The sequence below is a fragment of the Coptis chinensis genome, chromosome 8 (genome assembly GCF_015680905.1).
Source record: "Coptis chinensis isolate HL-2020 chromosome 8, ASM1568090v1, whole genome shotgun sequence".
In the NCBI taxonomy this organism is placed as follows: domain Eukaryota; kingdom Viridiplantae; phylum Streptophyta; class Magnoliopsida; order Ranunculales; family Ranunculaceae; genus Coptis; species Coptis chinensis.
This window is the reverse complement of record NC_141463.1, coordinates 37984798-38056886: the sequence shown is the minus strand read 5'-3', so window position 1 is coordinate 38056886 and position 72089 is coordinate 37984798. Positions and strand designations below refer to the sequence as shown.

General features: G+C 36.5%; 2 protein-coding genes and 1 pseudogene across 3 annotated transcripts; 2 read left to right on the top strand and 1 right to left on the bottom strand.

Moving 5' to 3' along the window:
- Positions 1 to 8404: 8404 nt before the first annotated feature.
- Positions 8405 to 11833, bottom strand: LOC147481395 (uncharacterized). The gene is made up of 5 exons (XM_086578923.1): positions 11006 to 11833; positions 10195 to 10954; positions 9919 to 10033; positions 9593 to 9839; positions 8405 to 9043 (listed from the first exon to the last, which is right to left on the bottom strand). The coding sequence occupies exons 1-5, from the start codon at positions 11831 to 11833 to the stop codon at positions 8405 to 8407; spliced, it is 2589 nt and encodes an 862-aa protein (XP_086435049.1).
- A 31384-nt stretch (positions 11834 to 43217) lies between these two features.
- Positions 43218 to 43908, top strand: LOC147481394 (mitochondrial succinate-fumarate transporter 1 pseudogene; annotated as a pseudogene).
- A 6457-nt stretch (positions 43909 to 50365) lies between these two features.
- LOC147481393 (protein RETICULATA, chloroplastic-like) lies at positions 50366 to 59466 on the top strand. Of its 2 annotated transcripts, XR_015205626.1 has the most exons (8): positions 50366 to 50946; positions 51020 to 51118; positions 51204 to 51424; positions 51731 to 51800; positions 51984 to 52063; positions 52971 to 53035; positions 57480 to 57685; positions 57761 to 57913. XR_015205626.1 is itself a non-coding variant. In XM_086579922.1 (7 exons), exons 1-7 carry the CDS (start codon positions 50470 to 50472, stop codon positions 59166 to 59168), a joined length of 1206 nt encoding a protein of 401 aa, XP_086436048.1. In that variant the 5' UTR covers positions 50366 to 50469; the 3' UTR covers positions 59169 to 59466. The 2 variants fall into 2 exon arrangements, 1 of the variants encoding a protein (XP_086436048.1); XM_086579922.1 differs by lacking the exons at positions 57480 to 57685; positions 57761 to 57913 and adding an exon at positions 58975 to 59466.
- The last annotated feature ends 12623 nt before the right edge of the window (positions 59467 to 72089 follow it).

The following is a 72089-nucleotide window of genomic DNA, read 5'->3' as shown; positions in this document are numbered from 1 at the left end:
AAACTCAATAGTCATTCAACTCATCTCAATATCAACTGTATAAATCATAGATATCAAAATTATAAATCACGAGTAACACATTAATTAAACTAAAAAGACATGCAATGCATTCTAAACAAACAAAACAAAATATACATTAGGTCTACAAGATCAAACAAAAAATAAATAACTCAACTACCAATATACCATCTATGCATACAATATTCATCAAACCATTATGCATACAACCCTTTAATCCAATACATTTAAGAGAACCTTTTAGACAAATAAAATAATAAAAAACTTCAATCAATACACATTTATTTGAAACATTATTACTTAACACAAATTGCATGATCAATATATTTTTCTTCTACAACTAAAACCTATGCTAATAAGTTACGATATTGTTCAATGCATGAGAAATTTGTTAGGACAACTTGACCTTTTGTCCATTCTAAATATTCTAGAGAATTCATATTATCAAAGTTTTGAATCAATAATACCATTATGAAAATTAGACAAAAAATCCTTTTCAATACAAAAATTCCTAAACACTAATTCGTTTAGTATAAACCCTAAACTATGTGATGAAACAAACCTAATGACTTAAATTCTACTATTCGATTTTCTGACGCACTTTCTTGTAAAACTCGTAGAAAATAGAGTATAAACTAGAATCCATAAAGGCCAACTGGAAATCGACGAAGATTCAGAGAACATTTAATTATGTCAAAAACCTAGTTACATCATATAATTAGTCGAATTCAAGTCATAAGTCAGTACTTGTGCAGAATTCTGCAAACATGCTATCATTCCAAACGACAATTAAAATTACAAAACAAATAGCAAACGATCATATTTAAATATGAAACTTTTATAGAATGATAATGAAGCATTTATGAAGCAAACAAAATAAAAATCACAGAATTTTTTTTTAATATATTATTAAATAAAAATATGTCTACTCACCTCGCGCATACGTCAAAAGTTATTGCAGTTTTGTAATCCCTTAAAGAACTGTCTCTACAGAGGTGGTGGGGAGTAACACTGGTTCACCTTTATTGTAATACTTTCATCATGAAATAAACATCTTCTTAAGCAGTAAAATTATTACTAAAGATTCCAAACTCAATAGTCATTCAACTCATCTCAATATCAACTGTATAAATCATAGATGTCAAAATTATAAATCACGAGTAACACATTAATTAGACTAAAAAGACATGCAATGCATTCTAAACAAACAAAACAAAATATACATTAGGTCTACAAGATCAAACAAAAAATAAATAACTCAGCTACCAATATACCATCTATGCATACAATATTCATCAAACCATTATGCATGCAACCCTTTAATCCAATACATTTAAGAGAACCTTTTAGACAAATAAAATAATAAAAAACTTCAATCAATACACATTTATTTGAAACATTATTACGACACAAATTGCATGATCAATATATTTTTCTTCTACAACTAAAACCTACGCTAATAAGTTACGTATATTGTTCAATGCATGAGAAATTTGTTCGGACGACTTGACCTTTGTCCATTCTAAATATTCTAGAGAATTCATATTATCAAAGTTTTGAATCAATAATACCATTATGAAAATTAGACAAAGAATCCTTTTCAATAAAAAAAATTCCTAAACACTAATTCGTTTAGTATAAACCCTAAACTATGTGATGAAACAAACCTAATGACTTAAATTCTACTATTTGATTTTCTGACGCACTTTCTTGTAAAACTCGTAGAAAATAGAGTATAAACTAGAATCCATAAAGGCCAACTAGAAATCGAAGAAGATTCAGAGAACATTTAATTATGTCAAAAACCTAGTTACATCATATAATTAGTCGAATTCAAGTCATAAGTCAGTACTTGTGCATAATTCTGCAAACATGCTATCATTCCAAACGACAATTAAAATTACAAAACAAATAGCAAACGATCATATTTAAATATGAAACTTGTATAGAATGATAATGAAGCATTTATGAAGCAAACAAAATAAAAATCACAATTTTTTTTAATATATTATTAGATAAAAATATGTCTACTCACCTCGCGCATACGTCAAAAGTTATTGCAGTTTTGTAAAAAGAACTGTCTCTACAGAGTGTGGGGCAAGAATAACACTAGTTCACCCTTTATTGTAATACTTTCATCTTGAAATAAACATCTTCTTAAGCAGTAAAATTATTACTAAAGATTCCAAACTCAATAGTCATTCAACTCATCTCAATATCAACTGTATAAATCATAGATATCAAAATTATAAATCACGAGTAACACATTAATTAAACTAAAAAGACATGCAATGCATTCTAAACAAACAAAACAAAATATACATTAGGTCTACAAGATCAAACAAAAAATAAATAACTCAGCTACCAATATACCATCTATGCATACAATATTCATCAAACCATTATGCATGCAACCCTTTAATCCAATACATTTAAGAGAACCTTTTAGACAAATAAAATAATAAAAACTTCAATCAATACACATTTATTTGAAACATTATTACGACACAAATTGCTTGATCAATACATTTTTCTTCTACAACTAAAACCTACGCTAATAAGTTACGTATGTTCAATGCATGAGAAATTTGTTAGGACGACTTGACCTTTGTCCATTCTAAATATTCTTGAGATTCATATTATCAAAGTTTTGAATCAATAATGCCATTATGAAAATTAGACAAAGAATCCTTTTCAATACAAAAATTCCTAAACACTAATTCATTTAGTATAAACCCTAAACTATGTGATGAAACAAACCTAATGACTTAAATTCTACTATTCGATTTTCTGATGCACTTTTTTGTAAAACTCGCAGAAAATAGAGTATAAACTAGAATCCATAAAGGCCAACTGGAAATCGAAGAAGATTCAGAGAACATTTAATTATGTCAAAAACCTAGTTACATCATATAATTAGTCGAATTCAAGTCATAAGTCTGTACTTGTGCAGAATTCTGCAAACATGCTATCATTCCAAACGACAATTAAAATTACAAAACAAATAGCAAACAATCATATTTAAATATGAAACTTTTATAGAATGATAATGAAGCATTTATGAAGCAAACAAAATAAAAATCACATAATTTTTTTTAATATATTATTAGATAAAAATATGTCTACTCACCTCGCGCATACGTCAAAAGTTATTGCAGTTTTGTAATCCCTTAAAGAACTATCTCTACAGAGCTGGTGTGAATGAATCTCAAGTCAAACCATATGTCAAAAAAAGCATTTCGAATCTTCTTTCTAAAACTTCAAACAAATACAAATTATGATCTTCGAGCAGAAAGTTATAACATTTTAATTGGGAGGTGGTGAATAAAAACCGGAAAAATAGTTTTTTCTTCTATTTTGTTTTTCTTGGGCTCTCTCTCATCTCTCACGTAACTCCTTCCTTAAATATCTGCACCTGATTTATCTTTTCCCTAATTATCTTTACTAGAACATAAAGTAGCTGCTAATTTCGATCAATTTATGACATAGTCACAATATTTGTCCAACACTATTTTAAAATTTGCCCAATGTAAAAAGTGGAAATGTGGTTAATATTACACTATGGTGATGCGACATTTAGCTTATAGTTGCAATTTGACTGTGCGAGTTGTTATTCCTCAAGAATTAAATCGGTCAAGTTAACAGGAAAAAAATAACTTGTGATTGATTTTGATAAAGAGTTACTCTTTGATAAAAATATGGTTTGTAATTTGCTCTTTCATACGAAGATGACAAATGACAGAATACATAGATGATTATTTTACAAAAGGAGAGTTCATGCATCATAACATACATTGGTCATCTTTACAAAAGAAAAAATATATATGGCCAGTCATATGGATTTACTTCTTTTATTGACAAATAGGGTTGCTTGATCAGTGGAAATATTTATTTATTATTATTTTATTTTATTGAACTTTTCAATTTTCACCAATAGTTATGGAAAAGTATCCAATAAAATATCTATCTATCTAGCTAAGACATCAAGTATTGCACAATCTTCATAATGCCGTGGAATGAACATACAAAAGGAAAACATTTTGATATTCTAGTGTCGAAATATTAAAAATATGGCTTTTCAGCATTGTATGTACTTTAAGTTCAGAATGTACATTCCATCCAACAACGTCAGCACTCAGTAGCAAAAACATTCAAAAACACGGAATACACTAGAAACAATTCTCCACAATGTTAGGATTTGTTAATATTTCATTATTTTTTTTCATCATTTTCATTTTCTAATTAATGATTCCCAATATAATTTTTGTTTTTTGGTGGTTGGGCCCCTTGTTAGCAATTCGGGATACGACAAAAATATGGTACGAGAATAATTCAAGAATTATTCGGTGACTCAAAAAAATGGTGCAATCAAATATTCAATCAAAAATTTGCAATACGACAATTATGCAGTGTTTAATTAATATGTGTTTTAAACGTTTGGCTGCAAAAATTCGGAAGTAAAAAATTCATGATATTATGTTAGTAAATATTAATAATAGTTGTCATTCTCTACAACATAACAAACATATCCAAGCAGTTTAGCAACGAAAACATTGAAACTAATTGAACAATCCACATAGGTATCTTAATTTATTTGTTCTTAGATTAAAATTACAGTTTAAACTTCAAAATACACACACCATGATATGACAATTTAAATGTTGCCCATAAAGTATAAAAACAAAGCTTTTGGATTAATTTATTACTAAGAATGTAAGAGTAGGAGACTTAAAGTAAGAGTGAGGACATAAAGTATATAAAAAATAACAAAAGCGCAACTGAATTTTCATTCAATTTTCATTTTGTTTTATTTATTTATTTTTTTTACAACCAACGAATTTTTAAACCAAATTTTTGAAAAATTCGTCAAAAACTGTATTATACTTTGCAAGGCAAAAAATCGCGAATTATTCTGAATCTTTCAAACATTCGGATCGTGGAAGTATTATTAAACATATGGCTCTTCAAATATTCAATTTGTGTGAATAGTTCGGCGAATTGCTAACAAGGGTTGGGCCCTACCCTGAAATGACGAGCGGAGGGCACGTGTCATAGACTGGTTCATTTATAAAAGACCATGTATCATGTGTGTGGTGTTTTCAGTGAGAATAAAAACAAATACCATTTTCTTTCTTGTTGCTTACTGCTTCTACAGTTCTACGCTTAACACCATTTCAATTCCCTATGGGGAAAATTGTTGTTTTTTCTTTTCCATTTTTTTGTTGATGTGTGTTGTTATTATGATGAAATGACATGTTTACATTTAAGTATATGGTGTTTTTTTTTATCAAGTAGTATCTGGTGTTCTTATTATCAAATGGTATGAATGGCATGTTAATATAACTTAGGGCTATCAACGAGTTCTAATGCTATTCTTCAAAGTGGGCTTAAGGATTTTGAAAGTCGGGTTATTAGTAATAGGGGAGACTGATTTTTGGTTTTGGTGTTGTAGTTATTGATGCACTTGTTATTGTCACACCTGTTTGGGTATGAATTCACCCAGACACACTATTGAATCTACAGGGGAAGATGTAGTATAAAGAATGAGACTGTGCCTTTAATGGTTCCCTACGTATCCAGAATATGTTTCTAGAATCAAGTCTCTAAAACGTAGTTCTTTGTTAAGTGAAGAGTCCTATTTATAGTAAATAAGAGTTCAAAACTAGATAGGACTGGTTAACTGAACCTGTGATCGACTCAGGTGACTGACTAAACCTGTGGGCCGTTCAGATGTCTAACTTAACATGTGAGCCGTCCAAGTACCTAATTATAATTGTGAGCTATCCAGGTAGCTGCTTATAATTGTGAGCTGTCTAGATGGCTGAGTGGACATGTGAGCCATCCAAATGGCTAACTATAATTGTGAGCCGTCCAAGTGGCTAACTATAATTGTGAGCCGTCCAGGTAGTTGCTTATAATTGTGAGCCGTCCAGATGGCTAAGTGGACATGTGAGCCATCCAAGTGGCTAACTATAATTGTGAACCGTCCAAGTGGCTAACTATAATTGTGAGCCGTCCAGGTGGCTAAGTGAACATGTGAGCCGTCCAAGTGGCTAACTATAATTGTGAACTGTCCAGGTAACCAAGGATCGGTCACTTTGACTTAATGTAAAACTAAGTCCCTAATGAAGTCGTTAGCCAGGGTACGAATGTGGAGGTACGTACAACACCGTTTGACGTAATTTTTGTAGATATTTTGGAAATTTGTTTTGTTTAATTTTGTAACGTAGATTTTGATTTTGTTTTTGTTAATACTTGGTTGAAGGATAGTTCATTTATCTATAACTTAAGAAATGTTATTGATGGTACATAATTTAAAATAATAGATTTGGCGTGTGGCTCACCTTATAGATTACACCAGAAAAAGAAAGTAGATGAACTATCAAAATGAGAGAGAAAAAGAAAGAGAATTAACCTATTTAGGGAGGTCAAAAAGTTTTATGAGAAAAATTTGACCACCAAATTTCTTTTAATTGATTGCGAAGGTTATATATTGATATAATATCAGTGTTAGTTATAGACTAATGGTGACACTAAAGTGTAATACAAAACTAATTAATATAGAGGAAAACATTTTGCATTGCTCTCATCTCTAAATCTTGGAGGTAACTATTATAGGCGAGAGAAAAAGTTCGGGTACCATTTAGGAAAAAAAATGAAAGTTCGTGGTACTAAATAGTTTTAAACTCGATGAAATAGGATATGGAGCAATTTAGTCGACGAGAGTTTTGAGTTGGAGAGATTGAAAAGGGCGGTTAGGGCATGTATTCAATTTTTATAGAGGTGGAGACCCAAGGGTGGATGACTTTGCTACAAAGTTCTTTTAAAAGGCATTGGAGGGAATTTGTGAAAGCTTTATAGCATGAGCCATAGCTCCCAAGACAAGCATTTCCTTTTAAATAGTTAAGTAGTTCCCTAATTGTCTATTTTCTCCCATCATTTATCTAAATCCTGAAATTGTATTGTGAGACAATTGATAAAGAGTTGTGCGCATCTGCCTTAACTTTAAGATGTACACTATTATGTCGAGAGATAAATGGTACCATGTTTCTCTCATCCTTTCAGTGTCAGGGAGTCTTTTGCACCCCAAATTTAGTCTTATGGTTGGTGACTTAATGACACTATAATGAGCTAGTATTTAAAGAGCATAGTGAAAATCATTGGATGACATTTTTGGGTGTCATTTTGGTTTGGTGGAAAGGGTGATTTGGAGCTGTCCTTTCTCTACTGGATCCTAAATTTAGTTAGGATCTTAGGCTAGATTCTTCAACAAATCTTAAGGAACTGGACAAGGTGATTTTATCGTTCCTTTTCATATGGTGGTGGCAGTGGTGTTGGTCATGAAAATAAACAAATTGTTTGGGAGAGACAAAAAAAGCTATTTATTTCCAGGTGGCACGATTGACATAAGAGAGAGTAGTGCTTACAATATTGGGGAAGGATGGAGTTTGTAGGCATAAGTCTTAGATCTGGTTCAGGTTTCAATAATAGTTTAAGGATACATGAGATCTATTATTTGTGTGAACTAGCTTTTAAGCCCGACCTATGGTCAGGCCTACTACCTTGATGGTCCAATCTCTGCTTGAATAAATAATATATTTACATTAGTAGTTAATGATTCAATAGCTCAAGTTGCATTGGATTTTGAAATAAAAATCCAAAGCCCATTAAATGGATTTTTTTTTTGAAACAGTTAGGGGTTAGGCAGACCCAACCTGCATTAGAAAACCAGCTTACCCTCGTTGGTACATCATACCCCTATCATCCTCCTCCACTATAACATTTAACTCATACGTAATAGGAGGAATGCTATAAAAGGTGCTTTGACTCTCACAAGGACTACACCTACCCATTCTGATCAAGGCATCGCCTTTTGCAAACCAACCAACCACTCTATTTCTCTCCCTAAACACATGGGAGACTACAACAGACTCAAACTCCCTCATGGTCCTTCTGATCGTAGCAACCAATTCTAAACAATACCAAGGACATATCTCCCTCCCATTGATCACTTGAACTATCCTCAAGGAATATGATTCTACCAAAATATTCTTACACTTCATATATTGAGCTGCTAAAAGCCCATCTTCAACTCCCTTTAGTTCTTAGATGATAATCGATCTAAAATTTGAGTGGCCCATATAAGTAATCACTGGTACCCCTTCCTGATCCCTTAGAACTCCACTAAATCCTGCACCTTCAGCATTAACGGCCCCATCGATATTTACCTTTATCGTACCAAGTGGTGGTTTCATCCAATTTCCTAGTATAGGAGTTCTCTGCTTCAGCGATAAGACAATACCAAAACTGGCACTGATCTTCCTAGCTTCAGGTATGTCTTCTGCGTCTTTTATCACTCTCTAGAGGTAGTTTCGCATCCTTTCAATTATATATCACTAGAGAGGGTGTCAGTTGCGTGAGATTTCTGCTTGAACTTCCTGCTATTCCGCTCATTCCAGATACCATAAATTGTGGCACAGACAACAACTTTGATTATCTCACTAGTCACCAATCTTTGCCGACTAATCCGTAAAATACGCTGCCATTCTATAGTAGATTCACAAACCAATGTTGGTAACCCCAGTCGCTGCTTTACTGCTGCCCACACTGTGCGTGAATATTCACAGTTGAAAAAGAGATGTTTCGAATTTTCGGGATGGGCCTCATAGAAACAACATCTTGAAGTGGTGATAATCCTCCTGTGTATCAACTTGTCTTGAGTGGCTAGGCACCCTGCGAACAGTTGCCAAGTTATGAAGGAGTGTTTTGGGACAGTGAACTTACCCCAAACCAGTTTGTGCCATTTCACTTTCTCTCTGACATTCTTTATAGCCATATATGAAGATTTAGTGGTAAACTTACCACTACTAGAAGGTGTCCACACAACTAGATTGTTTGCTATGTTTGGGTTGATGCTCGTCTCCAGGATGTTCCCTTTCAGTTCACCATCTGGTAGCTGTGCTACCACCTCATTCCATCTACCATTGGTAATCAGTTCACTCACTTTGGTGTCATCTGGAAAGTCCTGCAGCAAGTTTCGAGCTTGATTATCATGGATCAACAACTTTGAAGACATCCAGGGATCATGCCACAAGCTAGTCCCCTCACCATCTGCTATCAAACATCGTATGAATTTTCTAACAGTTTTTCGATGTTTGAGAATGCATCTCCAGACCCAAGAACAGTCTTGCGGTATCCTCATGGTCCAAAAGTGTTTATTCCTTATGTGATATTCCCAGGTCAACTTTGTCCATAAAGACTCCTCTTTACTCACCACTTTGAAGACTAGTCCACAATATGCCGCTTTGTTCCACACTCGCGGATCCATAATGCTTAACCCCCCTTCAGATTTGTGTAATCTTAGTTTTGCATGACTGGCTTTATGCATCTTAGTTTGCATGGACACTCCAGCCCAAAGAAACCGGTTGCACAGCTTGGCCACCTTATCAAGAACTCCCATAGGCAAGATAAAAGTCTTAGCCCAATAGATGTGGAAAGAAGAAAGAATGGATTGTATAAGCTGCAATCTTCTCGCATAAGATAAAGCTCTATTTTTCTAGTTTGAAATTCTGACCGAGATTCTTTCAATCAAAGGCAAACAGTCATTGGAGCTTAGTCTCGCAGAGGTAAGAGGTAATCCAAGGTACTTTACAGGAGGAGTAACCTTCTGAATCCCTAGCCAATTGGCAAGAGCCAGCCCATCATCCTCTGTCATGCTACCCGTGAGCATAGAAGTTTTCATGGCGTTAATCTTGAGCCCTGTAAGATTGGAGAAGCTATCAATGCACTCCTTTACTGCAGTTATAAACTCTGCTTCCCCTCTACAGAAAAGAAGGACATCATCTGCAAAGCTCAAATGAGTGATGGTAAGTCTTTAACACTTTGAATGTGGGATAATACTTTGTGATTCCAGACCCTGGTTTAAGAGATCCCCCAGTAGTTCCATGATCAACATAAACAGATATGGAGATAATGGGTCTCCTTGCCTGAGCCCTCTCTTGCCTTCGAAAAACCCCTGTGGGCATCCATTCACCAATATAGAATAAGAAGGAGAGGTGAAGCACATGACAAGCCATTTGATGAACTTTTTGGGAAACTAAAATCTTTTAAGGACTAGAATCAAAGTTTCCCAGCTTACTGTGTCATAGGCTTTCTATATGTCCACTTCGATTGTACATCTATGGGGACCATGCTTCCTTGTATATCCTCTGAGAAGCTCATGCGCTAATAGCAGATTGTCCTGAATACACCTTCCAGGGATAAAGGCCGACTGATTTAGCTCTATCAACTCTTCCAGATGATGTTTCATCTTGCTACTTAGAACCTTGGCAACACATTTATAAGTAACATTACAGCAAGCAATCAATCTATACTCATCAACCTTATATACAATAACTTTCTTTGGAATTAAACAAAGAAAAGTAGCATTGGTACCTTTGTGAATATTGTTATTTCTGAAGATTGAATGGATAGCTCTAATGAAATCACCACCCATAATATCCCATGTTTGCTTATAAAAGAAAGCATTATAACCATCCGGGCCTGGAGCTTTTGCATCTTCCATGGAGAACAGAGCTTTCGTGATCTCATCATCTGATATATCTTCAGAGAGCATATCTGTCGTCGCTTGATCCACCACTTTTCTGACAGGAATCTCTTGTAACAAAGTTTCAGAGCAACTAGCTTGGGATTGAACACCCAGGAGACCTTGATAGAACTGAATGAAAACTTTGGAGACATCGACCCCTTCATGTTTTACTCCCCCCATATTAGTCATTGCCCAAATGGAATTTTTATTCTTCCTTTCCTTGATAGCCAGGTGAAAGAATTTGTTGCCTTTATCCCCATAGTTGAGCCAATCATTATCTGCTTTAGATTTTAAATCCATATACTCCATCTCTATCAAGGTAACAAGTCTATCTCTAGCATCTTTCTCCTGATCAGCCAAAATAGCATCCTGAGGGAACTAATGTAGTTTTCTTTGTACCTTTTTCAACTCATCTCTTGCTGCCTCTGTTTTAAGATGAAGGTCCGACATGTGTGTTCTGGCCCATCTGCGCAATCTGTTTTTCAGTAGCTTCAACTTATTAACAAGAATATAAAGCGGACTACCAACCACTTCAACATTCCAAACCTGCTGTACAACCTCCTTGAACTCTTTATGTAGTGTCCAAACATTGCAAAAACGAAACGGAACTCTACTCCTTTCCATGTCAACCAGATGCACCAGCATGGGTGAATGGTCTGAGATACCTTGAGTTAAGAATTTAGCTGTGGCATAAGCAAACACTCTAGACCATTCAACATTTACCAGCACTCTATCTATTTTAGACCATTTCCTGTTACTTCCAGACCCATAATTTGTCCATGTGTAAAAGCACCCTGATGCTTTTAAATCATACAACCCTGTATCTGCTAGACATTCCCTAAAAGGTAAAGTTTCTCTCGATTGCACTACTTCCCCAATCCTTTCTTGAGAAAAAAGGACATTGTTAAAAGCACCCAAGACACACCATTGTTCAGAGATGCTTTGGTATAGCTGTCTTAGGTCCATCCATAGGCCCACCCTATCCTGACTATTATTATTGGCATAAATAATAGTTGCAAAGAAGCTGGAGAAGTTACAAAGCACTGACACCTTACAATGGATAAACTGCAAGGTTTCATGTAGCTTGTGTACTGATACTAGGTTAGGATCCCATAATACCCAAATCCGGCCAGTTGGGTTACTACTGTAATTATTAGCAAAACTCCAGTTTGGTGCACACATACCACTGATAATGCTACTCTTTGCCTCATTTACTTTCGTTTCCATCAGTCCCAGGAGACATAATTTATTCTTCAAAATGAATCTATTTATTTCATCCGCTTTCTTGAAATCATTAAGCCCTCTGATATTCCAAGCGCAAAAGTTAATCATCGAAACCATTTAGTGTTTTTTCTTCCCTAACCCCTTGGGTCTGCCCGACTTTTTCTTCTTCTCGCTGATTTGGGATTCCTTGCTATTCTCATTTTTGGAACTCACACTTTCTTTCTCAAGCTCAATAACTTATTTTTGCGCTCGAGTCTTTGCTTTTACCACCACATCCCTCGGGGTAAATGATCTCTAAAATATTCCACAGGGACCCCTTCAGATATGTCATCTTCTATCTCATCATCACTCTCCGCTAGAGCTTGAAAAGAATTTTGTTCATTTGCATACTCTTCCTGTATCCTCTTCCCTTTTCCCTGGGCTTGCATGGTAACCACATTATACTCTTCAGTTCTGTTATCAGAGAGGATTTGGAACTCCTCAACTGTTGGCTTATGCATAACTCGAGCAGTTCTGTTAGTGACAGGAGTGAAGCTCTATTCAGGCTCTTGCTGAACTAGTAACACTGGTGGTTCATATCGTACTAACTCTAACCCTGAGGTAGCCATCTCCATAACCTCACCATCCTCACACTCAGCATATGTAGAACCTCCATCAGTAGAGTTATCATCCCGGATTGTATTTTCCCTTGTATTTGGTGCTGCACTATCTCTCTGTAAAGTTTTAGCTCTCCAAATTTGTTTTGGTCGAGCTAGGCAATTTGAGAGTTTATGTCCAAATAAGCTACACCTTGTATAGGAAGCCAGCACCTAGGGATATTCTAGTGCCAAGTCCACAACCTCTTCACCCATTTTCATTGGTATAGAAGATCTGTAAGAAAATTCTATTGGGACCTCAACACATATCTTAGCGAAACTGAGCCTGGTGCTTGCCCTTGTAGCCTCATTCATACTTACAGGTTTCCCTATCAAGCTCGCTACATAACCTAGCCCATCATTTGTCCATAATTCTTATGGCATATCCATGATTTTTACCCATATGGGAATTTTTGTAATCTTGTGTCGCTAAGCTTCCACCTCTCGAGTCCACTTTTGAACAACAAAAAGATGACCAGTTATGAAAATGGGATCCGCTTCCAACACTTGTCTTCTATCCTCATCCAAATTGAACTTGAAATAGAATAGCTCTCTATCTGTCGATATGGTATAGCTGCCTTTAATCTTCCATAACCGAGCCAGAGTTGCTTTGACCAAAGGAAATGGCAGTCTTTTCTTAACAAAAAACCTAACATAATCACTCCAATAGGATACTATTTGTTCTAAAATACTAGCTGGAATTTTGGCAACTCCATCAACTTGATGAGTTTCAAAGCTCCTCAGAGTGTTGCTGGTATTACTGGACCCTTCTCTAAACAGAGAACTCCAAAAACCTTGGTTACGCAAACCAGACAAGCCCTTAGCAGCAACATAGGGGTTTGTGGAGGAAGAAGGAATGTTTGCCATCTAAAGAAATGGGGTGGCTAGAAACATGGAGGGAAGGAGCTGATCTCTCTATTTTGTATACCGAAACAAGGGTTTTGATGGTGGGAAGGGTTTGGTCAGGGAGGTCAAACAAAACTAAAAAGGAAATAAAAGATGTAATTTTCAGGTAGTCCTAAAGGAGAAGACTAAAATTAGACAAAAGAAACATAAAACGGTGCACCTGATCACAGAAATAGGATAAGCTACGTTACTCCTTTTCTCCCACTAGTGTCCCCCATACGCTTAGGATAAAATTAAATGGAGTTATTAAAGTTACTCCTTTTCTCCCACTAGTGTCCCCCACAAAATAGAAGACTAAAATTAAATGGAGTTATTTAGGCCTTTTATTTTAGGGATCCTTTGTCTAGTTTTTTTCTACGATGACCATACGCTTGAATCTTTAGTTTTGACCCAGTAATGGATGCAAATAATAGTAGGGTATCTCAATCATACCTGCAAAAAATCAATTAGGTGGAACATGTGTTGTTAATTTAATGAGTTGTTGAATTTTCTTAATTTTGACTGCCATGTGTGTGGTTAATAACCATAGAAAGTAATCCGTACACTATTTTATATATCTATATTATTAGGAGTCTCTATTTGCGCCACTTGTTATCCTTTACTAAAGAAAGTTTAGTCAGTCTCTCTCAGGTACTGTTCTCTCCCAAAATCACTTGAACTCGCTATAGTGATATTTTTGTAATTTGTTATATCCTTATTATTGTTAGGATGTAAGACTCCCTTTACTATCTTAATTTTTGTTTCATTAGTTTTTGAAAAAATGTCTCTCCTATTTTAATTCTTGAAGCAAAATTTTGAATATATTGATTGATCTGATGAGTTTTATTTATTTTGTATTATTGATTACCTTGGTTTGATGAGTTTGGTTGTGTATTAACTATTATCACGTTTGTTATTTTAATCATACTGGAAAGTGGAAATATCTTTTGAGTGGCTGCTTATAAAATGATCATCTGGTTTGTTTAAACCCATGATTTTGGTTTTGTATTTTTCGCTATTGGTAGATCCAATTCTTTGTGTGTGTGTGTGTGTGTGTTTTTCTTTTTTGAAAAGTTGCTAGGATTAGGCAGATCCCCACCTGTATTAATCTCTTAAATAAGTTAATACAATATCCTCAAATACAATTTGAGTCAAGATGCCACATAAAGGAGGAATAAAACTCAAATGTTAGTTTTCCAAGCAAAGTAATAGAAAGTTTAGCTAAGTACGTGGTCTGCCCCCTTGTTTACTTCCCTGTATGCATGTGTGAATGAGATTTCATTGAAGAGAAGGATGTGTCTCCTGATGATAGCAACTACATTAAGACAATTCCATGGTGGCACTTCTTTCTCCTTGATGATAAGCACAACCCTCATAGTCAGAGGAAACAACAACTCTTCTAAAACCTCTTGTAATACATTCCTCTAAGCCTTTCTCAATAGCTTTAAGTTCTTGAAATATCATTGACCGAATGATACCTCCTCCAATGTAAGCAAACAACACCTGACCATGCTCATTTATGCCCATTCCTCCATATCCTGCCCCTTCTTTGCACATAGAGCCGTCACAATTGAGTTTCAAGAAATTTGGAGGGGGTGAAAGCCATTTGCATTGAATCCTCACCTGGGTTTTATATTTGAAGTGAATGCTAATCCTGAGGCCAATAGTATCTTCCAGTTCATCTACTAATATTTCCACATAATGCTTCATATCTCTGATGATCATTTTACTAACATCAATAACTTCAGTGAAAACACTAGCAGATCTTCTTCCATTGTGTTCCTTCCAGATATAGCCAATGACAGCACAAATGAACACTTTTTACGTTTTAGTTTTACTGGCTTTACCTCTAACAAGATTTAAAAGGAAGCACCACTCCTTGTTCGAATCATGATCAACACTGCCGAGCCCTATAACTAGCTTTACTTCAGACCAGACTTTCTTAGAATAAGTACAATAAAAAAGCAAGTGCTTCGAGTTTTCCTTGTTATTATTACAGAGGCAACAAGATGAGCTATGTAGAACTTTATTGTAGACAAGTCTATCTTGAGTAGGTGATCAGCTCCCAAATGTCCGTTTTATTACCCGTGTATTGCTGCATTACAGTCTCTCTTACGCTTAACGAAAAAACAACTCATAGCTTTTACTACCTTTTCTAGGTTAAGGAGTATTTCAGACAACTTATCATAAAAGTTGCGTCTTAACACCAAAAGGAGTCTTAATCACGCTTATTATGAAGACCAGTAGCTGCTATGGAAAAGTGCTGAAAAAGTCAAGTCAAACGGTCAAAGTTAATAGTCAAAGTCCTCAATTCAGAAAACCAAAGATGGAGACCCTTATTTCAAATTATGAAGACTTATCCCTAAACCTATCTTGGTCAAGAAGGCACCAAAAATCAAAAGCAAAAGCAAAAGCAAAAGGGGCGAGGTGTCTAGTTTGTAATGGAGAAGGGCAAATCTGTAAATTGCAAAAGTAGGGGTATATAAACAAAAAGCAAGGGAGAGAGAACTCATCCATTGTTTTAGGATCCAAACCATTTGGTTTGTTTATTTTTCTTGTCTTGTTTTTCAATTCATGTTTTTCAATTTCTTGTTGTTTTATTTTATTTCCAATCAACTTGTTATTTCCTTTTCTTTATTTCAATCAAACTTGTTACTTGTTCTTTGTTTTAATCTTCAATCTTGTTTGTTGCTTTCATTTCAATGTTTTAATCAATCTTCCTTTCATGTTTTCAAGTCATTTTAATCAAACAATTAAAGGTTTCAAGTTCATTAGCTTAGAACCATTATAATCCTACAAGAATCTACATTTCTTCTTCATATCTCCCTTACTCAAACTCTAAATAATTTAGGATGAACCTCAACTATTAATCTAACTCTTTTGAAGTATACTCACTACAATATTAAAGCTTCAAATAGCGCCACCATCATGGATTAAAGGAGTGAGAGTGATTGGTTGAGAATCTAAGAAGGGATCATCATTCTCATCTCTCCATTTCTATTTTTTTTTTTCAATTTTTTGTTATTTTATTTTTATTGTTTCTCTGTATTGAGATACTTTTTTACATATCAGGTTGCGGGACAACAAAGGTGGAGAGGAGCTGATCAAACAGGCAAAAGACGACTGCCGTCCACCTGCCGGCGGGCGACAGCGCGGGCGTGGCGAGGGCGACTGCCCGGGCACCTCCACAGAAGTGTGTTCGATATTTTCACATCCCAGTTCATTTGTGACACACAGTTGTACTCCGAGCCCGGATTTTATAATAGAGTAGGAGAAAACAGTGAAACTTTTTTATAATCTAGAGGTTATGGATGACCTCAACCTGTATTAGATGAAAAACAGGGGATACATAGTGCCTATTCTATCTTCCTCTATTATATGATGTAACTTTTCATCTAGAGGAAGTGAAAATAAAACAACACCTTCTTCTGGCGATCTATACATTTTTGAAAGGTAGTCGGCTGCCCGATTTCCTTCTCGAAAGATATGACTAAAAGAGCATTTTACAAATGAGCGAGTAATACTTCTAATATAGGCGGCCATATTAGAATAATACCATGGGCAGCACTCACTACCATTTAAAATGTTTATGGCTCCCAAAAGAATCAGAATTGACTTCCAGATTTTCGATACCCAACTCTTAGGCCTGCTTAAGTCCAACTGCAATGGCTTGAATTTCCTGATATATGACAGAGTTCTTTGACGAGCAACCTGCATATTACAAAATAGTGGAACTTATTTGTAATAGTTAGTGATAAAAAGAAAACGAAAAAAAAAAAAAAAAACTTGGTTTTTGATTGATTTCTTACGATGAATATGAGTTAAAATTGGTTTAAGTTTTAGACTTACCAAGGGATTAGAGTTTTAATTGCCTTGGGAAGTTTAAGTGTGTGAGGCAAGTTATGGATCATAGCTCACACTATGGATCAACTTGGCAATCAACACTCTAAGTCTATTTGACTCTAGTTAATCTAGGCAATTAATCTAAAACTAGTTAATTAAATTAGTATAATCTTAGTTTAGTTTTAAGTTTGAGCCCTTGAACGCAAAGTTGTATAAATTGTCAAAAACCCAAGTTGTGGGCTTTTTAAGTATGCCTTTATTGTAACTTAAAACAGGGTAAAGCTCGAAAGGTTGGGCCTGATTCTGAGATCACGCGCCAACCGACGTCGTTTTCTCCTCAAGCAGTGTGTAAGCATGGCTTGGGAGGTAAATTCTAAACTTCCTCAAAGCCCAAGTAAGAGGTTACTTGTATGTTCAAGCATGCTTACGTGATTATTTGAAATTTACTTTCCACACTGCAATTTACATTCGCGCATAAGGCTGAACCCGAGCTATAACAATCATTAGGAAGTCATTACCCAATGTAGGTAAATTGGACGTTGCTTGATTCTTGAAGCCCTAGACCAAAAAAATTAATTAAAATCAATCAACTTGAGCCCAAGTAGTCACGCTCCTCCAGAAAAGGACAAAAATATAGCCACGAGGATTTAGAGTGATAAGTTACTAGATTCCAGCGGACCAACTACCTTCCTCGCCCCCCCCCCCCTTCCTCCAGATTCATCGTGAGTGAGATTTTTGGTAGTACACCACTTGGTGAAGTGACTGCCTACTCTTCTGAGACATGTAGTAGAGCCATCCTAGTCTCGTGCCCAACTGTTCTTTTGAACAGGGCATAGTAAACTATAGACTAAAGTAAATATTTTCAAAAATCCAAAAAAATAAATTTCTACTATTTGTGCATCATCATTGATTGAGCATTCATGTCATATCAATATGCATCGCAACCGTCATGGAATTACAATGCAAACCCAGAACCTTGTTCTTTTTGCGGTAGTCCTTATCACTGGTTATCCCATTGTCCATCCTATACCGAATTCGAGTCTACTATAGGAAATCCTTACGATTATGAACTTCAATTTTCAAACTTCCCGAATACGCAATACACTTAAGAGTTTTCTAGTCTTGCCGACAATTCATGGAGTTCCACCACAAATAGTCAACCACCATTCCAATATCCATATGGTCAGTCAGAGTACGATTTCACCCAAAACCCATCTCCATCCATATCAAATTCATATTCCACTCCACCATCTATCACAGACCAACTCTACTAGGAAATGGCCAAGCAAACAATACTAACTCAGCAAATAGCAACTACCTTAAGTTTTTTCCAATCCGATTCAAATAATTCCATATATGAGACTAATATTCTTCCCACCAGTCCATAACGCCCAACCGAAAATAGAAACAAGGTGTTACTATAACAAAGCCAACTGCTAAGTCCCGTCCTGATACTCATGACCAGTTAAAAATCCATCACCATCCACCTGACTATCGTGTGAATTCCAAATCTTATAATGATAACTATATGCCCGAAGTCACAGTTTCTCTCACATGCTTTAATGCATTATCACCTGTAAATGAGAAAACTCCAGAAAAAGAAACTCAAGAGCATGTATTGGACTCGACACAGTTGGAAAATGGCATTGAGAAAATTTATGAAGATCTAGATAGAGAGGACAAAGAAAATGAAGTGCTTAGAGAAGAGGGAATACAATCTATGGTGAAAAGTGGATTTCAATTTAGTTTGGCCGTTAAAGACTTATCGATGGAACAAATTTGTGACATCCTTACTATTCCAGATATGAACCACAATCTTGTGGAAATGCCAAAAATAAATAAAGAATTCCTTGAGTCCTCGAGATCATGTGAAGAACCACCACCCAACCATCACCATCCCAAGTTATCACCTCTTGAACTTCAACCTCCATTCATAAAAAATCCACCAATTCCTGAGGACTGCACCACAAAACCATTTCAACGAAACCTTAAATTCGCACTTAAGCCAATTGCCTTTGAGATCATTCATAAGTTTCTAAATATTCCCAGTAAAGAGACTTTGCCCAATATACAAACACAAGAGTCCATCATTTCAGTAGTTGAGAAACTTGATATGTCTTATTCCCCATCATTTGAGCCTCATGAAGGACATATACTACCAACTTCTCACTCTTCTCGACAAGTCAACTATAATGGGTTATTGCATAAGTTCCATGATGGGTTACATAAACTTTCTCTTATCATTCTGCGTCTTACACTCCAAATGCATCATTTCATTCTATTTGGGGGGGGTATGCTTTTACATGTTTTTCTATAAAAATCCCCAACTGTTTAGATTATTAGTGTATAGCTAATAACATATCATCCATCATATGCATATAGTCTTGGGGAATCTTACTTAAAACGACCCCACATATAGTCTTGACTATAAAAGACACATCGTGTTTTCTCGATGCATTCCATGGGGGTGAATCCTTAAGGTAACCGGACCACTCCATTTGGAGTATGTGGTTGTAAGTGTCGGAGCCTTAGTCCACGTATATATCACATTTTCTTTGTAAAACACTTTTTACTCGTCGTCGTTTGAGTAAGGGTGAACCTATGGAGCGAGTATACAAAATTTCTTTTTATTTATTTTACATTTCTTTGTCAAAATAGTTGTTTTTCTCTGTTCTCATTATAAAAGATTTTTGATACATCAATAGTTATGTGTTTTTTCCAAAAAACAAAACAGGCAATGGATTCCACATAGACCAACCCTTAGAAGTACGCAATCTCCATTCTTCTAAAGGCGGTTTGAGGACCAGTTATGTGTTACTAAGGGTCGCCCATATCACCATGCACTTTTTGTTTAAGCTTAAACCATATAAATACCAATTGTCCCTTGCTCACCAACATATCATCACGTCAAACCATCAAATACATTAAGACAAGGAAAATGTACCTACAACTATCAGAACAGAGTATTGTTCCATCCCATTTTAACCAGAACTACCAAAATCCACCAAAGAGACCTAGTTCCACCACCCGCTAGTGTCCAATCAGCTAAACCATTCCATTATGTCTTATGCAGTAAATCCCTCAACACACATAACTGAAGCCACAGTCCGATTGGATTGGGTTCAATAATGATCCAACACGAAAGTTGCCTAAGATCACCTATTATGGTTTGTTTTCAAAATTTAGATTTAGAAATCACGGCTTTTGAGTACAAGTTTCTTAAAACATCTCTCCATAGTTTTCAAAACTAGAGAATATAAAAATGATAATTATACGCCCCGGAGTAACCAAAATGATACCGGATCCACGTATAATTTTATCTTCTTGTCAAAACATCTATATGGTTAGAGATACCTTTAGATTGAGAAAAACAATTATTAAAAAAAAAAAAAAAAAAAAACCACACACACATTTCATATGTGTATGTATAGATAGTTGTTTACATACTTTACATTTCATACTTTTTATTTCTTCACTTGTTAGTGTAATAATATTCATGCATGCATGTTAGATTTTCTGCATTACATACGTTTTCAAAAAAAAAAAACCCCCAAAAAGATTTTATAGTAGAATAAATATCCCTAGTATAATAAACTATGTATTTCTCGTTCTATATCAAACAACCCACGCCCCAAACTTATTTGGGGGTGGCGTATTTTCATCATGAAGAACATAATACAGGTGTATCACCGTTTTTGCTCATGTCTCTATGGTAATCTCTTTCCTTATCTATTCATACTTTGAGGACAAGCATAATTCTATATGGTATAGTAACATTTTGCAAAAACTAGGCATTTTCTAAATATTATATATAACAGTATATTTCTTCATTTCTAAATTTTTTTTTCAAAAAAGACCAAAAATATTTTTCCATTTAGTATTAAAAAATCTTGTTTTCTTTTTCTATAATGAATAAAAAGTTTAGAAGTCTCATTCTAGCAATAGAGTAAGGACTTGTTCTTCGTACTTAAACTAATAAACATATAATAGTTTCTGCATATTTTCATGAATAGCATGCATCAACATTTGTTTGTATATAGCAGTGAGTTTCCGAAGCCAAGGCTAGAGCAATTAAGTTCTATATCCTGTGAGAATCTAGCCAAAAACCTCATCTGAATGATTATTGAGTGATGACACAAAGGATGTCCGGGTAGAAAGACCACACGTCCACTTGCTTGATCCCTACACTATATCCTATGAGGGAATTTAGGCCCTTTTTGGATCGATATAGCCAAATAAACGTTAAAAACCCAAAAAGATAGTTTTCCTCTAGTTACCCCTCTTGAGCCTTCACCTTTTCTAAAAGCCTTTTTATTCTTCACTAATAATTCCTAACCCGTCACAACACACAATAAAAAGCTTACCCAGCTAATGAGTTGAGAACTGGATGGTTATCAGAAAAAGAGAAGAGAAGACCTTGTACAAAAACAAAAAAATTATTTTCTTCAAAAAGAAAAAGAAAAGAAAGAGAATAAAAGAAAAGAAAGACCCATCAAATACCAAAACTCCAAAAATCCAAAGGAGTAAAAAAAATCAAATCTCCCAAAAGTTCAAAATCAAAAGGAGACGATATCATAAACAAAAAGAAACAAAAGCAAAGTTAGAACTCCCAAAAGTTAAAATCATATGGAATCACAAAGCCAAAGGGCTAAAAGAATGTATCACAATTTGGAAGCAAAAGAACAAAACGAGGTTCTTCTATGGTTACAAATATCTTGAAGATCCAGTTTCTCGAGTTATCAGATTTTGTTTTTCCCTTCCTTTTTCTTTCTAAACCATCACCCTAGCCCCGTAACTCCTAATAAAAGACCTCTAGCTCGATTAGGAATAGGATGGTGTGATAGTAAGTGGCAAGCGTGATCAATTGACCTCATTTTCTTTGGATGTCATTTGAGTATGCGAGGAATATAAGTGCTTACTGTACTTGAGAGAACGAACCTTGAGTGAATCTATCAGAGAGTTGTGATTGCAACACACCCCTGTTAGAACCTACCTTAAAGAAGCTCTCCAAAAGCCTCAGAAACGACTCTATTTTTGCATTTCATTGCTCATGTTTTGTACAATTATCTTTAGATGCTTAAATTACTGTACATATGTTATTTTGATTTCAAAGGAGCTTGTCCTTATTCACCGCTAATGAGATGTATGAACTTCTGAGAATAAATAAGGAAACAAGACCCTTTGTACTAAATAGAAGAAGTTTGTGAGTACCTTCATTGGAAAAATCTCACGAGACTTAAAACTCGTCCACTAGGAAATTCCTAGTGGTTTAAGGCCTTGTTGCATATGGTCAATGCAATCACACTCTGCGAAACGAGATTAGTATAACGTATAAATCATTCATTTGTGATCTTAGTTTTTTCTCTCATCCTTGCTTGAGGACAAGCAAGATACTATTTGGGGGTGGTGATCAGCTCCCAAATGTGTGTTTTATTACCGGTATATTGTTGCATTACAGTCCCTCTTACGCTTAACGAAAAGACAACTCATAGCTTTTACTATTTTTTTTCAGGTTAAGGAGTATTTCAGACCATTTATCATAAAAGTTGCGTCTTAACACCAAAAGGAGCTTTAATCACGCTTATTATAAAGACCAGTAGCTACTGTGGAAAAGTACTGAAAAAGTCAAGTCAAATGGTCAAAGTCCTCAATTCAGAAGACTAAAGATGGAGACTATAAAGACTTATCCCTAAGCCTATCTTGGTCAAGAAGGCACCAAAAAGCAAAAGCAAAAGTGAAAGGGGTGAGGTGTCTAGTTTGTAATGGAGAAGGGCAAATCTGTAAATGGCAAAAGTATTGGTATATAAATAAAAAACAAGGGAGAGAGAACTCATCCATTGTCTTAGGATCCAAACCATTTGGTTTGTTTATTTTTCTTGTATTATTTTTCAATTCATGTTTATAATTTCTTGTTGTTTTATTTTATTTTAATCAACTTGTTATTTCTTTTTCTTTATTTCAATCAAACTTGTTACTTGTTCTTTGTTTTAATCTTCAATCTTGTTTGTTGCTTTCATTTCAATGTTTTAATCAATCTTCCTTTCATGTTCAAGTCATTATAATCAAACAATCAAAGCTTTTAAGTTCATTAGCTTAGAACCATTCTAATCCTACAAGAGTCTATCTTTCTTCTTCATATCTCCCTCACTTAAACTCTAAACAATTTAGGATGAACCTCAACTCTAAATCTAACTCTTTTAAAGTATACTCACTACAATATTAAAGTTTCAGTAGGCAGATTGCCAGAAAATAATTGCCAAGAATTAAAAGAAAATTTGGGCATCACCAGCTTGCCCCAAACAAGGCCTAGCCATTTCACTTTAGTCCTAGTCTTTTTTAAGCATTGATCAGTACATTTAGAAGTACAGTTACCTGTTGGAGATTGAATTCAGATGATTTTATCTATTTCAAGTTCATTGAAAATCTCAGTGGCTAAAATGTTATTCTTGAGATGGCCATCAGGGATATTTGTCACAATCTCATTCCATCTTCCTTGAGTTATTAAAACACTAACCTTTGCATTTTTAGGGAAAGAGAGAAAGGCCCTAGCTTCAACATTACAGTGTAAAGGAGCTCCCATGCACCAGATGTCATGCCATAGATAGGTCTGATCTCCATGTGCAATAATTTACTTGATATATTGTTGAGCATATTTTCTGTTTTTCAGAATGGCTCTCCATGACCATGAGCAGTCCACTGGTATTTTCATAGTCCAAAAGAACTTACTTTTGATTTGCTCACACCACACCACTTGTTCCACATGTTATCATCCTTTCTTGCAATTTTGAAAACAAGTCCACATAAAGCACTCCTATTCCATATAATTAGATCCGCATGCAATGCCTAATCCTCCTTCAGATTTATTATAGAGAAGATTTTTCCTGCAAGTCTGGTGCAATATAGCTTCCATCTGGGGTCCACTCCACAAGAACTTAATACAAATTGTATAAATCTTTATGAGAACACTCTTAGGCAAAATAAAAGGTCTAGCCCAGTAAGAGTAGAAGGAAGACAGAATTTCTACTATGAGTTGGAGTTTACCCACATGACTTAGGTGTATACTCTTCTAATTTGTTATTCTCCCAGTAACTTTTTCTACCAATCGAAGGCAGTCTGTAATACTTAGCCTGGAGGAGACCAAATGTAGGCCTAAGTATTTAAGAGGAGGCTCAGAGATAATAACACCTAGAATATCAGCAAGCAAAACTCCTTCATCAGGAGTCATGCTTCTAATGAGCATAAAAGATTTGTTTAAATTGACATGAAGGCCTGTGGCTACTGAGAAAATGGTGAGTGAACCTTAATAGAAGTACTAGAGCTAGAGTTACATTTAGAGAAAATCAAAATATCATCTGCAAAACATAGATGTGTAATCTTTATTCTGGAATATTTCGGATGAAGAAGAAAAGACTTATCCAACAACCTTTGAGAGATAACAAAGATCAACATTTCCATGACAATAACAAACATATAAGGTGACAAAGGATCCCCTTGCCTCAGTCCTATCTTGCCTAGGAAATAACCTTTAGGAGCTCCATTAACAATGACTGAGTAAAAAGGGGAAGAGTAACAACTCTTGAGCCATCATTTGAACTTTGGAGGGAAACAGAGCACATCCAGCATGTGAGAGATGGTGGACCAAAATACAGTATCATAAGCTTCCTGAAGATCCACTTTAATAGTACATTGAGGAGAGCCATGTTTATAGTATAGCTACCGAGTAGCTCATGAGATAGAAGGATATTCTCTTGTATGGATCTTCAATGCAAGGAATGAATGCTGACTAGGAAAGAGCAATGAGCTTATCCATAAGAGGCCGCAATCTTAATGTTAGGAGCTTAGAAACACATTTGTATAAAATATTAGTGCATGCAATAGGTATGAAGCCACCTAGTTTCACATGCCTTTGTATTTTGGGAACTAGTAAAATAAAAGTATAGTTAATACTCTGAGGGATATAATTGTGCTGAAACATAAATAGTACAGAGTACACAAAGTCAGAACCTATAATAGCCCAACATTTATTGAAGAACAATGTATTATATCCATCAGAGCCCGGAGCTTTGCTATCCTCCATGCTAAGGAGAATAGTTTTGATTTCATCTTGTATGACTTCTTTCTCTAGAGCATCAACATCAGAAGGAGGAATAGTACCTGACACTTGCATATTGTTGGAGAAATCAGAGTTATAAGCAATGGTAGCGACAATACCCAGCATGCTTTGGTAAAAGTCTAGGAATGCATCACATTTGATACAAGATCAGGATCATTCAGCAAAACACCATCATTGTTTTCTACAATCCATATAAGATTTCTTCCCTTCTCCTCTTTTATAGTATTAAAGAAATAGGCATTACACTTATCATTGAACTGAAGCTAGTCACAGTCTGTTTTCTATCTCAAGTCAGCTTGTTCCATCTTTGCTAGTTGTACATAAGCTAACCTTGCTGCCTCCTTTTCCTTTAGAGAAAGAGAAATGTCAGATGGAAAGGTCTAAAGAAGATTTTGGAGCATGTGTAGTTCATCTTTTGTAGCTAAGACCTTAGTTGCAAAATTAGAAAACTTGCCTCTAGACCAGCCTCTAATGGCTTTCTTGAACAATCTGAGCTTTGCATTAAGAATATAAATAGGGGTTCCAACTATATTTACAGACCAAGTTTTTTGTAGGAGAGATTGGAAATCCGGATGCATGAACAATATATTACATAATCTGAAAGGCATGTGAACTTTTATAGAACAATGGCATACTATAGAGATGGGGGAGTGATCAGAAACTCCTGGTGGTGAAAAAATAGCTTCTGTAAGAAAGAAAGAGGTCCATGTAGCATTTACTAAGCATCTGTCGATCTTGGACATCGTTATATGAATACCATCTGCATTATTGGACCAAGTAAAGAAGCTCCCTGAAAATTTTAAGTCTGAGAGGCTAGTGAATGTTAAACAATCTAAGAACCCCACAATTTCCCTTGGATGCACTGCAACATAACCTATTCTTTCATTAGAGTACAAGACGTTGTTGAAATCACCAATAACACTCCATGGTTTAGAGAAGCAAGCATTTAGACTCTTCAAATAATTCCATAGAAGTGCCCTTTCATTGCTGTCATTGTTAGCATACACTAAGGTGAGAAAAAACTTTTTGTTGTCTGCATAGTTAGTGACATAAGCATGTATACATTGATTGGATTCAGAAATCATATCTACATGAACATAGCTCGAGTCCCAGCATAACCAAATCCTACCACTAGGGTCACTGTCATAGTTATGATATACAGACCAATTGTGGTAAACAATATTACTAATGTAATCTAAGTTAACTTTCCTAACTTTAGTTTCTAGCAATCCCATACTATAAAACTTATTATCAACCCTTACTTTACTAACCTCTATGGATTTAGTAGGGTCATTTATTCCTCTCACCTTCCATGCACTTATTGGATGCATCGTCATATATGATTGATGTTCTTGCTTTTTACTGCACCACGAGGGCCAGCCAGTCCAACAAAGTTTAAGGGTGCTCTCTTGCTGCTCTGGAGAGCCCTGCTTCTATTTTTGCTTCCTCTGATTTCTTGTAGTAACTTGACTGGTAACAAGAGAAAGCCTCACCTCTTTAGAACCTTTTCATGTCTATTTTCATAGGTATGATCAGAGAAGTAGTCCTTTTCACTAGCCGTTGAGTCACTGGCAGAGAAGTCATCTTGTCCATGCTTGGCATTGAGGGACTCTTTTGGATCATCAGGGTTATCTTATGGTGTTACCTGAGCAGAAAAGGCCTTCCAAAGTTTCATGAGTGTTAACATACATGGCCACATTAGTATTGCCTTCCTGAACCTCTAGGTTTCCTCCTTCATTTGTTATAGCAGGAGAGATAGTATGTCAGATGATTTCTTGGGGTAGTATCTCAGGTGAAGCATGTACAGATGTAACAGCTACAGGAAGTGTTACTTGTTCAATAGTAGTATTTTCAGTTTCTTCACCCATCAAGAGCATTTTGATATTCATGTAGACTATCACAATCCCCATCATCAACCAACACACTAAAGGGATTAACATCTTGCTCAATTCCACCAATTGTCTTTTAAATACTTCCTGCATTGAGAACAAGCTCACTGGATAGAATTGTTGTGAGAGGACCTTGCACTTCTTCAGAGATCATTTCCAGTCCTTTATCTGAAAGACTTTGTTCTTGCACTCCAAGAGTAACTTGAGCATTCCTTCCAGTCTGGTCATCGGTTATAATAACTGGAGAATTTTCATGTTGTCCCTCATTTATAGTTATACCATGGTCATCTCTCAAGCAACTTGTTTGCCCTTGTTGGCCATGTTTCTTACGGGTCCATCTCTGTTAAGGTTTTATTCGCTACACATGTTGTACTCTCACTGGATTTGCAACTTGAGTAGAAGATAATTTCACTTATTTAGGTTCTTTCTTGTTCTTTAAGCAATTGACATCTGAGTGCCCAAAGATGTTGCATTTTTTGCACTGGTCAGGAATCCAGTCAGAGTCCAAACATACATCCTCAAAGTTTCCTTCACCAAGTTTAATTGGAATAAAATAGGGAAATCCAAAGTTTACATCCACCACTACACAGACCGTGGCATAGTTGATTCTCGTTCTTTTTGTCGTTGCATCATCCATACAAATTGGCTCTCTTAGAATGCTTGAGACAAAGTCAATCCCATTTTTTGTCTAAAGTTGTTTAGGTAAGTCAATCTTGATCCATACCAGCATAGCTTTAATCTTGTTTATATATTGTTCCACAGCCGGTGTCCAAGACCTTATCACAGAGATTCTTCCTGCTAAGAAAAGAGGACCATGATCGATAACCGTCTGTCTATCATCATCATTGAAGAACTTCAAATAAAATAGATCTATGTCGGCAATCATGTTGAATCCACCCTTTAGCTTCCATTGTTTTGAAACTGCATCCCTTACAAAAGGATAAGATAACCGCTTTTCTACAAAAAAAAACCCCACAACATAATCCTTCCATAATTCCAAACCTTCCTCCAAAATATGGTTTGGTACTTCAGCTATGCCATTTGTAAAGTTTGGAAATACCTTTTGGAGGTTCGGTTGAAGTTTAGAATTTTCACTTGAAGTGAAAAGAGAGCTCCACGACTTCACCCCAGAAGAGTTTAGACTAGCAGGTTGTGTTTCCACTCGATTTGCTACCACCATATGAGAACTAGGATTAGCGACTGGATCTGTGATACCACCATCTTCCATGTTGTTTCTATTACCGAGTCAATGGCAGTCACCCACTGGAGACCATCCGTCAAATTTTGCCAGAAATGGCAACTTTCCCTCCTAAATGGTTTTCGAGCCTAAAATTGAATTAAAGAAAGGAAAGGACCAATATACCCTAGAGCCTCACAATCGCCTCACTCAGAATCATTTTAGTTTTTTAATCCAATTCTTTGTTGGTTTGTGCTTTAAGCATTAAGTATCCGAATAATGGGTTCATTTAAAGGAAGTGATTCATTGTTCATTTTTATAGGTTTTCTTGGAATATTTATCAAAATGGAAGATTAAGTTTAGTTATTTTAGTTATTATTATTAGTACCTGTTTATTTTTTATTTTTTGTGTTTTAAATTTTATTTATTATTAATATTTCTAATATATTTGTCTAATATATATATATATATATATATATATATATATATATATATATATATATATATATATATATATATATATATATATTGTAGGGATTGTGCATGTAAATTTCTTATCTTTTTTTTTGTTGTCCCAAAGATATTTGGTTGACAAATAAGTATGCTTATGATAATTATGAAAGAATTTTTGTTTTTAATTTTTTTTGAATATCTTATTAAAAAAAATCAAGTAGAAGAGGTGTTGTATGCATCGTGGTGGCTTTAATCGTTATGCTAATAGTGAAACTAGAAAGTTGGTTCTCAGAATGAGAAACCTATTGGATGAGTATATATGTTTTTTTTAAAAAATAAATTTTGGAATTTAATTATTTGTAATGTTACTAATTTATATATATATATATATATATATATTTGAAGTGATTGTGTTGGTTGTCATGCTATATTGATGTCCTGCCAAAAAAGTGAAGTGGAGAATGTATTTGATTATTATAAGTATAACTTTGATAGAATAAATTTATTGGAGTGTATGGAGTTTTTGGTTGAAGTCCTTAAAAATTGTATGAAATATGTGCATGCGGGGAAAAATGAATCTGTTGAAGAGGATCGGATGTTGATCATCAAGTTAAAACGAAGAGCATTAAAGAACTTTATGATGAAGCAAGTTCTAGTGGTCGGATTGTGAAGACTAATAAAAGACAAAGATCGAAGAGTTCAACATTAAAAGTTGTTTATAGGTATATTTTGTTTATTGCAAGTCATTTTGCAGATCATTGATTTTAATAGAGCAACCTCCTATCTCACCATAGGCTAAATTGAATATGTGATGTTGGATTTGATAGGTTTTGTAGTAAATCTGCAGGAGGAGTAATATGTCCATATGGCTGATGGAATTATATTAGGAGTAGGTTTTAGGAAATATTAAGCAACAGTAATCCAAAATTTTATGTGTTGAAGTAGCTGTTTTGTTAGCTTTGAAAGTTGGTCTCAGTTTTTTTTGTTTTTTGGAACCTATAATTGATGGTTAGCAACTGTTTTTTTTTTTGGAAATGTAATATGTCTTTTGAAACTTTGGTTGAAAGTCTTCAGGATTCCAAGTTTGTGTTAATGTTTCCTGTCAGTTTTCCTCTTCAAAACTTCTTGAGCACTTTGAACATTTCCTCTCTTACCATAAATGGTATTTATTAGCGCACTGCTCACGCACAGAATATTATAATATCCTGTATTTATGGAGATACCCTGACATTGTTTGACTTGTTTTACTGAAGTCATAGGACATGTGCATGCACTGATGACAGTTGTGAGTACAAACTCATTTGTATAATTCCTTCATTGATCCTTCACGATACCGTACTTGAGTATATCTATAAAGCATTGCAAGCCATGCCACAACATACTTCTCATCAATGAGTTCAAAAATAGTTGGGTCATCTTTTGTCATTTTTAGCTTAATGTATTCATATCTAGTAGTTAAGTTCCAGGGTGTGTATTTGAAGTTGAGATGAAGCTTTAAGAATGACTGACTTAACAAGTGAAGTGGTTCTGCGTAACCCCTTTCATACTCATTTTGCAAAAGACATTAGGTACTTGGTATTTTCCACCATTCTTCATACAATCAATTATGTGTCAGTCAAAATTTTGTTTTTTTTTCAAGCTCAGACAATTGCTCTAAAAGCTTTATTAACTGGACTCTGAAAATAACAATGTAAATCAAATAAATAACTTTAGCATAATGGGGAATGTTAGCTCAAACACCCCTGACAAAATTCAATATAATAAATATAATTAGAATGTCAAGGGTTTCTTTCAATGTGTTAGGGCTTCTAATATTGATATTTGGAAAAGTACATTTGAACGCATGCATGAAAAGATATATATTTGAGACAAAAAATTAATATTTAATTAAATTATGATATACTATATAAATTCAATACGTAAACTAAGAACATAAATATTAAGAATGACATTATTTTCCTAACACTATAATATTGCTCTTCCAACCAATTGTGAATATTTACTCGGGAATTCTTAGGTCTTCAATTTCCATATTTGTTGCGCCTATAACCAACCATTCATTAATTCCCTTTAAATAGGCATTATCTTTTTTCAATGCTTCAATCTGCTTATGAAGTTCTTCTATTTTAATATTTGCTTTGTAGAGCTCTTCACGTCTAGTCATGAGTTTGTTGTAGTTCATATCCAGTACTTCAAACTTGTATATATGTTGTAGATAGCGTATGACGTTTCCTGGAGCAACATTTTCTGAGTCGACTTTCTTAGTTTGATATGTTCCAAAAGATGTTTGTATGATAGGATCATTTGGATCCTTATGGTATTCTCTTAGTATCGACACATTTTCTTTTTTTTGAAACATTTAGGGGTTAGGCCAACCCCAACCTGCATTCATTCATTCATTTAACTCTTTGATACAAGGTGCCTTTAGCATCTTCCTCTACTATTACATTCAAATCTTTCATAAGAGGTGGAGTGCTAAAGAAAGTAGAGTGAGAACTAGTTACATTTGATAGAACTTGATGTTCCTTCCTAGATCCCAATCTTGCTAGAAGGTCTTCCGCCCTATTCATTCCACTGAAGACATGGGATATTTTGATAAGGTCAAACTGAGCCATCAATTTCTTAATGGAGCTGAGGATGTCAAGGGCGTACCATGGGCAACACTCCTTTTCGCTTATGATTTGAACTGCTCTAAGGGAGTCTGATTCCACCATCATATTTGCACAGTTCATAAAATGCCCTGCCATCAGGCCATACTCAATACCTTTCAATTCTTGCACAATAACAGATCGACTTTTTACAGTTCCTGTAAAGATTATGATTACTGTACCTTCATGATTTCTTAAGGTACCTCTATACCCTTCTCCTTCTGGTGTAACTGAGCCATCTGCATTTACCTTAACCGTACCTTCGGCACATTGATTGTGACATCCGTTGCATAGTGATAGTTCTCAAATATTGAAGTGTAAACTGGTTTTTCATGAATCTTTTCTTTTTTGAGAATTTCTCTGAGCGCGTTCTTCAATGAAACATTGTGTTTTGTTTCGTACTCCAGGATCTTCTTGTTGTTTGTTTGATTCTCCATGACCTGCATTTTTCAATTATAGTAGTTTAATAAAAAAAAACATATATTAAATGAGTGTAACAAAAGAAAATGAAAGTAAGTGTGCTAATTAAGTTTAGATATCTTAGAATTCGTTTAAAGTTTTTTTTTAATGATTGATGGGCCTTTCTTCATATTATCGGGCCTGTTAATTTAAAACTTTATATTTTAGGTCATATTAAGAAAATTGGGCTTAAGTCTTAAATACATTTTGGGCCTTTGTATAGAATCGTGCAATCCTAGCCACTTTTATTATCTTATACACGTGTTATAACCTTAATCATTCTTTTAATATCTGTTAACCTCGTCCATGAAAGGTAAACACCTGTAAACATTTAATTGAAACAATTCCTTCTTGTTATTTTCACGGAAATGATCTTATCTATTAAAGATAACATTACAAAGTAAACTATGTTACTATTGCTCTTGTCTTTTTTTTTACCTTCTATCTGTCATAAACTTTAAAATGTATGATTCAGATTTGTTGATTAGCAGTGATGATGATTTGTTTGTTGGTATAGATGAACCAATTGAGATTAGTAGCATTGTCTCATAGAAATCGACATTCCAGTGTCCTTCTTTGTAGTCTAAAAGCTCAATATTGTCTCATAGTAACCGTAGTTCTTTTATGGTCATCTCTATTAGAAACTCTTTCATCTTCCTCACTATTAGGAAGTTTTTTATAAGGAATCCCAGGTCTATAGCCATCTTCACCACGGGGAAACATTATAGGATATTGCAAAGCCATGAATTTAGGATGCAATTCATTTATTCTCTCCAAACCTCTTCTAGTTTCAACAATTATGTCTATAAAATCATTAACATTAAATCCATATCCTTCAATTAAAGCTGCAACTTCATTGCCAGTTGGTAGGTTGTATTGTCTTCCATCACTCTGCCGATAATTAACAAGTCTTAGGCGGACATCAATCATTTCATATTCTTTAAATATGTCTCTAGACATCCTAAAGGATTGTGCAACTTCACTGTGTTGATCAAACATTTTGATCAATCCATCAACAATTGCAGGATCGGCACGTTCATTATCTTCACTTAATATTTGCATCATATTCTGCAATTCATTTTGAGAATTGGGCAAATTGAGGAGGACTATTTTTGAATGGAAGAAGAGATCCAATTTTATGATGATTTTGCCCACTTATTCTAAAAATGAAAAGACCTCCTCCATTATTGATAGTCTTATCTATCTTCCCTCCTGCAGAAGTAAATTGAAACATGGAGTTGTATGTCCGTATACATCTTCTACATTTAGTAGATCTTTTCCCTCCTTTCAAGTCCATGAGTTTATTAAGAAACTCAGGAGCATCCTCAAATAGTGGAAGTTGAACTTTTCCTTCTCCATAACATATAGAGCACGTTGGAACAAATGATTTTCCTTTGTTATTTTTTTTCTTCTTCCTAAAGAATTACTCCACAATACATACACTCTTGAGTTGGTGGTCCAAAATCATGACTCTTAAAATTTAAAAATTATTAGTGAAATTGGCAAATATTTATAAAGATTTATTCCTGTATGAATAAAATATCATAATTGAAGAAGTAAACACATACCATCAATGTTAGTATACTTGCTTAGGTCACAATGATTTTTTTTATTTTTTTTTAAGTGGAAATTTTATTGATACTGATGAGGAATTTTACAAATAATTAGGACAAGCGTGCAACAAGTTGCGCCGCAAGTCCTTTATGAATAGCAAATCTTATTCTTCTAAAAACAAACTCGTTAGAACCAGCTGTCATAACGTTACTGTCCATAACTTTCTGAAGTCTCTTGAGAAACTCAACAGACTGTTGTTCTAAGAAACCGAAAGTGTCAAAACTAAACGGAATGAAACAATGCTGGTTAGCCGTGCAAGCTTCCTCATGCTTTTCCATCTTCCCTGTCGTTGCTCTCTTAGCTGCTTCTCCCACCTCAAAGACTCCATTCCCAAGCCCTACCAACGGAGAGGCGCCAATTACATCAACACATGCATGTCTCACCTCAAACTAACTGTATATCAATACATCCGCAGGCCGAAGTGTAGATCTTCCCTCATTTGGATCAGTGAGAAAATTCACGGGAGCCTCCTTCTTCACTTGTACCCCAGCCCTCCAAAATGCATCACATAAAGTATCTCTGACATGATCATGTTGGTATTTGAAACCTGGAAAATGTTTACAATGTGTTGCATGATCCCCGAAAGCATCTAGTCTACTATTTTTGCAAACAGGGCATAGACCACCTTCTAGTCTATTTTTTTTTCCTTTCACAAATAATTGTGATTTGAGATATTGAAGTCATTATATGACGCATAACATTCGTAAGATTCAAAGTACTTGTTTGGCCTGCGTAATAAAAATTGTCAAATTTTGTAAACTTAAAACACTTGAAGATTTAATTAATCCATGACTTTCGTAATAAAAATTATCAAATTTTGTAAATTAAAACACTTTAAGATTTAATTAATCCACAACCGACTATAGAATACAATTTTACCTTTATTTGAACACAAGTTATGATCCTTGGAGCAGGTGCCGACTAGCGAAGTCGGTAAAACCTTTGGGTGATGAAACCAGAGGTCTGGGGCTCGAACCCTGCCATCATCAAAGAGTTACTCATCTCATTTAAACAAACTTGCCAATAAAAAAAAAGTTATGATCCTTGGATGCCAATAAACGACTACGTTTCTTTAAAGCCAACAAACGACTTCGATTAAGGCGAGCTATTTAAGCCGTTTGTTCCTTTGTAGATTCAACATTGACTATTTGAAAATTATACCAAAAAAGGGTAAAGTTAAGCCATTTCTTGTAGAAAGGAGATTAGAATTGTTGTCATTATAAAATAAGTTAATTTGTATCAGTACTATTGGCTAAATGATTGATCTGTTGCTCATTTAATTCCTGTGTGTGTATCAATTCCTCCAAATCTGAATATGTCTCTGTATTTTGTTCCTATGTAATAAATGCATAAAGGAAAGTATAAGATATCAGCAAAAATTATTCAACGAATTTATGAAAATGATAAATACATACCAGTTCTTTGTTGACACTTCATTAACTCTGGGTGTTATATTCTACCACTTTATTTTTAAGTGGCATAATATGTCATCAATTGATTCGAGCAATTTTGTAGGTATTAGTTTCCTTCAACTTCAGAATATCTACAGTAATAAACTTTTAACATTATCAATTGATGTGGTATCTTAAAATCAAATGAGAATAAAAAATTATATATTTTGATTTGGAAAGTTACATACCAGTAGGACTTTGATATTCCAATAGCTGTGGATATCTTCTTCTATGCTCTTTTAGCACTTCTTCTCTGTGACTGTTATTTGTACTTGCAGACATTATAATTCTTCTACGACGCATAAGTTTAGACCTTTCAATATATTATTTTGTTAGAATGTTTATCATGTGTAAAAAAAAAACTATAAATTAACACTTCCTACCATTATTCTTTTTCAACGCAAGAATACTTTGTCTATTGAACCGAGCAATTCTGGAGGTATATCTTTTCTCCTCATCCATAAGGTCTACACAAATAGAAGTATTACACAAAGATAGTTGTCTTACCTGATAAAATGTTAATTTTTTTTTTATATAGGGAGAAGACGTGAAAAGAAGATGTACCAGAAAATGAATTGAGAGGAAGAAGACCAAAACAGTTTGCTCCAACTTTGAGTCTCTATAGTTCTACAAGTGATTGTTGTTCAACAGTTTGCTTAACCATCTGTTGTCTTCAAACTACAGATTTAGATAAGGATCTTTGGCAAATGAATCGAAGTAGCATTTTTTTTTTTTTTTTTTTTTGTAAATCCTAAGATATGCGGAGAGTTTTTGGTTTTGTGTTCCTATCATTGTTGAGAGATTATGTTTTTTTGTTTTTCTCAAAGTGCAATAGCGTTACAACCAAACAATTGAAAGAGGAGAAAAGGGGTGTGTATTTCCTTTTGTTTTGTGGAATGCTTGTTTTTGCCCCAAAAAGCTAACATGACCACTTTTGAGAAAAAAGAGGGAATGACGTGGCTTCTTGTGAGCATCCAGTTGGGAGAGTGATTTTCATTTAGAATACTTTAGAGTGCATTTGTTTACCAGGAATTGAACTTGAGGAGTGGAATTAACTAGAATCATTGGTGGACCACCCGCTTTTGGCTTGTTTGGGAGGCATGGAATCCAATAGAATTGGATTCTAAACGGACTCGAACTCCTTTTATTAAGTCTTTGAGAGACCCTTGTTAATCCAATGGAATTCTAGACTATGGGAATGGTTTCTTATTTCTAATCCAAAAATGGAAAAAGTAAAATGAAATGAAATGAAATAAACTAAAAGATGGAGTCTATTAGGGGATTCTATACGAAAACCAAACACAAAAATTTAAGTAAGAATTGAATTCCGATGATTTATAAATGTTTGCCAAACACACATTTTGTAAGTTGGGTCGAATTCTATTATAGTGGATTCTATTCCAATGGTTTCCAACTCCATTCTATTCTTGATTGGTTTCCAGTTTCAGTTGCCAAACGCACTCCTATATTGTTTGTTTACTCTTCCTCCTCTTTCCATGCTTGCCAAGATGTTGGAGTCCTTAATTAGCAATATCCTATATGGGCAGAGTAAAGTTATGCGACATTCTTTTTGTGTCAGAAAGATGGAGTTTCACTGGAAACACGTTTTGAAAGCCAAATTTCTCTCTCGAAGATATTGTTGGTGTCGCACCCTATGTAGGATCCCAATGATTGATGACCTTAAACAAAATCCTTAAAAATTTAAGACTGAACTAACTTAGCCATTATCAGCATGAGGAAAATGTGATCTTTATTTGATCATTAGCTTTTTTTAGTAACTTTACCGCTTTTGCAACTGAGAAAGACTATTAGTTGTTTCTTGACCAAATTCTCCCTTATTGGCTTTTGCTGGGTATTTATACTAGTAATTTAGTAATCAGGGAGTAACTCTAGAGGACAAATTGCGGGAAGAAGTAACTTGAGAGGACATCTTTATTTTTTAATCACTCACAAGGACTGGGTAAATGAAAGGTTAAGTATACCCTTGACGTGAAATTAAAAACGGCTCGGGTAGATGAAATGTCAAGTATACCCCTGGTATGAAATAATAAACGGCCCGACCTAATCGAAATGACCCGGTGTATATAGTATGAACAATGATTGTTCATACCTATTTGGGATATGAACAATCACTGTACATACATTAACATGAGCTATGAACACTCATTGTTCATATAAACAATCATTGTTGATTGTTCATACCTATTTGGGGTATGAGCAATCATTGTTCATATCTCAACATAATGTATAATCAGTAAAAACACATATTGGAGTATGAACAATCATTGTTTATACCTCAACATGAACTATGAACAATTATTGTTCATATCTATTTGGGTATGAACACTGATTGTTCATACCTCAACATAATGTATGATCAATAAGAACATTTATTGGAGTATGAACAATCAATGTTCATACCTATTTTAGGTATGAACAATAATTATTCATACCTATTTGGGGTCATTGTTCATACATCAACATGAGCTATGAACAATTATTGTTCATACCTATTTGGGGTATGAACAATCACTGCTCATACATCAACATAAGCTATGAATAATGATTGTTCGGGTATGAACAATCATTATTCATACATCAACATGAGCTATGAACAATCATTATTCATACCTATTTGAGGTATGAACAATCAATATTCATATGAACAATTATTGTTCATATCTATTTGGGGTATGAACAATTAATGTTCATACCTAAACATAATGTATGATCAATAAGAATACTTATTGGAGTATAAACAATCATTATTCATACCTATTTGGGGTATGAACAATAATTGTTCATATATGAAAAATAATTATTGTTCATACTTATTTGGGATATGAACAATCAATGTTCATACCTCAATATAATGTATGATCAATAAGAACACTTATTAGAGTATGAACAATCAGGGTATGAACAATAATTGTTCTTATTGTTGATACCTATTTGGGGTATGACCAATTAATGTTCATACCTTAATATAATGTATGATCAGTGAAAACACCTATTGGAGTATGAAAAATCACTGTTTATACCTCAACATGAGCTATGAACAATCCTTGTTCATACATCAATATATTGTATTACGTTCACTTATTTGGGTATGAACACTCATTGTTCATATATCAGTATAAGGTATGAACACTCATTGTTCATAGTAAAACGACAGAAAGGATAAAATCGGAAAATATTTATTTCAAATCCGAACTGGAAAATTAGTTTTCAGGGTTATTTTCACCTGATATTTGTCCTTGTGAGTGATTATAAAAAAACTTTGTCCTCTAGAGTTGTTTTGAATCGAAATTGGGCCTTGGGACCAATTTTTTATTTAGTAAACTACTGAATCTTGCTTTTAGAGCTGTCCCTTAACAAGGTAGGCCCATCCTAAATGCGTTTAAAGGTCTTTGTCAATGCTCTAAGTAGGCATATGAACTTTGAAATTGTATTGTAAATACATATTTTAGTGTTTGTCGTGTCATTTTCAATTCCATGTAATATGTATCCACACTTTGTCAATATCTTACTGTTTGTCAACTCATGTCATCTTTCTTAGACCCAAAAAAGCCATACTGTTTGTTATGTCATCTTTCTTGGACTTCTATGTCTACACTTATTCAAAGTACTTCGTGTAGCAAAGTTTCTATAGCACTATCAAACTATATCCTTACTGGTGGGGAAGGGGGTTGGAGAGGGGAAGAGAAAAGGCTAGAAAAGTTTGTCACTTGTGTGCCGACTTTGCTTCCTATTGGCAACATTATTAAGAACTGAAATGTTGACATTTGACCCTTTAAGTCAGAGAGAACACAAAAGTAAACATCTAGAATATGCTGTTTGAGTTGTATGATGTGGTCTATACCTGTTAAGGTTGACTTTTAGTGCTCAACTAGTCTATACAGCTTGCGCTGCAGAAGCTTCAGAGTGATTTATAAATACTTGCATGGGTTCAAATAGAGATTTACCTGTATGATCCCCTTTTATACACACTAATCTTACATCTCTCCACTCCTCGGTTTCATGCTGAAGATGAGAAATCATCGCCATTTGAATTGATTAGCTAAACCCTTTTGGGTTGCCTACGTACCTTCGAGCCCTTCTCAGAGGATCAAATTGTGCCGTAGTTCTCCTTTTCCTCTCTTTTTTCCTCTCTCCCACTCTCTCTCTCCTCTCCTCTTTATCACTCCTTTTCTCTTTCTAACTTCCTCTCTTTTCTAGTTCGTTCATCTCCTTTTCATCTTGTGTCCACTACCTCTCCATGTGTCGCTTCGGTCTTGCGGCAGTTAGGGTTCCGCAGACCTGATATACTGCATTATGTTCTTTCTTTACTATTTCGCATCCGGTCCACTTGACACATATAACCTCTCATGTCACGAATATGACCACTACAGATTCCCCCTCTCGGGTCCGTCGATGAAGACGTTGGACCCGAGAAGACCTTGACCTCTCCTGTATTCGTACTTGTATTCCCAAACCTGCACAGTACCATAGGACTTGATCAAAACTTTTGGTTCAAGTGCGGAGTCGAACCCCGTTCCCTCATATGGCGGATTGACTAACCAACCACTAGTGCCAGCAGCTTGTTACTGTGGGGACCGAACCCACTACCATTTTGTGTAAGCTCATCCCACTACCATTCTGCGATGGGTCTCTTCCCCTTCGCACTTACTTATGGAACTCGATATCACGTCCACAAAGGGCCTTATCCCCTTCTCCCTGGCTCTCTGTGGTCACCTGTGAAGCTTGAGGGGCAGCTCAGTTTGCCCCCTAGTTTGATTCGAACGTATAGTCCGCGAAGGGCTCATCCCCCCCCGCTGTCTTTGGTCAGCTCAGTTTGCCCCCATGTTTGATTCAGATGTATAGTCTGCTAAGGGCTCATCCCCCCCGCTATCTTTGGTCAGTTGTGAAGCTTGATGGGGCAGCTCAGTTTGCCCCCATGTTTAATTCGGACGTATAGTCCTCGAAGGGCTAATCCCCTCGTCTTTTGTTAGCTGTGAAGCTTGATGGGGCAGCTCAATTTGCCCCCATGTTTGATTCGGATGTATAGTCCGCAAAGGGCTCATCCCCCCCGCTGGCATGGAGATGTTGAGGGCAGCTTAGTTTGCCCCCAAGTTGAATATGGAGATGTTGGGGGCAGCTCAGTTTGCCTCCAAGTTGAATTCGGACCTCATCGTCCGCGAAGGGCTCATCCCCTCCGCTGCCTTAGAGATCTTTCTCTTTCTCTGTAACCTGAAACTTTCATATTTGAGTTTCACACACATAACACGTGAGTTTTATCGAAGAACATTAATTCAGCATAAGTATTTGCATACAAATATATTGGCGATCATATGCTCCAAACAGTGTCCGTCTTACTCTTAGAGCGAATAGGTTCACGGAAAACGACGCGGTCTGGGGACAATCCCAATCTGTCCCCACATACATCTCTGCCAAGGCAGGGGGCAAGACTTGCTTACCCCTAGGTTTGATTTGGACACGAGGGTCTGCGGATGGCTCATCCCACCTGCTCTCAATAGATAGCGCGAAGTGTATCCGGAGACAGCTCTGCCTGCCCCCAAGTCTTAGAACTTAGACAAAGAAAACAAATATGCTTATCCCATCTTGGACAACACAAGGCATTCAACATATGATGAATTTCGCATCCTAGCAGTTAAAAGGTAACATTAACATATACCAAACTACTCATGTTCTCTTCTTGCAAAAATACTAACAGTGACGACACATAGCATAAAACAATTTGTGGGTCCAAAGATATTAACCAGTAAACTACTAGCTCTTAAATATCCTAGGAAGCTACTAGCTCGTATTCATGGTATATTACAGCAAGAAATACATACCTTCTCCACGCATATTTCGTCAAATATTTCTTATCCACATATTTTTGTTGTGAAGCTAAGTTGGCAAAGCAGAGTATCAATGCCAATATTGCTCGAATTCATGCAATTGGTTGAAGAGATTGTAGTGCCCAAGTAATAATGGAAAAATATGTGGATGAACCTATATGTATAATGCGTACAAAACAGAGTTAATAGTTAGATAGCAAATGAACTTAGTTGTATGTAGTTCTCATGTCCCGGCTAGCAATGGTAGAACGTTGCCTCTTGTAGCTTTACGTTGCCTCTTGTAGCTTTTGGATTACGGTCTGAAACCTTACCCCAAAAGCGGAAGTACTAATATACTAAACTTACCATTGTCAAACTAAAGAATCTATTCCAGCTCACAAAAAGAAATGCCTAGGGTGGAAATATAACACTAATGACAACACTATAAGCATGAGTGAGACGCGTCTTTCCATTTTACCATCAGTAGGTTCAACAGCATTACAGACATGAGTGGGGACAAAATGTTCATTGTAATGCATACAAGGTTCATGGCAAAACATTCACTGATGTACTCACCACCTTGGACCATAAAGTTCATATCACTGAAGGGGTTATCGAAGTTCTGCTCAAGGCAAATATAGCCTTTGAACTCTTTCGCAAATGTTACACAATCATCGCTTTCTTAATCCACCAATTAACTTACCATGAACATTTATGGCTCTATCATCTTTTACGCTGTTAACAGCATCCCATGACTTCCTCTCAAACTTAGAAGGCCCCTCCAGCCAGTCCTAACTTGAAATAAAATTTCCACGACTTGAGTTTGTGATTCCAATGTAAAATATTAGTTACAAAGTTTGTACTAAGCTAAAACAATATCTCACAATATCGTCTGTCATGGTTTCGAGTTGCAAATAAACGAAAACAACAATAAAAGAATTGAACAATCAGAATGTTACCTCGCAAAGGGTCGTATTTCTCTGCTTCTTTACTGAAAACATGAAGAACATAACACAAGAAACCTTAAGATATGATGAGCTTTAGCCAAATTGCTCCTAGCACCAGATTGACTCCACAATTCTAGTAAAATGGCCATTAGCCCCTATGCTCGCAGAACCAGATTGAGCTTTTCATAGCAAATCACATCTGAAAATGTAGTTCGTATCTGCTGGTTACTAAGTGCCCGGTTATCACTTCTCTCCTTCGTCAACTGTCTCGACCCCTTCCAATACCGGCAAAGCTTCACTTGAACTAAACAAATCATTGCGGTTGAAGTAAATAAAGATACAAAAGGACTCCACCAATTACGACAACTATTTCCCCGTACAGAAGAGGTGTAGAGTAAAGTTAATAAAAATCCATAAAAAAGCAAAATAGAAACAACATAATCCATAAAAACCACTTAGCATCATGGTTTTTTGAACTGAGATTTCTCATACATTGGCCCCTCATCTTATTTTCTTTCCATCACTAGGCTTTCTTCTCCCAGTTTGTGGCTTGACATTATATCTTGCACTCGCACTGTGTATTCCCTGTTAGAAAAAAAATGAATTTGCACAAATCCATTAAAATATGAATGAGTAGTTTGTCTCCCAAGTTACCCCACTTGAGATGAAATGGGTTTTTTCTTGAAATAGTACATAATGTGAGAAAGACCTTTTCAAAATGATGCACTTGTTGAAAAGCGATTGCATTATGCGAAAAAGGTCGCGACCTTCGAAATGTACACCGTTGAAACAAGATGCATCATGCGAAAAGGTGTGACCTTTTCGAAATAGGCGGTTTCAAACGATTGCTTTATGCCTTAAATGGTGTGTCTTTTCGAAACATGTGACTTTTCAAAGAGTTGCTTACTTTTTCCCAAGAGTCACTGTGTTGTTTCGAAGAGGCACCACTCACCTATAAATAGTGGATGAATTTAGAGAGAAACACACCAGATCACACAGAGTTCTGATCTTTCTCTTCTCCCCCTGTTCTTAGTCAAATACTATGTTGTGTTTCATTTGAGTCTATAGAATTGAAGTGTTAGCTTTCTATAGAAGGAAATCCGTTCTATCTTGGGAGACAGTTTCCCATCAACCTTCAAGCACCATGAGGGGGAAAATCTGTCTTAAGGACATAGTGAATCTTCACTAGGCTCGGATTTAATCATTGGTAAATTAAGTTCATTAGTTGAACTAAAAAGGTTTGTTTGTTTGTTGATATTAAAGGTTTGTTCATATCAATTTGATTTTCTTGTTTACTTAACAATAAGTATATTTTTGGAATAAGTTTCCTACATTCCCATCATCATATTTGATTAGAACGGAGAAGCTTAACTCAAAAGTTGCATCCCACTTGATGTCTGTAGGTGGTGAAGATTAAACTGCAACAACAGAAAGGAACAAACCAAGCAGCCATGTTCACTACCAAGAATGCATTTGACGTGCTTTTGTGGAAGAAACATGAAGGAGATGGGAAGACCCTGCAACCATGGCAGTCCATGGTGTCAGGATTCTTGGCAGGAACTGCTAGCCCTGTGTGCACAGGCCCCTTTGACGTTGTGAAGACAAGGCTAATGGCTCAGAGTGGCTCTGGTAGTGATGCCAAGTACAAAAGAATGGTTCATGCTATCAGAACCATATTTGCAGAGGAGGGACTATTTGCCCTGTGGAAGGGTTTGTTGCCTAGGCATATGAGGATCCCACCTGGTCAGGCAATCATGTGGGGGGTAGTAGATCAGGTAATTGGGTTCTATGAGAAGACACATCTACATAATGCACCACTGTGAGTGCAAGACCCTACCATTGTTTCTCAGGTTGCCATTAATTCAGAAGCAATCATGCCACTTTTTCCTATGGATCATACTTCTTTTTGGATAATTTCGGTGCATGCATATCCAAGTTCAGGTGGAAAACAATGTGGCGGGTGAGCTTTCATTTTTGAGATTGGATCTTACTTCTTCTTGGATAATTTCGGTCCATGCATATCCAGTTCAGAACAAAAACAACGCAGGGCGAGCTTTCATTTTTGAGATTGCTACATTCAAGACATCCAGTCAAAGGGGGCAGATGATGAGAGCATTCAAATGGTTTGAGCCATTACAGTGAGTTATCATGTGTATGGTTTCTATTAGGGCCCTTCTTCAGTATTCATGCAATGAATGATCCAAAGCTGTGACGCGTTGTGTAGGGCTAAGATCTTGCTATTCCAACTTTTGGGCGTTGATGATGAGCCATTAGACAGGGTGACGACGATAGATTCAAAGCACACAAATCAGAATTTTGCAGTATTTTATTTTTTATTTTCAACATTTTTTCTCTCATCCCGCATTATAAAGGAGTACTCTAGTAGTTCATGTTGGAATCTTCATGTGTATTTCAAATACTTGTGTGTTGTTTAGTCCCACATTGATGAACCACCACTAGCAAGTGAGGTATTTGAGGTGAACCTCTAACATAAGGGCGTGCCCTTAGGGTACAAAGGCTTTTGTGTTAGGAGGGAGGACTCACCCAAAGCCACACACGCGCGCGCCCGCCCCGCACCGAGCCGAGTCGCGTCGCGCTCGGGCTCGGCTTTCTAGTGGGTAGTGGATTACTTCGATTTGGTTTTGTGAAACCGAATTAGAGGGGTGTCCTTCTCCATCTATGATACGATCATAACTCTATATAAACACTGCTGTGTTCATAGAGATAAATCAATCATAGAACAGAGAGAGAGAGGACGCAGAGATAGAACTTCGTGTCTTCTTCTTTGCTCTATATCGACCGAGACGAAGTCGTGCATCTTTGCTTTGCCACTATAGAACCAGCGAGTCCAATTCAAGAGAAAACCAGAAATCGTGAATACTCTATCAGCCTACATCCCACTTTTCAGAAACAGAGATTCACACCTATTCTCTTCTCTTCTTCCTGTCAGCCGCCAGAGAGAGTTATATTGCTGTTCTAGAGGGTAGTCTGTTCTAGTGCAAAGTCAGACTACTGTTAACCATTGAATCCTGTGAGGAAGACGCCACTGTTGCCTTTCTGCACCATTGGAAGGGGCGAAATCTTTCCTTAAGGACAGCCTAATCCGCGCCTTGGTTATTACCTGTTATTCTGTCCTTGTCTTCTATTGTTTTCTTTTATCTGCATACAACAATCTTAAGGAAAGAAAGATGTCTACACCTGTTGACACCACGCCGATCAAAGAAACCAATTCTGGAGTCATGGAAGTTACTTCGTCTATGAGAGATGCTACAGCTATACTGAATGCTCGCAACTTACCTAATGTGTCCAAGATTGAATCCTTCAACGGTTCACACTTCAAGAGATGGAGAGAAAGGGTGTTCACAGCCCTAGATGTACTCAACTATGCAAAGTATCTCACTGATACAGCACCCATGGAGGGTTCTAATGACTTCGAAAGAAATCAAGCTGCTTGGCTCAATGGGAATAAGGTATGTCGTCATGCTATTTTTTGAGTACCTTGTCCATGAAATATTTGATATTTATTGTTCAAATAAGAATGCACATGATATATGGGAGAGTTTGAACAAAAATACATAATAGAGGATGCTAGTACTTTCGAAATATGCTATTGGGACTTTTCTAAAGTTCCATATGAGAGAGGATAGAGATGTAACGTCTCAAATCCATGATTTTCATGTCTTTGATTAATGATTTGAAAACCGAGGGTATTAATTTACCCAAACCTTTGTTCTTTGGATGTTTGATTGAGAAACTCCCCGAGTCTTGGAAACACTATAAAAATAGTATGAAGCATAAAGCGTAAGCAGATGACTCTTGAGGATGTGATCATTCACATTCACATAGAGGAAAAAAGAACAAGACTTCGGGATGAGGTGTTGTCTAAGGAATTCCATTCTAAAGCCAATATCATTGAAGGTAATCCCAAAGAAATCTAACAAAACCTCTAAGAAGCGAAGTCCAACAAAAATAAGAATTTCAAGGTCAAAGGCACTTCTTTTAAAAGGAGTGGTATGCTTGCAATGGAAATTGTTATGTTTGTGGTAAACCTGGACATAGGGCTTTTCGGTCGCATAACCAAGAAAGACACCGATGATCCTCCCAATGCTAATCTAGTTAAGGGAGATGATATTGTTCTTCTTGTTGTGTCACAAGTGTTCATAGCCACCGGGAAGAGGAACTGGGTACTAGATTCGTGCCACCATGCACGCCTATGGTGATGTTGAAGCCTTCTCGGATTACATACTAGTGAAAGATGAAAAGGTCTATATGGGTGACTCTAGGTCTGTTCTGTTGAGGGAAACGGCAAGGTTCTTCTGAAGTTAACCCGGGGGAAAACCCTTTCACTTAGTAATGTTCTTCATGTTCCCGAGATTCGTCGAATCTGATTTCTGTCCCTCTTGGGGAAAAGTCAAGTCCAAGGTGACTTTTGAGAGTGACAAGTTTGTTCTGACAAAGAATGAGGGTTTTGTTGGTAAAGGTTATTGTAATAACAGTGGTCTTTTCATGTTGAATGTACTTGACAACATTATTATTAATAAGAATGAATCTGCTTCTGCTTATTTGCTTGACTCTTTTAATATATGGCATGGTAGACTAGGACATGTGAATGTTCAGTATATGAAAAGGATGAAAGCATGTGGTTTATTGTCTAATATTTCTGATTTTTCTAATGATAAATGTGAGATATGTCTGAGACTAAAGCCACGAAGAAACCACCAGAAAGCTGTGTCTAGAGATAAAAGCCGGATTACTAACTCTTATTCATAATGGTTTGGGTGAATTCGGAAGTACCATGTCTAGAGGGGGAAGTTTTATTATATTACATTCATAGATGACTTCTCTAGGTACACCATGGTATATTTACTTAGACACAAGCATGAGGCGGTGAGATGTTTCTCAAGTACAAAGTTGAAGTTGAAAACCAAATTAATTTAATAAGATTAAGAGACTTCGGTCTGATAGGGGTGGAGAATATGAGTCTAACCCCTTCCAGGACTTTTGTGACAAGAGTGGCATTATTCATGAGACTACTCCACCATACTCTCCTGAGTCTAATGGAGTAGCCGAACGGAAAAACATAACACTAAAAGAGATGATAAATGCTATGCTTGTAAGTTCTGGAGGTTCCCTGAACTTGTGGGGGGAAGCAATCCTATCCGCTTGCCATATCAGAATAGGATACCCAACAAGAAAACAGGGAATAAGACACCATATGAGTTATGGAAAGGTCATGTACCTAACCTGACATACTTAAAAATGTGGGGGTGTCTTGCTAAGGTTCTTGTGAACGAACCTAAAAAGAGAAAATTGGGACCTAGAACTGTTGATTGTATGTTCATTGGTTATGCTCATAATAGTGCTGCATATAGATTTTTAGTAGTAAAATCTGATAATAACCTTGTCGATGCTAACACTATTATAGAGAGTAAAAATGCTGATTTCTTTGAGAATTTGTTTCCTTTGAAAATTGGCATTGAGAGGTTGGTAGCTCCTAGTGAACAACAATCAACAGATCCTAAAATTTCTGAACAAGAAATTCGAAAGAGTAAAAGAGACAGAAAATCCACCAATTTTGGTGATGACTTTTACACTTTTCTTCTTGATGATGATCTTGTGACGTATAATGAGGCAATCAGTTCTCGAGATGCACCTTTCTGGAAGGATGCTATACACTCAGAGCTAGATTCGATTATAGCTAATCACACATGGGAGATAGTTGATCTACCTCCTGGGGCGAAACCTATACGTTACAAGTGGATCTTCAAAAAGAAATTGAAACTAGATGGTTCCATTGAGAAATACAAGGCTAGACTTGTAGTCAAGGGATTCTCCCGGAAAAAAGGCATTGACTATTTTGATACTTATGCTCCAGAACTAGGGTTTCTTCTATAAAATTCTAATGGCTCTAGCTGCTATTCATAATTTATTTATTCATCAAATGGATGTAAAAATTGCATTTTTGAATGGTGATCTTGATGAAGAAATATATATGATGCAGCCTGAGGGTACGATAGTACCAGGGAATGAGCATAAGGTATGCAAGTTAGTTAAGTCTTTATATGGGTTGAAACAAGCGCCAAAACAATGGCATGAAAAGTTTGACAGTGTCATGATGTCTAATGGATATCACATAAATGATGCTGATAAATGTATTTACTTTAAATCTTTTAATGTGAATACATATGTGATTATCTGTCTATATGTGGATAACATGTTAATCATGAGTCCTAGCCTTGATGTTGTGAGAAACACCAAGATGTTTTTATCCTCCCAATTTGAAATGGAGGATTTGGGAGAAGCTGATGTGATTCTTGGAATCAAAATCATCGAAAAAGCGATGATGGCTATCACGCTTTCACAAGAGCATTATGTTGAGAAGTTTTTGAAGAAGTTTAACTTTTATGATAGTAAGCAAGCATTAATCGACACCTTATGAGGCAAATAGTGAACTTGAGAAAAATGCTTAACATGGTGTACTTCAACCTGGATATGCCCAAATTATTGGTAGTCTCATGTACTTGATGAATTGTACTAGACCTGACATTGCTTATGCAGTTAGCAGGCTAAGCAGATACACTCATTGTCCTAGCCAGGAACATTGGAGTGCTTTAGAGAGACTAGCCAAGTACTTGAGAGGAACAATGAATTACGGCATAAGGTTTAGACAAACTCCACCTGATAGAGGTTATTGTGATGCAAACCGGATATCCGATTCTCATGATATCAAGTCCACTAGTGGTTATATTTTCACCCTAGGGTGGAGGTGCGATCGCTTGGAAATCTTCTAAGCACCTTGATAGCTCATTCAACCATGGAGTCCGAGCTTATTGCTTTAGATAAAGCAAGTCAGAGGTGAGTGGCTTAGAAACCTCTTGGCGATCTTCCTATTGGTACAAAACCGCCTCCACCGCATCTTGTATTTGTATTTGTCCAGCCGATAGCAAAGGCAAAAAGCAAATTGTATAATGGGAAAAGCGGGCATATTAAATGCGAGACTACAGATCTATAAAGCATTTCTTTGGAATCTGAGTTGTGGCTCTAGATTATGTGAGGTCGAGTTAAATTTGGCCGATCCTCCGACAAAACCACTTAACAGAGACAAGTGGTTGATACGATCGAGGGGATGAGACTATTGCCTTAGATAGAGGCGACATCGACAACCCCACCTATGTGATTGGAGATCCCATGAAGTAGGTTCAAAGGGAAAAACAAGTCACCTCATTAAACTCTGGTATGCTATTGTCTTTCTTTGAGATGTCCCACCCTATGACTAGATAGCATTATTGTATACTTTGTATAACTTGAATAACAATGAGAAAAAGGATGAGTTATTTTACTCTTAATGGAATCCATAGTCCATTATTTTTATGAGATAGTGTATTTTAACTGCTATGTACACTTGATGGATATCCACCTACGTGAATGTAGAACTGGGTCGGTTCTTATGAGTATTCAGGCAAATACTCTAGAGCATTCACATAACACAGCGCGTATGAGGCCAAAAAGCAAAACAATCGCCACCGAGAATATATAATGAAGGAGCAATGTGGGTGCATGTCCTCTATTTTACTACAAGGGAATGTTGGTTCAAAGATTTTTAATCCACCACTTTCACATATTATAAGACATGTTACCCTATGATCGGTTCAAGCCCTAAAAACACCGATATCTTATGCATTGTTTTTTTCGATTCTCTCGGCATTTTGTTAACCCATTTCTTTTGTAATATCCTATTCCAAAATAGTGGGGGACTATAAGTATTTTGAAATAGTGGGGGATTGTTGGAATCTTCATGTGTATTTCAAATACTTGTGTGTTGTTTAGTCCCACATTGATGAACCACCACTAGCAAGTGAGGTATTTGAGGTGAACCTCTAACATAAGGGCGTGCCCTTAGGGTACAAAGGCTTTTGTGTTAGGAGGGAGGACTCACCCAAAGCCACACACGCGCGCGCCCGCCCCGCACCGAACCGAGCCGAGTCGCGTCGCGTCGCGCTCGGGCTTGGGCTGGGGCTTTCTAGTGGGTAGTGGATTATCAATTGCCTAAACTTGTGTCTTTGCTTCTTTGCCTCTATATCGACCGAGACAAGTCGTGCATCTTCTGTCGCCACACTATAGAACCAAATAATCCAATTCAAGAGAAAACCGAAATCGTGAATACTCTATCGACCTACATCCCACTTTTCGTAAAAACGAGATTCACACCTATTCTCTTCTCTTCTTCCGTCGGCCGCCGAGAGAGTTATATTGTTTATTCTAGAGGGTAGTCGTTCTAGTGCAAAGTCGCCATCGTTTAACCATTGAATCCTCAATGAGGAAGACGCCTTGTTGCCTTTCTGCACCATTGGAAGGGGCGAAATCTTTCCTTAAGGACAGCCTAATCCGCGCCTTGGTTATTACTAGTTATTCTGTCCTTGTCTTCTATTGTTTTCTTTTATCTGCATACAACAGTTCAGTCATCAGCTCATCACCACTCTCTTCTTCTCTTACAGCGATACCCATCTCGTCAATATTTCGAAAATACCACAGTATATCAACAGTTTTGTCGAAGTTGCCCGTAATAAGATGTCGATATTTCGACCGAAAAAACTGAAACACTCAAACTGAACCCTGACTCTCTTGTGCGTACTTGTGAACTGAAGAGAGAAGAAAAACAAAAAAAAAAACGAGTCCACTCCTCAATCCTCACTCTCTCTCAAAATGACGATTTCCTCATTAAACTTTTCCATATCAACACATATTAATAATAATAATAATAATATAATTACCAATAACCCATCAAACAATATTCATAATTCCATATTCCAAACCAACTCACTACACTTTTCCAACACGTTTAAAATTTTTGACATAAATATCAAATGCATGTCAACTGATTTTCCAGCTGTTTCCATTTTACGTAAAGACTTAGAGCCTCCACTAGCTGACATTGGTGGAGGGGTTGGGGAGGGTAATAATGGTAAATTTCCCCCTGGGGGAGGTGGTGGTGGGAATAATGATGATGATGAGGAGGAGGGTGAAAGTAAAGAAGAAGAAGAGTTTGGTCCAGTTATGAAATATGAGGATGTGATGAAAGAGACACGTGCTAGGGGTGCTACACTTCCTGATGATATGTTAGAGGCTGCCAAAAGTGTCGGGATACGTAAAGTTATTCTTGAGAGATACTTGGATTTGCAGGTATGTATAAATTTATTTATATGAAGATATTTGGTTTTGGGTGTGTTTTTATTTGTTTGTTTATGTTGTATAGGGAACAGTTTGGCCATTGGGTGTTATGATGAGGTCTTGTTCTATGCTTCGTGATCGTATGCTTGCTGACCCGAATTTCCTATTTAAAGTTGGAACTGAGGTGTGTAGATAGTTTCTTGTGATCTGGTTATGTGTTTTCTTAAGAATGTATGATAGTTGGAGTGATTTAAGGATGTTATATACAGGTAGTTATTGATTCTTGTTGTGCAACATTTGCGGAAGTTCAAAAGAGGGGGAAGGATTTTTGGGCGGAGTTTGAGTTATATGCTGCAGATCTTTTGGTAGGGGTGGTTGTTGATATTGCTTTAGTTGGTTTATTAGCACCATATGTTCGGTTTGGGCAGCCATCAATATCGAAAGGTTTCCTTGGGTCCATGCAGCGAGCTTCCTTAGCTCTGCCTAGCAGGTTAATGATTCAGACTCTTGTTAGTTAATTTGTTAATTATTCTTGCCCCAAATGACTTAAACTTTACTTAATATTTGGTTTTATGTATGAAGTAGCTTACACCACAAGTGACCCAGTCCATTGTCCTCTTTATAGGGAATCTTTTGAAGGATGGTTTAGGTTTTTGTGGATGTAATAGTATACCTTAGTTTTTTGTGCATCTCGTTTCATGACCTTTGGCATATTCTACTTGTTGTTATAGTTGTCAACATAAGAAAATAAAAGATCTTAAGTGTTTACACATGCTTCAATGTTCTCCATATGCAGCGTGTTTGAAGCTGAGAGGCCAGGATGTAGGTTTTCTTCACAGCAAAGAATCGCGACATACTTTTATAAGGTATGGTGTAGTTACTTTTAGGTTTAGGGTATATGAATATATATGTAAATGTGACTCTACACTAGAAGCTTTATGATATAAGTGTCTAAATTCAGAAGTCTCTCCATATTGGAAATTGGTTCTACTGAAAGCACTGTCTTGCCCATTTTCATTATTACTTACTGTGTTTGCATCTGGACACAGGGTATATTATACGGATCAGTTGGGTTCAGTTGCGGTCTTATTGGTCAAGGCATCGCAAACATGATAATGACTGCTAAACGGTATAGTTCTCTTCAAACATAACACCATTTAATAATTGTCAGATGGAGGTCTTGTTTAGTAGGTGTGAATCTGAATATTTTTATATTATATTATTTTTTAGTTTCTCTTACCCTCGACCCCTCCACTCGTGAAAAGGTTAACCATTCTTTTAAAATGACTTTGGATTCTTAAATTAAAACCTGTAAGTGAAACTTTCTGTGATTGGTGTCATGCCTATTGTGATCTTTCGTTTTTGGAGGTGCTTCTTCAGTGGGTTTGTCTATTGGGTGAACAAGGACTTTGTCGCATAGTACAATTTTGGTTTTTGATTGATGTGAGGCCTCACTCATGCCTTCCTGTTTCACTTCTAGTTTTCTTTGGATAAACACATTTTAATCAAAAGAGAGTCTCGGTAAAAACAAAAAAGGATTCCAAAGTAACTAGAAACCATCCTCTAGTGTATAAGCCAACGTAATTTGGCTGGCATCAAGATGGATCAATAAGTGTTTTGCTTGTTGGTTTTGTGGAAGAGTCGGATAACTATGTTGTCCTATTTGATGAATTTCATAATTTGTATAGGCTTTGGAACTTGAATGTCAATTTTTGCTCCTAAGATCTGTTCTTGTTTTTAAAGACTTTTACTTTCAAAACAGTGATGAAAAAAAAATGTAACACTAGTAAGAGAAACAGTGAGATAAAAATAAGTTAAAAGGAACTTTATATTTTAGTTTCTCTAGATCTTTATAAATGAGATCAAACTAAAGTAGCTTGCTCAAGCTTATATGTGTACATAAATATATTTACACTACCCATCCATACAGGTATTTTAGTTCCACTTGTTGCATTTGGCATTTACTGTTGCATGCCATAGCATATATCTGATTTGCTTTCTTGAAGTCCTCACTGTGTCTTTTTTTACTGTGTCAGAAACGTGAATAAATCAGATGAAGATATACCTGTACCACCTCTTGTGAAAAGTGCAGCTCTTTGGGGTATGTTTAAGTTCACTTACTACAGTAAGATGCTTAGATATTTGTAACAAGCTCGATATCATGTTCTATACTTCTATCAAATCTTTGCATATAGACTCAGTTGTAGCCTATGCAGTTAAAGGGGCAGGCTTTGGGGGTGAGCCTAGGCGCTAGGTGCCCCTAGGAGACAGTAGGCCCCTCTTGGCGCAAGCCTAGTGGCTTTGGGTGTGAGGCACTAGGGATGAGCCTAGAGCCTAGGCAGGTAGAGGTGCATTGAAAGCATAGGCTGTAGCTGGAACTTGATTAGCTGTTTAGTGTATAATAGTATAGGATTTTAGCAAATAGTATCTTCTACTCATCTGTAATGACATCCCTAACCTTCGTAAGTACCGAGAATTTAAAGTGGTTTGGAAAACAAGGATTGAAATTACTAAAGTATCAGAAGAAAAAACATGCCTGTATCTAAAAGTTTGAAGATAAATGATAAATGTAAAATTATTTCACTCATGGTTGTAAAAACACATAGGTAAGAAAAAAAGAAAATATTAACGGAAAGGAAAATAAGTAATAAAAAGTAGTGTTTTCCATATGGAAACAAATGGAAAAGGTTTGATGTACCTAACATGGTTGTAAAAACACCACAAATTATTCTAAGGAAACAAACATTTTTCAAATTTCTAAATAAGATCCATTTAAAATTACATTTCCATTCCATTCCATAGTGGACATTTTATTCTGTCCTTTCCATGAGTTAAAATTTAACAAACACACACTAAAATAAGATCCAAGTTACATTGACACGGACATGTGGGTCTGTATGCGACACGGATACGAAGTGTCTGACACGGCGAATTATAAAAAATGGAGGTATATCACATACAACATTTGGATATGTGTCTGACATGGATTATTTTTGAAATGTGGTGTGTTGATGTTACATAGAATAAGATCCATGGGTCCTCCACTTTATACAGTATTGGAGGCCTACCAACAAAAGTCTCTAAATTGATATCAGGAAGTCTAGCTCCATGGTCAGCTATTATGACATCTGTGCAATTCACCTCTCACCTAGTTGGGGTAAAAGTACAGTGATGAAGATAATACAGTGTTGAAGAATAAGGAAAACTTCATATGTAAATTACTATACTGCTAATTATTCAAGGTACTATTTTGGAGCTGAAGACATGAACGTTACAGTAGTCTGACTCAATCCACAAACTAATTCAGACTGGTAATTCTGACCCTTCAACTATTTCTTAACATTCAGCCATCAAACTGGGAGTGCATCCCAACCCTTTACTCAAGGCGCCAAGAACATCACCATCTCTATTTCTGTACCCAGCAGTACAGCACCGAAACCTCAAGGGCCAGGGTTGCTCTTTGCTTCATTGTCACGAACTCACTGTTCATTGCTTAATAGTGTCAAGTGAAGGTGGAAACCATTTGCATTCTTTGCTTTAGGTTCATCATTTAGTAGAGTTAAGTCGTTCAACAGATTTAATCATGACACCATTACCATTACATTAGGCCATTAAAGCGTGGTAAACGCTGAAGTTCTGAGTTTAAAATCAGAAGAATGTAACCATTTACTAAACTAAGTTTTGACTTCGGTCTTCCATGGTGCGCCAGGGGAGACTTTAATATGGTCAGATTTGGGAACAAGAGAAGGGGTTGAAACATAATCTCACGCAGCTTGAGAGATTTTGCTGAGTTTGTTGATAGATATGAGCTTATTGATGTGCTGCTAAATGGGTCCATGTACACTCTGTCGAACAGCCGCTCTGTCTAGGCTAGACCGACTTCTAATCTCAACCGAATGGGATGAACTTTTTTGGAATGCGAAGGAGGTCTCCCTACCAAAATACACCTCCGGTCATCGAGCCATTGTGTTGGAGTGTGGTGAGGTGGAGAGGGAGACCAGGCCTCTTTCTTTTCTTGTTAATTTGGCTCGAGGAGTTCACATTATTGCCTCAAAGGGCTAAAATGGAAGAGTAGTGATAGTCATTGTCTTTTAGTGGAACTCTGAGCTGTGGATCGTGGAGGAAGGTAGAAGAACTTAAGCCTAAACTCAAACAGTGGAATGTAGAGCTCTTTGGGAGGTGGACAAAAAGATAGAAGAAAAGGTGGCAGCCAATGATTTGTTAGATAAGAATGAGGAGAAATGTAACCAAGTGATGACGAGTTGGTTGAAAGAACTTATCTTAAAACTGATTTCCAGCAGCTCCCTAAAATGGAAGACATAAGATGGAGGAAAACTGCAGGGGAAAACTTCTCAAGCTAGAGGATGAGAATACTTGTCGAAAAAACATCGAGTAAACAGCACCAACTAGTTGCTCATTGATGGAGAAGTGGCGAAAGATAAAACGAAGATCAGAGAGCACATGGCGGACTTCTTCACTTCACTGATGTAAGGCAGATGAGACCCACATGAAGGGATTTTTACACTTGAACTGGTGACCAAAGTGAGAGAAGATTGAAGAGGATGGGGTGGCGACGGCCTTAAAGGAATTGGGGAGCGACAAGGTGCCATGCCCGCATGGACTCCTGATGGAAGTCTATAAGAGATGCTGGTCCTTTTTTGACAAGATATATTAAATTTCATTCACGAAATTTGAGAGACCGGCTTCTTAGATTTGATGAAAAATACGATCTATGTTTTGCTTATCCCGAAAAAAGAAGGATTGCTCTCTCTAGGCGACTATAGGCCTATCAGCCTCATCGGTGGAATACATTAGATAATCTCGAAGGCTTTTGTGTCAAGGATTGAAGTGATGCTACCAAGTCTCATTTCTCGATTTTACGGAGCTTTCATATGTGGGCATCAGATTCTTGACAATCAGGTCTGGTGTTCCTGGATTGCTGTGCAAAGTTGACGTAGCGAAGGCGTAAGACAACGTAAATTGGGATTTACAAGACTACACAAGACTACATGGGCGGGAGAATGGGGTTTGGTGAGAAGTCGAGGAACTGTATCCATTGTATCTCAATGGCTCATTTCTCGTTAATGATTGATGGATCACCATTCACCAACATGTTTCTTTAAAAGTCAAAAAGGATTGAGAAGCACTTTCAAAGATGGATTTGTGGTTATGGATTATGGAAGCACTTTCAAAGATGGTGGATAGGACTATTGGGAGGATTTTAAGTTAGTAGTGTTGGTCCTCAAGTGACCATCCTCCAATTTGCAGATGATACATGTTTCTCACAGAAGCTTCATGATGATTAAAACCATTCTCCTTCTCTTCGAGCCAATCTATACAAAACTTCGATCATGGACATAGGAGAGGTGGTGGATAACATGAAGAGCCCGGAGTGTGTTGGGATGTAGCGTTGGGCACCTTCCTTGTTATTATTTGGGGCATCCTGTTGGAACAAAATTTAAAAAACCAAGAGTTTTTGGGATCTGAATTTAGATCTCTTTCGAAAAAAACTTAGTGGGTGGAAGCGTAAGCTCCTCTCGAAAGGTGGAAGATTAACCTTGACCCTTGCCATTTTGCCAACCTCCTCATTTATTACACGCCTCTCCTTATCCCTGTAAGTGTTGCAAACAGATTGTAAAAAATTGTAATAGATTTTCTGTTGGGCTTGTGCGAGGAAAAACAAAAGTATCATCTTTTGGCATGGGACAAAGTGTGTTCTCCAATCAAGGAGTGTTTGGGGAGAGATTGGGTTTTCACCACTTCAGAGAAATGAGCCAAGCGTGACTGGGGAAATGGTTATGGAGGTTGAAACTGAAACTAATTCATTATGGAGGGTGTGGTAAATATTGGTAAATATGGAAAATTAATAGAGGCTGGTGGCCTAAAGAATTAAACAAACTCACATGGGTGTAGTCTACGGGAGGGAATATTGAATAATATCCCCACCTTCAAGGAGGGGATTATCTGTAGTGTTGGAGACTGCAACAGAACCTGTTTTTGGCACTATGTATGGTGTGGGAATTTACACTTATGAGTAGATTTCCAAATATTTATAGGTTGTCTCGCTACAAACATGGCAAGGCCAGTGAATTCTTATGCAGTCGAGATTACACAGTAGCTTGGAACCTCCACACAATGGCTAGCATCAACGACTGGGAGGTGGACATTTTTAGGCGATTATTAGGCACTCTTGAACAATATCAAAAAGTGGAGAGTGAAGACCAGTGGCAATGGAAGTGGAATAAGGGTGGTGTTTTCTCAGTTATATCATATCATGGAAGATTAGTGGAGGGAAATCATATGGGCAAATTAAATACAAACAGTTTTCCCATACCAGATTGTATGGAAAGCTCCAATTCCATCTAGAGTCCAATTTTTTTCAAGGTGTGAATTTTTGGAGAGGACACTTACTGTGGATATCTTGCAAATCAGAGGGTGGAATGTTCCTAATAGATGCGTTTTATGTTGCCAAGGTGCAGAAACAATCATCCATCTATTAGCAATATGTGATTTCATTATTCTAATGTGGAACACTCTCACTGTAGATGTTGCATCTGTGCTACCAATTTGTTCAGCCGCCAACACAATGCAAGATATCTCCAAAGAATAGTCTCTACCTCATTAATTGTTATGGAAGCTGGTGTGGAAGGTATTTCCATATGCAGTGTGTTGGCTTACTTGGAAGCTGCGAAACGACTGTATATTCAGGGATCAATCACCTTCCTTGGAGGAACATATTAAAGCTATTAAGGTATGCATTTGGTTTTGTATTGACTTCCACAACAAGGAACTCTGACTCTCATGACCTTTATCTTTAATAGGGCAGATGTTATCAAAAGTATAGGCTGATTATGTGAAATTGGAAAGGCTGCATATCAACTGTGGAAGCAAGTATATGCAACTGTGGATGGATTTATGTGTAATCATTTTTGGTGTAAACTGGTGGGATCTCCCTAATGTCATGTCATTTGTGGTAGCATATGAACTTCTATATTGTACTCTTTGATAGGAAGTAATTCAAAACAATAGATAGTTATATTTTTTATCAGGATACCCAATTGCCAAAATAAACAAAATAAAAAAGAAGTCACAACTGAGATAGAAAGATGTCTTGATCCATCTGTACAACCTCCTAATATTTTTGTTAGTAGGTGCTCTGGTACAGATCATCTTTGGAAATAATGGAACTCATTTGAATTGATACCTGCTTAGTTCAATTCATTGGCTGTATTTGACACCGGAAACAAATCTCAAGTGGCCCAGAAGATTTTTAAGAAATCCCTTCATACTACCTTTTTTTTTTGTTATAATTTATTTTATGTTTTTTTGGTAACTGAGAAATCACTTCATGAGTAGGGATCATGCAGCTAGATCCAGACAAATGATCTATAGTTTTGATTTAGAATGGTTAAGATCATCCCCGTTGTTCTGTATGGTTTGGGATATATATTTATAACCTCTTCATATCTTTGTTAGTTTGTTGAGACTAACGATCTTATGTATAGAGATCGCCTAACTCAAATGAAGTCCATGGCATTAAATGAGAGTATGAGACAGGAAAGAAATTTGAAATGGTTCAGAAAATGTTCTAGAAATCACTATATACCTGGGGCTTCTGCATTTAGATCCGGATTAAATTGATCTACGCTTTCAGTTTTCATTGGTTAAGATATGTAGTTCTGTATGGCATCGGAAATTCGTAGAGCCTTCGTGAATATGTCATTTAGATACAGGTTCTCACATCACTTAGTGGCATTTTGTTCTATGCATCTTATATATGCTTTCTGGAATTGTTTAGCTTTTAAGTGATGAGATAGCTTTTAAGTCATGGAGTTTTAGACATGCTACTGGAGTTCAGCTGAATTTCCTTTTATGTGGTTTACTTGTTGCTGTCAATGCGGAATTATGTGTATTATGTTATTGCTCACATAGTATGAAAAACGAAATATTGTTACCAACAAGTAGCAGTTTGTGGTGGATTTAATTAAAAGTTCGACTAATTCTTTACTACAATTAATGGGTTTTCGATTCTACTCGTAGGTGTATTTCTAGCTGTTTCTTCTAACACCCGCTACCAGATTATAAATGGACTTGAGCGTGTTATGGAAACATCAGCACTGACAAAGCAGGTTCCACCCATTGCACTGGCATTTACTGTTGGTATCCGGTTTGCAAACAACATATATGGTGGTATGCAGTTTATAGATTGGGCCAGGTTGAGTGGCTGTCAATAATAGCCAGAACTACCCCTGTTTTGGCATTAACAATTAAAATGGTGAAGTCGACGTCATGGACAAAACGTCCTGGTGAAATCAAATTGATACCAACGGAATTGCACCTTTTCATCATCCCATATTTCTGAGCTCAAAATGTGTAAATTGATGTCTACAAAAGAAGGTTATCTCACTTATTTTCTTTTTTACTGCAATCTACTTGTCTGAGTTGAGGAATGGAGATTGTCCAACTTGGTTCATGCTATGAGCTTAAACATAAAAGTAGCTTCTGATATCCGCAATGCTTGGCATTATTCCATGTTCCTGTTTGTATATATTCCTAATAGCTGAATGTCATATGCAGCTCAAAAAAGCCTGTGAGTTGGATCGAGTTAGAAGATAGAATTTTCTAACCAATCAACCATTCTCTAACCGGGTTCTACCTTGAGGCCCAAAACTCAAAGTTAACTATCACCATAGCTTAAAGCCTTAAACTCTAGAAGTATATAATCAAACTCGAATATCGAAAAAGCCAGAATGCCAGATAATTAGTTTATTTGCATTTTCACAAACGAACCACAAAACAAATAGGGTAATTTCTCAAGTAGCAACCCATAATGTCAATGTGTTCCCAAATAGTAACTACTCTCCAATTTTGACTTTTCAACCTAACTTTTGACACTTTTGCCCTTCTCTTTATTTTCAATCAATGCCCACGTGGACAACACAACACTCTCTCTCCCCTCTTTACCTACTGTGCATAACTTTGTTATATTGTACCTGATGAGTTTGATTTTGCGGTGATGGACAACCGTTGGATCTTAATCAAGAAAACATGTTAATCAAAACATGTTGTAGTATCTGTGGTTGCTATAATGAAGAAGCAACTGACTAATAAACTATCAGCAACTGTTTAGTGATTTTTGTTGTCAGTACCTTTACAACTTTTACCTCGTATTTTGAGCCAACCTCAAAAAATAAGGACAAAAGCTCAAAGTTTTTGTTTTTTTCTTAGTTGTTTCTTCTTCTTCCTCGTCATTGTCCCTCTGCTTTTTGTATTTGTTAAGGTTTGACATGGAAAACATTACACATTCACATGATAAAGGTATAGTTTGTTGTTTTTTAAGCTATCTAGGGCCTTGGGTCTACGGTTTTATTTTCCACGTAGTTTAGTGTTTTGTTTATTTGATGTTTCATCTTTCAAGGAAGAGGGTTTTGAAGACAACTATGACGTCTCCATGCATCAATGCATGTTGATTCAGTTGATTATATAGTTGTGGTAGAATGTTGATGGTTTCCATGTTGATTCTATATTTAATGTTGGGTTTAATATTAAGGCATTTAAGATGGATTTTGTCATAAATGTCCTAAAAGTGTTAGTTTAAATGGTTTTGTGCTTAAATATTTGAATTTACTTTTCAGTTTTTATAGTTTATGGTTAGGTACTTCTTTGTAACCATCGCTTTTTGGTTGTTTTTATTATACTTACTGGTTAGGTACTTCTTTTGATGTTCTTATTCATTACAATGGGGAGATGAAAGCGGACAAGTATGGCCGGATGAAGCATGTTGGTGGCAAGGTGAAATTGAGAGTTTGTGATGGGGGTATTTCATTTGAAGGATTCATGAGTATCGTGGAAGGTGTGTCGTCGAGAAAGAGATCTACTTTTTCTATAAGATACTTGATGAAGAAGTCCTCGTGTTAAATTGATGAAGAAACAGATTATTTGAACATGATTATGAAACAAAGAAAGTCTCCAAGAAAAACAATGACGGTTTGGGTTATCAACGAAGTAGAAGTGGTAAGCAATGGACAGCCTAGTGTTAAGAAGAAAGAAGTTGCTACTGAGTTGTTTAAGAAATACGCGATTCCAAGCAGTGTTTCTCCTGTCAAACACTTTTTTTTAAAACAGAAAGACGCGATTCCAAGCAGTGTTTCTCCTGTCAAACACTCTTTTTTGAAACAGAAGGAGCTAGCTCGTCAGAAGCATCCTATCAACCAATTTAAACTTGTCGACGAAGCAATTGGTAAGTAATGCAGTTCCATTTGGTTAGGTCATTATTAGTGAGGGTGGGTACATGCTTTATTTCTTGATAGTTATGAATCTTTGGTTTTCCAGAAAGTCCCCTTGACCAACCCTGGAGTGGGAGAGTGGGGACTCATCAATGGGAAGATGTAGAGATTCACAACGTCGAAGAACACATTCAACCTCACAGCTTGTCAACGTTTGAAAAGGTGATGACAGGTGAGTCTTCGATATCAATGGGATATGTTGATAGATGATAGCTTGTTTGTCGCTAATAGTGGTGTGGAACTTACTGAGTGTTCATTGAAATATAGATATTTGGCCAGAGGGTGTTTCCTCTGAAGTTACACCTGAACCTTCACTACAGATAAGAGAAATGGTCACACCGCCTTCTCCATTTGTGGAAGGTACACACTATAACCTTGCAAGGTAACATATAGTTCCAGTTGCTGATAGTGGGGAGCTAATTACTAATATAATACATGGACGGTCAATGATGGTGATGAGAAAGATGGTGTACCAGATCTTGATCAACCTGATTATGATGACTTTGATTCCCAAAATCCAAATGGTGATACAGAGGACGTCCCTGAGGAATATAGAATTTCCATGAATCAAAATATTGACAATAATGAAGGTGATGATGATGAAGTTGAAATACTACATGAAGTTAATTTTGAAGAAGAAGTAGTAGTACAAGTAAAGGATGGAGTTGATGATGATGAAGTTAGAGTTGTAAATGGTGGTAATCAAGATGATGATGATGATGAAGTTAGAGTAGTAAATGGTGGTAATCAAGATGATGATAATGAAGTTCACTTATTGGATAATGATTGTGATGTATGGTCGACTCCTAACCGTAGTCAAGAGTTTTTTTGGGGAGACACGCCTATGACTGTTAATGATGAGGAAGGCCAAAGTGAACCTGATATTGAAATAGATGGAATGGTTGATGCTACACTATTTAGTGCGGAAGATCTCAATTCAGAAGAGTTACATCAAAGATATGATCCTCTTCGCTCTCCCCATAGTCCAGAAACACCAGCTAAAGTGGATATAACTCCTCCTCATGTGACCCTGAAGTTTGTTCCTCCTAAAGTAGGACAATACTATCCTACTCGGGATGATCTTGTAAAAGACATGAAGTCATATGTAATAGCAAACATGTTTGATTTGCGTCGTGCAAGCACTTCTCATGAGAGGATTTATATGAAGTGTAAGTCTCCTGGTTGCACATTTCATTTGTTTGCAAAGCCGACCACTGGTTCTGATATATGGGTTATTATAACCTTCAGAGAAGCACATACTTGTTCACAAGATAAAGCAATTGCAACTAATAAACAAGCTGATGCAAAATGGGTTTCAGAAGTTGTGAAATCGAAACTTAGGGACAATATTAATATGGCTCCGAAGCAGTTGCAGTTGGAGGTTAAGGGCACACACCAGACAAATGTGTCGTATAAAGTTGCTTGAAAAGCAAAAGAAATTGCAATGCAGAAGGTAATTGCCTTAGCTATATCAGCAACTGATGAACTCAACAGTAGTAACAACTAACCTATGTTTGTTTGGCTTTTTTGCTTGCAGATAAGGGGAAGCTTTAGTCAGTCGTACCAAATGTTGCCAAATTATTGTAAAGAACTTAAAAGAGTGGATTTAGATTGTTTCACCGAGCTGCAAACGTCATCGGCCCCTGAGCACAAGTTTGAACGTTTGTTTGTGAGCTACGACATCACTGTCCGAGCTTACAAAAGATGTCTTTGTCCATTGATTATGATTGATGGCACTTTTATGACAGGTAGGTACAAGTCAGTCATACTAACTGCTATCGCGGATGATGGCGATAGCCACATGTTTCCAATTGCATTTGCCATAGTCCTAAAGGAAAATAATGACCACTGGGATTGGTTTCTAGAAAAGTTAAGAGACCTTGTTGTTGGGACAGAGCAAAACTTTGTTCTTCTCTCTGATAGGCATGTAAGCATTCTTCAAGCCGTGCCTAAAATACTTCCTAATGCGGTCCATTGCTTTTGTGCACAACACATTTCAAACTGTATGACTAAGCAAGAGACAAAAGGGAAGGTGAAGAGAGCTGCTGAAACTTATGAACAGTCAGAATTTGTAAGATTTATGAGCCAAATTCTTGTCTTGCCGACGACAAAAAGGTTATGCAAAGATTGTAAAGATTCCGAAAGAGTCGTGGTGTTGTGCTTTTACTCCAATGAGAAGGTATGACATTTGTTACACAAATCACATAGAGAGCTGGAACAAGATGATACTTCCAGAGAGAGCTATGCCAGTGACATCTCTTGTCAATGATATCAGGTTGAACATAATGAAATATTTTTATGACTACCGGGTGATAGCGTCAAAGCTGAAAACAAAACTGACCAAATCAGCTGAGGAAGTGCTCATCTCGTCGAGATATACGAGTAGACGTTTCACAGCAACAAAGGCAAGTGAGCACGTTTACTCTGTGCAATCATTACTGTACTGACACCGTAGACCTTTTGGAGAGGACTTGCACGTGCGGTTTCTTTCAGTAGGTTGGTCTTCCTTGTAGCCATGCTATGAAGGCAATCGATGACGGTAAGCTATGTGCATATGACTTTTGCTTGCATTAGTACACAAAAGAAACGATGATGGATACATATAGAGAGAACTGGCCTGGACACCATTAAGAGGAAAATAACAGTGGGTTTGGGTTTATGATGGCATCATCGTCCGTCCACCCGTTGATAAGGTGATGCCCGGAAGGCCACAGAAAAAGAGAAAGTGCTCTAAAGGAGAGGAGTCCCATCCCTGAAGAAGGTGTAATGCAGCGTTGTGGTGGTCTTGGACACAATAAGGCAACTTGTACGGTTGGCAGTGATGATGCTGAGTGGATTGATTTTTCAACTGGGATTCCACCATATTTTGAATATGAAAAGTACATATGATCTTCCTTTTAACCAATCACCAATAGTGGCAGCTTTGGTTTGTTTGTTTGAAATTGGCACTTGCAGTTGCATATATGTCAATTTTAAATTGTTACCTGTGGCTTTACTTCGGAGTTGATATTTTGGATAGTTTTGGTTGGCAATGTTGGTTTCATAATTAATTTGGTTTATAATGAACGGACACTTTCTTGTAATATTAATATCATTAACTATAACAGTAACACGGTCAGTCTCTAATGGATAGTTTCTTTACAAGTTAGCTAACATCATCAACACTGCCCTCTATTTTCATTTTAATATGACCATCAATGGTGATTTGCAACTGGGTTTCCTTTGTCACCTTTGCTTCACTAGCAGGTGCTTTAGCCTTATGTGTCCCTTCACCTTCTAGATTTATCCATTTAAAACTCTTGCATAGATCGGCCCTACATGAGAGAAACCTTCTTCCCAGGCTATGTGGCTTTGTACTTACACCATACCTCATATTCGTACTTGAGCATAGTGGACAGTGCGTAGTTGCCCATGGACAGTTGATCTTCCCGTGCCCAGTTTCCCCACACTCAAAACATTTGCCATAGTTGGTTGATGATGAACCAACATTTGTATTATTCTTGGTAGAATCCTCAACCCTACCCATTTCGAACGAGAAAAACAAGAGAAAGAGAAATGGGATGGACCAAGAAAGGCAACCCCAGTTTGTACTTATAAAGGAAAAACACACCATTTTCCCACCCAAGTGGTGTTGACGCCAAACTATTCCCGCCCAAAACATTTCCCGCCTAAACTATACACAAATGTTGATGAAACAAAATATTCCAATAACCATATTGCATTGCAGGAACTATCAGCAACAAATTCCATAAAAATGCTTCACTAAAAACTTAACTCATCACTCCATGAAAGCATGAAGCAATGAATCCATCACAAATTCGTAGCTGATGATATTAACGACACCACAAAATGATGTTACCATACTAAAATTAGACAACTAAACACAAAATAGAAGAAGTTATCTGTTTCACTAAACACAAAATAGAATAAGTAGCATCCATCAAACTGTTTCATAGTGTTCATAGTGATTTCCCTGCTCACGTACCGACTTCTTTAGCATCCTCCAAACTCTTCTCCAATTGCTCTTGTATGCTTTTTGAAACAGTATCTGGATTCAACCCAAAAGTAATTATATCCATTCCAATCCTCTTCCTCATTCGATGGGGTTGCATATCTATTTTGTTTACTTCTTCAGGTACACCCCTCAGAAGGCAGTCTAGATAAGCTAGGCAAAAGAGGCCACAACTATTTGTATCTGGTTGTTGAGTAACAGGCACAAACTCATGAGCCCAAGGGGCTCCCAAATCATGAGGTGACGATGGATCAGCACACCTCATGACATAAGTAAGACAAGTCTCTATAGCAAGTTGCTCATTAGAAACTTTCTTGAGACCAAGAGAATCATAGTTGTAGATTTTTCTATTTGCAAAATTGTAGACTTCAAGAACCCAGTGGCTACCTTCAACTTGAAGAGGAATGATAAGACCCATTGCCCTGGATAGGTGTGCTTGATCTCTAATTCTTCCTTCATAAGGGTCTAAGTACTCTTTAACAACTTCATGTGGATGATACACACCACTATCTACTCTCATCATCGAGTTGCACCACTGAAGGTTTGGTCTTCCATCTTCTTCTTAAAGTTCGTATACTCTCTGTTCATGAATTTCTACATCAACAAAATCATGAAGTACTTCATCAGTAAGGTGAACTATACAAAACAAATTCCATCAATCAATGAGATACAACTTACAGAAAAGTATACATCCTCAATGATAGTATATGTTTTTTCTTCTAGAATGTCATTTTCCTTACAATGTTGGATGTACCACCTGATCAACAGCTTCACATATATGGTGATCACCTGAGTCATAGAATTTTAAACATTATTATGCAGAAGTTGCTGATGGTTAATGTAGGATAATATGTTAGTTGTGTACTGACCTCCCCATCTACCCACTCTCTTCCATGCAATGAATGGAAACTGTGCACTGAGATGGACTGGTTGTATCCAAACACTCTAACATCTAAACAGTTTTGTGGACTTTGCAACCTTGTGAACATCTTCCAATAGTATTGTAGTACGAGGAGGTCACCTTTGGTGGTAGTTTTCTTGATAAATATTTTGGCCAGAGCAGACTTGATCAGCTCATCACATTCTTGTCCAATTTTTTCTTCCCATGACTGACCTTGCATCCCTTGTCTTCTCTTCTTTCTTCTTTCATGTGTTTCTTTAGTTTTCTTTTCCATTTCACTTGCCATTTGACTCTGTATGCGCACCACATCAGGGAACACCATTTCCCCCTCCACAGCATCATCATCATCTACATCATTATCACGTTCTCCCAACATCACATTATCATTTTTAGATTTCATAACAAGAATAGACTCTTGGGTAGTTTCTTGCTGACTATCTACCTCAAAGGTTTGAGCGGTAGTGGGTGACAATACAGGCAAGTTAGTTATGTCACTACTGCAAGAAAGTAAAGCAGAAAATGTGACCTTCTCCATTTCTGAGTTCAGGACTTCTTCCCCATCAATATCAACATCATCATTGGAGGGAACATCAACATTAGGTGTAGGCAAGGGACCATCACCAGCAGTAATGGCCAAGGGACTAATAAATGGCACATGCTCAACAACATCCATAGTACGGTCTTCCACTAGGGGACTTTGGCCAACCACAATATGGTTATTTAATCCTTCCCCCACATTCTCATCAATAGGCTCTCTCACACCCTCTTCCAGCACTTCATTGAATCCCTCCCCTACATTCTCATCAACAGGCTCTTTCACACCCTCTTCCAGCACTTCATTGAATCCCTCCCCCGTATTCTCATCAGCAGGCTCTCTCACACCCTCTTCCAACACTTCATTGCTCAAAGACTCCTGAACCACATTCTCTTGACATTTGTAGGTATTTACAACCCTTTCTTCAACCTCCTCAACAAAAAACTCTAGAGCACCCTCATCATTATCATAAGGGCCTTCACGTTCAGGTTCAGGTTCTTGGAAAAAACCATGTACATGGTCTTCCCCCATCACCTGGTCATCATGAGGAGTCTTGGGTAACTCTTTACTAATATCTCTCAAAACATCAGCTACTTCAACAAGATCAGTTTCACTACCCTCTCCCTCAGTCACTTCGTTTTCATAGTCTTGAACAACATTTCCATCTTCTTCTTCCTCACCTAAACCAATTAAATTTCTTCTTCTTTTTGGTTTGTTAGCTTCCTTGCTCTTAGCCTCCATGTCTTTTCTTTTCTCACTGACTTGACTTCTTTTCAAAATTGTTTGCCTTTTGCTAGCCTTTACAGCCTCTACTTTACTTAACCTTAGTGGCTGGACTCTCACTTGCTGCATACTCTATTTTTCTTCACCCCTCCTCCTTACCATTTTAAATCCCGCAGGTATTGTATTTTTCTCAAGAACTTCACTGAGGGGTACAACATTCACTCCTCTTTTTCTATTTTCTTCAACCTCATGTGAAAGATCAAATGTAACTTTCTTAGAGGATGATGACTTCCTCTTAGAAGGTGGGGATGATGACTTCCTCTTAGAAGGTGGGGTAGACACAGCTTCTTCCACAACTGCTTTAACCTTATTCTTAATATTGGTGTAAACACAGCTTCTTCCCCTTGTTTTCTTTGTTCTTGGTCCCTTCACAACCCCCTGGGATGATGATGGTTCACCCAATCCACTTTTCTTCCTACCCTGTAAAACCCCTTGCAGTATTGTCTCCATACCTGTCCTAATTTTAGACTTGATGTCATTCTAAGCCACCTTAACCTGTATTCAAAAGTTAGTTGAAGTAAACATATGTATAGACTAATATATAATTGCTGGTGTATCATAGAGTCCAATCTTATGAGTCCTATCTATCTTATGAGCACTAACATAGAGTTCATGATATATCCAGTTTACAAACTTATCTTATCAGTTAACATAAAACTATCATAGAGTTTCTGATATATCAAGTTTAAGAACCTATCCTGTGAGTCAACATAATTGTAATATATACTTCCTGATATTTTCAGTTTAAGAACCTTTCTTATGAATGCAACAGATGTCAAATAATTAAAAATGCAATGCTGATGTATCCAGTTGCAGAATATAATTAACAATGCAGAGTTTATAATCAACAATGCAGAGTTTATTATGTCAAATAATAAATAATGCAGAGTTTCAATGATATGCTTACAAGGCCTTTCAGTAGGTGTGCCTGTCTCTAAAGCATCTCCTCTGAAACCGAAGCAGTGCTTTGTGTGGCCTGTTGGTTGAAAGCCACCTTCATTACATCTTCATTCATTTCTTCTTCTTTAATATCCAAAGTGTCAAAGGCAACAACCTTACCCTTAAGAGGCTCGACCTTCTTCTAGGTCTGGAGATGTAAATTCTTGGGAGGCAACTGAACCTAATCAAGTATTCTTGGGAATTTACCATTCAATCCCCTACGAGCCCCAAGAGAAGGGATGTGAAGGTATGCCCAAATATCAAAACAAATAACACAACCATAAACTGCAAATGAGTCCTTCTCAGCTAACACATTTTTGTAAATATCATCCAAACAGTATTCCAACATCTCAAAGCAAGGTGTGCCCCATGAAAACTGATCAAAAGCAGCTGGGTCCTCTGCAAGATCAACATACCTTCCATTTACAGTCCTAGAAGATCCAGGAAGCACAACTTGGAGCAGCACATACAACCTATTGAGCCTACATATATATCATTTTTATCTTCACTACCACTGGATTCCGCCACCACTAAAGCATCTAATATTTCTGTCTCACTAACAGTGCTTCCTTTAAAAAACCTAGCACAAAATTCTGATGTGTTGTTCTTCACGTCAGTGGTGTAGAATGAGTTAGCAATAGAGTTTACACTAAGACCCATAATCAATGCAACATCACTCTTCTTGAACACCAAATCTTTGTTACCAATCCGATAGCAAAGTCTACCAACTTTATGGCTAACTATGGCACAAACTAGTGTAGTTGTTGCGTGCATGTTTTTTTGGATTTGCAAAAACGAAAATAGGAATTCTCAAAATCCTCCCTTTCTTCCTTACTAAATCCACCAAATAATTTCTGCATTTTATCTAATGACATTCTACATGTCAGGTTAAGCTTCCACATTTCTCCACCAATAATTCGAACCATAAAGGAGGGTTATAATATGGAAATTGAAGTGAAACTAAAAATTAGGGTTTCCAAATTGAGGTTCACTAGGACAGTTTTTTCCCCTAATTCCCAATTGATTTCTTAAAGTTTCGGTTACTATGACACATTCCAAGGTCATTTCCCTCCACGTGTCAAACTTCATTGGGTACCCAACTTCATTTCCTGCCAAAATACTGATGTCCATGTTGATTCCTCTATCATATGAGTAAACATATTCCAAACCTAGAACTATCAGCAACTTTATTGTCTAAATAATTAATTCTAATAAGGTAAAAAAAAAAAAAAAAATCAGTATAAAGATTACATTCTACATGAAGATTTTTAACATGCCGAAGCATGCTTGCCACTAAATATCATGAAATAAACATGGGCATTTGAAAAAATAAATAAATAAAAGGTCTTCTACAAATTGGGGGCACATGTCAATTCACAAATTTCTCGCCAATATAATTATATTCATATTCCTCTATCCAATTAATAACTATATTGTGGCCTTAGGACTATCAGTAACTTTCTTGTACATTGATAATTAATTATGGGTACCCATTAATTATTCATTCAATCCATTTAGGGTCCATTTATGGGTTAATTTAGTCGAGTTGCAAGCCCTGGAGTTGCATACTTGCATGTCCTCTAATATGGCAACAAATTGCTACGAAAAGGGCTTTGACAAAGGGTCAAAATTCGCTTCATTTTCTAAATTAATTGGTCTTGCCTGTCCCTTCATTTTTTCTGTGTCATGATGACCATTTACGGTACATTAAGAAGGGTGAAATGAAAACTAACCACCCTACATAATTACAACGCCTCGTTTCCCACAAACATTTATCTTTAAAACCACTTCGAAATAACAATGGATAATAGTCATCTAAAATTTGATCTCTCTCACATTCTAATATGCTTACTGTTAGCAACAATCGACGAATTAAAATTTTTCTCTCTATCATTTTTTATCAACATGCCTCTTCCTGGATTCCCTAAATGTTCAGACGGTGAAACCACTTATTACTCAAGAGATGAGGACGACAAAATGTGGGATAGTTATTCAAGTGATGACTACACTGAAGAAGAAGAAAAAGAAGACGATGAAATGATGTTTGATCCTTATTTTGATGAAGGCCCTACTAATTACATGTGGAAGATGATAGTTCCAGTTCTGGTGATGGTGATGATGGCAATGATGCCGATGAGGATAACGAGGAGGAAGATGATGATGATGACTATGATGATGAAGATTAAGGGTTGTTATGTTATGTGTTTATGTTTTGTCCTGGTTTCTGGTGATTTTGTTCTTTTTGTTGTTGATAGTTGTGGAACCAGAACATGTCTTGTGGATGATGTGTAGATTTTGTTTTGTGTTCATCCTTTGTTGATGGTTTAATGGTTTAATACAGGGGTTAGTTTAATTCATGATTTTTATCTTGTTATTTTTTACCAGAATCTTGTTATTTTTTTTACCATAATTCATGTTTTTGTTGTTTTTAATCTTAATATATCTACATTTCTCTTCTTAAAAATATTTTTTTGATAATAAAAATATGAACAATGTTTAATGTAAACCGTCCATCTTTATGTTTACGAATCTCGATGCTTTAAAACCACAAATGCGTTCGTGACCATTAATTTGCATCTACTCATCTCTAAGATAATCAGTGGTATATAATCTATCCACGCACCTATCAAATCACTTCAAATCAGTTAAAATTACTAAATTAATTACTAACAGTAGAGAGAGAGTGTTGCAGGTCCACGTGGGCATTGGTTGAAAATAAGGAGAAGGGCAAAAGTGTTAAAAGTTAGGTTGAAAAGTCAAAATTGGAGAGTGGTAACTACTTGAGAACACATTGATATTATGGGTTACTACTTGGGAAATTACCCAAATAAATATCACTCCTGCAAATACATTTATATAACCATATAATATGATATATATTTTCCAACTATAAATCAACCAAAAATTAACATTATGGAGAAATGAGATTCTTGATTTTAAAAACTCTAAATATAAATATATATCGCAATGACATGTATTTTTGAGTTGTGACTTGTGACCAAATCACAAATCATAATTAAATGAGATAAAATTTTCAACGTTAGCAAAAACAAATGACACGAGTTTTTAATCTTTTTTTTTTCATATGCAATATGCGTACTTACTAAAATCCTAAACCCTCCACACAAAATAAAATAAGTCGCAGTGAGCTAAATAGCCAAACTCTACTATAAGTTGTGCTAGACTAAAATGTCGCACGGGTCTAATTTGTGGTTTATCATATGATGAACTATATATCGATTAGTAAACTAAAGCATTCAATTTAACTTAATATATATGTTAATATTGTTATGGTCTAGTTTGAGCCTAATGGGCTTCATAGGTCCGAAGGAATGAATGGGTTATTAAGACGAAATCCAAAAAGGAGGAGTACACAGAAACCATAGAGCGGAGGATATCAAATAATTGGCTAGGCGGTGAACCGGTATGCCACATAGTAGAGGACACGTGGGAGTAGCCAGGTAGATGGATGAAAGAAAGATAAAGGGTTAGGCGTACAGAGCGGAGGACCTAGTATAAGAGGGAATAGAAAACCTAATAGAGAGGGAGGTGACTAGTAGAGAAAAACTGATAGAAGGAAGAGGATGAATTAGGTCATAACAATTGGCGCCGTCCGATGGGAAACTTAACCCATGACCACATCCATGGTAGAAAGGAGGAGTATGACACCACCAAAGAAAAGAGAGAGCAGAAACGGAA

Excerpts from the sequence above, each read along its gene's own strand:
- LOC147481395 (XM_086578923.1), bottom strand. The coding sequence starts at position 11,833 with ATGGAAACGAAAGTAAATGAGGCAAAGAGTAGCATTATCAGTGGTATG. Across the intron at positions 9,840-9,918 it reads CCAGGGTCTGGAATCACAAA|AGGGGAAGCAGAGTTTATAA; the intron begins GTATTATCCCAC and ends TCTTTTCTGTAG. Across the intron at positions 9,044-9,592 it reads CTTTGATTGAAAGAATCTCG|GACTTTCCAGATGACACCAA; the intron begins GTCAGAATTTCA and ends AACTTGCTGCAG.
- LOC147481393 (XM_086579922.1), top strand. The coding sequence starts at position 50,470 with ATGACGATTTCCTCATTAAACTTTTCCATATCAACACATATTAATAAT. Across the intron at positions 51,801-51,983 it reads TCGCGACATACTTTTATAAG|GGTATATTATACGGATCAGT; the intron begins GTATGGTGTAGT and ends ATCTGGACACAG. Across the intron at positions 52,064-52,970 it reads ATGATAATGACTGCTAAACG|AAACGTGAATAAATCAGATG; the intron begins GTATAGTTCTCT and ends TTACTGTGTCAG.